At 36.7% G+C, this 72,089-nt stretch overlaps 2 protein-coding genes across 2 annotated transcripts; one reads left to right on the top strand and one right to left on the bottom strand.

Moving 5' to 3' along the window:
* The first annotated feature begins 12,620 nt into the window (after window positions 1-12,620).
* On the top strand, window positions 12,621-59,931 carry LOC123538400 (uncharacterized). Its single transcript, XM_053530578.1, has 24 exons — window positions 12,621-12,758; window positions 19,071-19,170; window positions 20,211-20,432; window positions 21,062-21,167; window positions 22,283-22,473; window positions 23,943-24,137; window positions 24,507-24,674; window positions 25,123-25,473; window positions 26,227-26,379; window positions 29,890-30,121; window positions 31,650-31,810; window positions 32,389-32,490; window positions 33,031-33,176; window positions 40,250-40,399; window positions 40,906-41,000; window positions 41,463-41,719; window positions 42,168-42,340; window positions 43,073-43,222; window positions 45,454-45,575; window positions 52,765-53,027; window positions 53,385-53,454; window positions 54,739-54,941; window positions 57,511-57,638; window positions 58,918-59,931. Exons 2-24 carry the CDS (start codon window positions 19,113-19,115, stop codon window positions 59,143-59,145), a joined length of 3,924 nt encoding a protein of 1,307 aa, XP_053386553.1. The 5' UTR covers window positions 12,621-12,758; window positions 19,071-19,112; the 3' UTR covers window positions 59,146-59,931.
* LOC123538401 (heat shock 70 kDa protein 12A-like) lies at window positions 48,284-51,757 on the bottom strand. Its single transcript, XM_045322482.2, has 2 exons — window positions 51,339-51,757; window positions 48,284-49,877 (listed from the first exon to the last, which is right to left on the bottom strand). Exons 1-2 carry the CDS (start codon window positions 51,521-51,523, stop codon window positions 48,404-48,406), a joined length of 1,659 nt encoding a protein of 552 aa, XP_045178417.2. The 5' UTR covers window positions 51,524-51,757; the 3' UTR covers window positions 48,284-48,403.
* Window positions 59,932-72,089: the final 12,158 nt, after the last annotated feature.

Below are 72,089 nucleotides of genomic sequence, written 5' to 3'. Positions count from 1 at the left end.
CTACAAACATATTACTACATATTCATTTAAATAATTTTTCTTCATAACAGTAACTGTGGTGACTTTATAATTTATTGGTGTATTTTATTCTTTGTATATAAAAACATATTTTTGATATATATTATACTCTAGAGTAATGGATTCTTAAAAGTAACTTACATAAAATACGTTACCAAAATATCAAATGTCACATTTCTATGTAATCTTGCCAGTTTTATTAAGGTATTAGGCCCCTAATAGTAATGTTTAAAAAATGGCATTTGCTTTGTATATTCTTACACTTGAGCGTAATTCGCACTGTGTTGCAACTTTTTAAAAACTTTTACCGTGCCGTTTTTTATAAATTTTGTGTAATTTATGGTGTTTCCTCAAGTTCAAGTAGAGACAAATTTCAAAATTATGGTCTTTATCTAAAGCGCTTGCAGAGAATTCATTATACCATTATTTTTTATGAAAGAAACATCAAACTATTGGTAAACAATTATAAAACTTAAAAACGCTGTCAATATCATTTCTTCTAGAGTGCCTCAAGTTAACGGATTTAATGAGACAGAATTCTAACTCCCAACACTGTAAAATTAATGTCGAATCCTGCGGGTCTGTTTTGAATTTTGCTCACTTCATTCAAGAATAGCCTTGGGGCAGAAGTAAAACCTATCTACATTTCTTCCACATTATATATCTAAAGAATGAAGGCAAAATAGACAACTTTTACCGCATGTAACTCAATATTTTTAAATGTCTAACTCTACCCCTTCTGTTTCAGAGGTAAATTTACTTTGAACAGCAAGAAATCGCTTATCAAATGAATTGTTTTCCTCTTTTGTACAAAAAAAAATCAATAACAAGTCTTGAAAGAAGTAAAAACTTGCTAGAAAAAAGGAAAATAAAGAAAAAAAAATGGTCCCAGTGGGGCTTGAACCTCCGCCCCCCTGAGAATTGCAGTCAAAGTAGGTGTATGATAAGAATTGAATACTCTTCAAAAAGGAGGTACTCTATTATGGGCCTAATACCACTGTATGGTAACTACAACGGTAGCCGTGTGTTTGGATTTGTCCAATATGGCCGCTCAAAGCAAAAAATAACGTAACGTCATGTAAGTTCATACATATATTTAATACGTCTTGCTACATTTCATTACCAAACTCTGTCCAGTAAGACTGGTTATGTCCAAAGAAGTAATCACCGGACTGACATGACGATCGGAATCGTATTTAGCATAAATATATCTTATAAACTCATGGAAATTGTTCAATTTCGCATCAGATGTTCCCAAATTTCATTTTTATGATCAATAAAATCAAACTATTTGTCCTAAATGGATGTAAATATACTATATAGTATAAGTATGCATAAACTGTGATGTGTACATTGCACCTAAGCTTCAAAAGGACACGAAAGGCATAGTGTCGTAAAAACGTTAATGTAACGGTTTGGATAACAAGTGTGCACCGGTTTGGATGACTGAATCTCTTTGGATGTTTGCGGTTTGGACTAACACTTTTAACTGCTATTTTTAAAATAATGTTTGTTTCAAAGTAATGCTTTCATATTTTACAATTGTACATGTTTAAATACGTCTTCCGGCAAACCAAGCATGGCCATCAAGCATTTATTTTAGATTATTTTTAATGTATATGCTTATAAAATAGGGATGTATAATTTAAAGAAATACTCTCATATGTTAACAATATGAGTGCTAATGTTTCTAGTGTGTTTAATCAAACTGATGTTACTGCTGACAATTTTGAAACTAGACTTTTCTTTCAAGAATTTTTTTAATGAGTATACACATATCCTTGCTAATGACCAGAAAAAAATGCGTTAATACTGAGCAAATGGTCAATGCATGCTGAAGATTGTCTCAGTTCGCTACATATTGACGCACACCTCACAAGTAATATTGGCCTTAGCAACTGCCCAGATGAACATCCTCGTGGAAGGCATAACTCTATGATCTGGCGGAAATACGTTAAGCGACATATTTACTCTATAATGTTTGCTATACAGGGCTAACACAAGACTGGTACACATTATAACCTATCAGTGTGTTCTAACATGTTTATACCCCAGTGATGGCTTTGCTATTGACAGTGCCAAGACAACGTCCAGATGTTTGTGTGTTTCTTTCTTCTACGTTAAAGATAAGTTATAGTATGTCTATATATTTTGAGTGTAGTTAAATAATTTTCACATCTATACCTAATACACTGCTGTAGGCTTTCGCGTTTTCCCATGTTGGATATGTTTCCTTTTTTATAATTTCTTTTCTTAAGGGTAGCAGTGAAATTTTCCAGTATAAAACCCCAGTGGGAGAGGAATGGCCACGAAAAGCAATGCTTAGCACCATTCATCCTTGTAGGAAATTCAAACGCACAGGCCTATTACTAAGTAAGATAGTGTGTGTTCGGGTTTAACGTCTTTTTAAACAATTTTTCAGTCATATAAACGACGGACTAAGTAAGATAGGCCGCAAGTGCAAAAATACATACTGTTGTTGATTATGCATGATTGTTAGTTCAATAGTAGGGTCATATTAAAAGCTTTGTTTCCTGTCTCCCGATCTCACATTTCTAAACAGAGCTTTTAAAAGGAAATGATTCACTAGCTTTTTTGATAATATACTGACTTCTGTTTTAATTTTACGACTGTTTATATACATTTCGATGAACAACGGCAAAGATCAAGTTTAATAGGTGGCAATAAAGATCGACTATTCAAATGCCATGTCCCTAAAGAAAGTAAACAGAATGAATCAATGTCATAGACACTTACAAAACGGCCAAGAATTTTTAAGACGTTTATTTTAGTCATAAAAATTCGCCTGTTTTTGATGCTAAATAAGATACCTACTTACATACATTAACTTAACCATAACTTCCTAAGATAAGTCAAAATAGCGAGATAAACTTTTTGAAAAAAAAACACAACAACATGAGAATCTTTGAGCCTGTGCATTGCATGTCGAATAATCAGAGTGAAAAGTGTTTGAAGTTTCATTTCATTGGTAAAAGTGGTATGTGAAGTACCTGCTTACATACAAAACCAAAGCTCAATGAAGCGACATAACTCTGCAATGAAGTTGAAGTCAGACTTGCTGAAACTTACTTCGCATGTTAGATCCTCACAGATAATTCATTCTAACTATTGATGATTGAGTTGCCTGTGTACGTACAAAATTCAATTTAGTGAATCGGGAAAAGAGTCATACCTTTGTAAAAACAAAGCAAACTAGAATTATAGAACATTTGTATTGCATGTCAGATCATCACATTGAACAACGAGTTTCAATAAGTTCCCACTATAACATCTTATAAATAATTAACAAAGAGTATGTGAAAGTCGACGAACGGATGCATGCAATAGTCCTTCGTATTCTTCAAGTAGTCGATGTAAATCATGTTATGGAATAATGAAAATAGCTAATGTGTACAGGGGTTGCTTTCAAGTTAGTTGATGAAAGGGCAAACAAACGTTTTTGTTTATTTTGGGCAAATTTACTAAGTATTTACTAATTCCCTCTTCTGAACAAGCAATTGACAAATGTGATAAACGAATGCACATTTATTATAAAAGAATTCAAATCAAATCACCCTCGAGACGATAGGTGGAACCCAGGGTTTCAAAAACGAACGACTTGGATATCTAACCAGCCTGGTACTCAAACGTTCTTACGCTGCTTTTTAAAACTCGTTTTACCTACCTATCAGGATATATAATGTTTCATTTTGAAAATATTTCATGAAATAAATTCGTTATTAGACGTAACACATTTTTCTCTAGGTACAGTGTCAATTTCGAATCGTTTATACGCATCTCTTATTCTTAGCTTAGATATTTAGTTTTATGACTTTCAGTTGATTTCTTTACCTAGATTTTATGCAATCCATACAAAAGGTTACATCTTATATCCCAGAAATGAACGAAGGAGGTAGGTGTGGTTGCATATGGTTTTATCAAATTTGGTACCGATTTTTCGTGCAGGAATGTGAATTAAGTTGCTATCCAAACCGGTGCTTATACTAAATCCAAACCGTTAACTGCTTTTCAATTACTTGTATCCAAACCGTTACATACTTGATACATGTGACTGACTTACGATGGATTTTTTTTTTCTTCATTTTTTTGCAAAAATACTATACTTTCAGTTTGGAGACCGATGACAAGATATGTGAAGATGTTTCTTCTTAACTGATTTTTCTGATGCAAGAGATTTGAAAACATCATTTAAAAGTTTCGTTTTCGCTTCTTGATTCAAATAATCTGCACGTTTTTATCACTTAGTAATTAAAACTGGAATAATCTGATCTTTTTATATCGAATAACTTAAACCTTAGAATGAAAACCGAAAACTGAATAAATCTTTATGTAGAAATATGTGTTTTATCGAAGAAAACATCAAAACTTACATGATGTTTTTGACATTTTTTTCTCGAGAGAGGCCATATTGGACAGATCCAAACACACGGCTACCGGTGTAGTTATCATACAGTGTAATACCTTAAAATGAAATTTTAGAACTTTTGAAGTAGTTTTTAACCTTTTATGATTTTAATTATCATTAAATTTTTTGAAACATCATCTTCATATTCCGTTATAAAATGATATGAACAATACACTCAATATGATAATCAGTAATTTTTTATAGAAAATTTGATGCACATTAACTTTATCAAGTACATGTTTATGTATATAACTAGCAATTAAAGATTCAAAATCAACATTTATAGACAAAACCTGTTTTGTTAAGATTTGTACATAGCAATTAATCAAAGCAATGCGTACCATGAAGTAAATTATGGAAACTGAGCTGAATGTGTTACAGTTTTGGTATTTTACGTTACTATTGCTCAAAATGTTACATTGGGCACTGTTTTTGTTTCATATTCAAAGTTGTATATGAACTGTTGTTTTACAGATTTAAATACGCCTAATCTTTTGGCATGAATAAAATTGTATAGTCTAAAAAAACTGCTTTTAATACCTCTCATTATTATGATTTACATGACATTAATTTGCTATAAGAAATAAACATTCCGCATATGATTAATATGTACCCTTGTAACGTAAAAGTAACACAAATAAAAGATACAACTATTTTATTTTCCTTTTACATTTTCTGATTTGTGTACGAAAAGAACATTTATTAATATATGTGAATATCCATAGTTAAAAATCCAAAAGAGTACCTTCTTTTACAATACGTTACCAATAGGTAATATATACATTGTCCATCTATTTTAAACAATTGAAACTTAACAACTGTTATAAATTGTCAAAGTGTAATATCAAAAATATTTTCTTTCAAACAGAGAATCAGATAATCATTTGTTTACAGAAAAGAGTACTTGACATATATCTCATCAAATATATATCATTCTATAAAACATACTTGTTAACTTTAAAGTTAAACAAGAGCTGTCCGTAAGACAGCGCGCTCGACTTTTCTCAGTGCCTGACTCTGAATTAGAGCTTTGCCAGTAAAAAGAGTTCAAGTTACGTTTGTTTGTTTGTTTGTTTTGGGTTTAACGCCGTTTTTCAACAGTATTTCAGTCCTGTAATGATTTCAGACACAATGTCGTTTATCAAATAGTCACGGAGAACATACGCCCAGCCCGAGGATCGAACTCACGACCCCGCGATCCGTAGATCGACGCTCTACCTACTGAGCTAAGCGGGCGGGTGTATTGTGTCTCCTGATGTAGATTTGGATAATAAATAACTATTTTGAGTTTCAAGTCAAAAGCTTTAATAGTAACAGAGATATTTGACTTTATCAAAAAAATTTACAAAAAATATATAAGTTAAATAGGGGCATAATTCTGTCAAAGTTCAAATCAGAGATATGGGGATTGTTTCTCCTGGTGTAGACTTTGATGATAAATAAGTATTTAGAGTTTCAAGTCAATAGCTTTGATAGTAACAGAGATATTTCACTTTATCAAAAACTTTAACCAACGGCGCGGCAACGCCGACGCCGGGGCGGGTACGATAGCTCTATTTTTTCTTCGAAAAGTCGAGCTAAAAATGAACACTGAAACCCAGCTAAGTTTGTTTCAGTAATAACATGCTTTTTTCCCCACATGTATTCTTGTTGCAAGAGATGTTGCCAAAATACATGAGGTTTGTGAATATTCATAAACTATCAGGACACTGTCCACAGGACACTTGAGATTCTACTTTCCACTGCACATGGTTTCGAGATTCTAGAGGATTTGTGTTGTTTTTTTTTTCAGATATATGTTATAAAGTCGTTAAAGCACTTAATGTATCTTTCCACCAAGTCAAGGTCCATAACTCTGATCTTACTGAGTGAAATTGCAAACAGAAAACCAGGAGTGCAACTTATAACAATCCTCTAACATTTCAAGTCTCTAGGTCAAACATTTTTAGATACATGTATCACTAGCTTCAATGCACTTATTGCATTATTTTGATTTACCCAAGGGCCATAACTCTGGTCTTGTAGAGTGAAATCCAAAACTCTATCCAGATGTATAAATTCACATGCTGAATAATATTCTTGTATGATTTCATGCCTTTTTAGATATACGCAACACAAACGTATAAGCACTTTATGTGAATTTTTCATGAAGTTAAGGACCATAACTCTGGACTGGCCGAGTTAAATCCCAAACAGTTCGCAAGGTACACAACTTCAGATCCTATATAACAATCCTCTAAGTCAAATACTTATTGAGATACATTCAATACAAACTTGTCTGATCTCTCTATGTATTCTTAACTCAATTAAGGGCCATAACACTCGTCAGACTATCAAAAATCCCAAACAAACACTAAGGTAAACAACTACACATGCTGAATAATATTACTCTTATGTTTTGTGACCTTCAAATGCGTTTTAAGATTCGTGAGACTCAAACGTTTATGCCCTTTATGCTTACGTTTTACTATGTTAAAGGCAATTACTCTGTTCTGGCTGAATTAAAATCTCAAACAAAATCCTAAATGCACAACATCATACACTAAATAACATTCCTATAATGTTTGTCCAATACTTTCTAGGATACATGCGACACAAGTGTTTAGGCCTTTTCTTTGCATATTTTTGACCAAGTAAAGAGCCATAACTCTGGTCTGGCTGTGTGGAATCCCAATTAAAACACCAATTGCACAATTTTACATGCTGAATGACAGTTCTGCGAGGTTTGATGACTCTGAGTCAAATACGTTATGCACGGCACAAATTCGAACAGATACACGGACTGACTATTTTTCTACTAAGTAAAGGACCATAATTCGATTTTTTTTTAGTTACATATTCATGCAACACAAACTTAAAAGCCCTTTCAATGTATATTTTAACCAAGTAAAAGGTCACACCTCTGGTTTGGTTGTGTGAAATCCCAATTAAAACATCAGGTGCACAACTTCACACACTAAATGATAAACCTATGAGATTTGATGACTCGGTGTCAGACTGTTAAACGGAAATCTTTATTTATCTGGTGGCGGAGTGTTCAGGGCCGCTGACTCGAATCACTTGCCCCTCACTGATCTGGGTTCGCTTTGTATGTTTTCTTTATGCGAAGAAGTATTCAGCTGGCTTGCATAAGGTCGGTCATTCTACCAATATGACAGCCAACACATGTCTTCCTTAACCATCAAAAGCTGGAAAAGTCACCATATAACCTAAATTCTGTCAGTGTGACTCTAAACCTAACGAAACAAAACTTTAATTTCACTGTCCTAGTCCATACGAAAGTTTATTGTTGGTGTGGAAATAGGAGTTCATGTTGAAACATTTTTTAATTTGTTTGATTACAACTATAAAGTCATATTTCATATATTGCAAGGGTGATTTTCAGTATAAATTACGTCTTAGACACTATTATGAATGTGATCATGAAGTTTATTCAATTTTGCTGTAATAGAATTCTTGTTAAGTCAGCGGTCTTTAGGGGTGTTACAAGTTTCATTACCTCTCCAAAACGTACTTGATCAAACCGAGTGTAATGCAGGGGTTGAAATACTAACAAGCAAAATGACGAAACAAGCCATTGGGAAAAAAGGTAGAAGTGTGGGTGGGGTATTAGAAATACTTAGAAACAATTTGTGATATAGGGCAGGAAAAGGGTATGGGGAATTCTAAAAAAAATGAGATAGAAGTAAGTTGGAGACGTTTAAAGTTAAAGAAACATAATTAAGAATGGTATGGATGTTGGACGTCGAAGAGCGAAGAGGGTTACTTGTGATCTGCGTCGGTGGGTGGTGTGGGAGGGGGGGGCTCCGTGGCCGAGTGGTTAAGTTCGCTGACTTCAAATCATTTTCCACTCATCGATGTGGGTTCGAGCCTCACTCCGGGCTTTGAATTCTTCATGTGAGGAAGCCATCAAGCTGGCTTACGGAAGGTCGGTGGTTCTACCCAGGTGCCCGCTCGTGATGAAATAATGCACGGAGCGGCACCTGGGGTCTTCCTCCACCATTAAAAAGCTGGAAGTCGCCATATGACCTATCATGTGTCGGTGCGACGTTAAATCCAACAAATAAATATACTTGTGATCTGGTATGGACATTTGGTTTGGAATAATACCAAAAACGGTATAAGAAATTAAAATATCATAAGGAAAATACGTTTAAATGAAATTTTGGAGTGCTTTTGTTACAGAGTGTTTCATAATTTTTTCGTCTAAAGGTTTGATAAATTACAATTCAATTAGATATATTCCTTCATTACTCTACATTTTATTTTAATTTGTATGTAGAAATTGTACATTCACGTGAACATGTGAGTTTTAAGTTAATTTCAAGATTGTTTTAGGGGAAAATTCTGAATCTACCCATAATATTAATTATTCTATTTTGTTGTGTTTGTTGTGTTCGAAGACATTATAGTAAATAAAATTATCATATTGAATTGTTTAGAATATATGTAGTAATGAGTTACTTTAAAAAAAATGAAGTGTTAATTTGTTCAATACATAATTGCATATTTTTGCTGGCTGGCCTATATTTTCTATAACTAGTGGTGGATTTCTGGACTTGGAATTTAAGCAAAATTTATATTTTCTCCAACAGATAACAATCTAAGATTTTTTTCTCAACAATTGCAACTACTTTTTATAAAGTGCAGTTGTAATGAATTATGATTTACATTTTGTACTATTTTATCCTGAAAAGTCTGGTATTTGTTGATCTGTTTTCACTAATATTCACTAATAAAGTATTAATTAAATAAGAAAAGGCCGTGCTATGTGTCAGTGATATCGTGGAAGTTGTAATTTAAGATTAACGTACTGAAATAATGTTTTTTGTTGTTTTTTTCTGAGTTTGCGGCCTTGTTTTCCTGCTATTTTCGCACTGTTTTCCAAAGTACTAGTAACTGAAAAAAAATGGTTAGATTTGCTGGAAAATGAATAGAACGAGTACAGTACAATCGCGATCCTACGAAAAGCCAAGGGACCGGCCTTTTTTTTCGTAATATCGCATTTTCGTTCGAGCGTAGCATAGGAATTTTCGCTATACAGCATCTACACGTCTTAAACCGTGATATTTAAACATGCGATTTTCCTCTCGGAGTACATGTATACCAATTTTATATGTACATTTAATTACTAAGTTTTCACACTTTAATTACTATTTACGCCCAGCTAAATGATAGTGACACTTTCCACTCTAAAGCGTTTTCACGCCGTTATGGAAGGTGTGAAAACTTACACGATACAGGTATTCGTAATATCACAACTAAAACAAGTTGAAAATAGGCTTAACATAACAATACATTCGTAGGAGCGCATTTTTTGTAAAATTGCATTTTCGTAAAACCGCGACTTTGTTACATAGAAATAAGAAGGAAAGCAGCCGGGACCACAACACCTTTTCGTAGTATACCAGTATTTCGTTAAATCGCGATTCGTAACATCGCCAATGCACTGTATTTCATAATACTCGGAGCACATCCTGTGCTATATGCCGTCCTTGAAAATGATTTTTAAATAACAGGAAAATATAATTTTCTTACCCAAAATCACCAAAACCGCTCCATTTGATCCGAGATCATGCGTTACTGATCCGGTTTTTCAAGGTAACGATTGGACTCGGTGGATAGTGAACAATTTTTGGAACCGCCCGTCCTCCGCATGTGTTCTCATAAGAACTCATAAGTCGTATACAAATGAAGAAAAAAGCCAGAATCTGCGTGGATATATTTATAGAAAACCATTCAGATTTATATATGTAGATAAATAATAGGATACATGACATACCTTATTCACGGTGTATATGCATATCGGATCCCTCTCTGTGGAAAATGAGAAAACGGATCCCTCTGTTCGCGCACAAGACACTATTTGTGCAAACAATGAACTCCAACGTCAGTTAGCTCGGAAAATTGAAATTTCGTCCTAAACATATTTTTTGTGCATACAAAACATATGAATCACGGAATGACGTAGCTATATACCATTGTATTTTTTTTTTTTTTTTTTTTTTTATCATTACATTCGTTTTATCAGTTGACACAAGTCCAAACGAAGATGGAATGTAGCCGGATGTACTGGCTAGAATGAACATCGTCGGATGTTTATGAAACTTACATACGACTTTCCTTGAATATAGCAAGTATCTATTACCTTAGATGTGGAGCCGTTGATCCCATCTTATTTATAAATACACAATATGTGGTTATTTTCATCATATTTTCTTAAAAACGCTCTTCTTTCGATTTTGTTAATGCACGGGATCTCTCTCAGTCAGCTCAATTTTGCCTCATAGGAACCCTCTCGGACACAATTAATTTTCTATCGGCACCTATGCCCTCTCAATTTAACTTCAGTGTTAGAGTTATGAGATGGTGTTCGTATTTAAAGCACCACAAAAATAATATGTTATTAGATATGCACGAGTTTTGCACGGAAATAGACTGCACGACTTTAGGAGCGCAATATATTTTCGCTAAAGAACGAGTGCATATTTACCGATGCAAATATGATAACCTTTTTATTACATACGCATACAATGTAATGTAACTACTAAAAATTGGTTCAATAGTCCGGATAAGACTGACAATACAGAACTAAATAAAAACATTAATGCTACAACACACATTCAATGAAGTTGCACACTCGATATGAAAGTCAGGCGTCAGTGTATGGAAAAATATCGAGGTTTCCGGTACAGACTTGTGTGCCCGGGCGGACGGGGTTTGTTATGGTACAGATGTGTCGCTGGACGCCCCCTTTTTAGACTAGCTATGCATGAATGGCCCTCTTTGTATCAAATTAAATTATACAAATTCGCGTTTAAAAGTTACCTGAGTATCACTAATGCATTGGTCACAAAACCGTATGATGTCCGCACGGTTTTAAAAAATCGTAAGAGTCCATCAATTTTAGATTCCTTACGATCTCGGTACAATATAAGCGTCTGGTCACAGTACCTACGGGTCCCGTACGATCTTTAGAGGATGCAATCGTAGGGCATCCGTACGGATATCGCAGAATAATCGTGCGGAGCTCGCACGGAGCCCGGCCGTACCTCGTCGCGAGCATGTACGGCGCTCGCACGGCACTCGTACGTTGTCCGCACGGTGTCCTTGCGACAGGAATAAATTAGTTCAGCGGCGTCTAAAAAATTTTCATTTACAATCGTAGGATATCCGTACGGGCATCGCAGACAAGTCGAAAGGAACTCGCAAGGAGTCCGGCCGTACCTCGTGCGATGTCCGTTGGCTCGTACACGGTGCTCGTACGGTGTCTGTATGGTGACCCTGCGGCAAGAATAAACTGGTTTTGCGACGTCTGAAAAAATGTCCTTTGGTAGCCACTCAGCTGATCGTAACGCCCTGCGAGCCCCGTGTGGATATCGCACGTTCTCCGTACGGTGTCCTTAATATCGTACGGACATCGTACATTGATCGTGCGAGTCCCCTAAGAATACCATCTCAAAATTCTAGCATTGAAGTTGAGAGGGCACCGGTGCCAATAGCAAATTTTGTCAAAGAGGGTTCCTATGTACCTTTGCAACGCAATTTGTCACTACCAAAACTCGGTCGAAAATTATGCGTTGCAAGGGTACATCTGATATGTTAAGGATCATAGAACGGAACGTATTTTGGTAGTTTTTTCTACATCAAGGGCTGTGCTTATTTTTTTATTACGCACAAAACAGAGACAAAAGGAGGAAATGTCTCCTATAATAAAAGGTGCGGGGAGGGGTGTCGGAGTTCCCCTCCAGAGATATAGTTTTTGTATAAAAACAACCAAAATGTAGATTTCTGAGCGTGTGAAAGGGGCCTCAAACGACGATGCATATATAATAATATTGTGTTATTTTGTTGTTTGAATGTGCTAGAATTGTCGGAGAGATACCGAGATTTTTTTTAAAATACGAAAGAATAAAAGAAAATAACTTACGGTTTTTTTCATAAGTTTAAAGTAAGAAGTTAGTTTGTTTATCAGGTTGATCGGCCGGAAAGATATCCGGAGGGATCAATTATCCGCATTTTTGGACACCTCGTCTTCTCCTCAAATGTATGCGAAAACAATTATTTCATTTGTTCAGTTATAACGGTATGCATTCATGTAAACAGTTACGTTTAAGGGCATTTCTCCATGGTCCATCAGTTACTTTAATAACACAATCTCACGTACCGTAACTCTACTCTACACATTTACAAAATGTAAATAGCTCAAATCAATTGACTGTGACTTTTTACCAAAGTAATAGTACAAACTTTTAATGGTAGTGCAGCACACGAATATTTTGTGTTTCCATGTTATATAAGGATATAAAGACTGGTAAGTTATTTTAACTTGAAGTAATAAAGTTGGAACAAAAGAATTTATGAAATAGTGCAAAATAACCAGATTACTTTAATTTAAAAAGAAACAAAAAAAAAACAAAAATGAATCCAAATCACTAGTAATTAAGACATTTTATTGTAAATATATTCCTAAATATAGTTTGATTGTGCTGTTCAACCATGACAGAGGTAAAATTGTTCAATTACTAATGTATATCCAGTGAATGGAGAATGGTTAAACAGTTGAATGAAAATAAATAAATCATATTTGCAAATTCATCTTCTAAAAATCTGTCAACAGTCGCGTAGGCCAGCAGTTTTTACGTAGTTGTTGTCTTGAACTAAAACTTGTTATTTTTAAATACTGTGATACTTGTAAAACTACACTGACAAAGATATGTTGTTTCCATGGTCGGTAAACGAAACAAATTACCAACATGTAAAATACATTAAGAATGTTAAGTGGGTTATAAGTTATAACCTGCCTAGACAGGATACTGTTCCCAGCGTCAGAACGTCAGCCGGTACATGTACAATCTGTACAGCTATTGCTTCCGTCACAAACATCTTCCGTGAGAATGATAACAAAATATAAACTCTAATTTAGCTAACAAATATTTTTTATTCAGTAAGTTCTTTGTTCGGCGGAGCATTTCATTTGTAAGTTTTTAATTGACCCACTTCTTTTACTTTTATTTCAAAATTGTTTCTCTGGGCTCAACACCATTAACATCTTTTGAAGTCTTGATTTAGTGATTTAGGCTTTAAATATTGAGCTATTTTGTCTATATCATTGCGTATATCACTGAAATGTACTTGTATTTATCAGAATTGTATGAAAGTCCATACAATATAGGAAGAATAACAGTTTTATATATTGCGAATATAATGCATTCATTTCAAAAGTTCATGAGTGCTTCTTTCGTTGCGTCTTAACAGGCTGGTAACATTGCCCGATCGGGCTTTCGACATAAAAACTAATATTTCTTGAAAAATAATGAAGGTATTTCTTTCACACTTGGTCAATTTATTAAGCATAATATATGATGCAGATTAGGATAGAAATAACTTTGTTGCCTTCAGTTTTGTTAAAATTACTTCCCTTTTCCAGAATTTTATGATGCATAATTTTTGAAGTCCAAAAAAAAATATTTTAATGCAATGTTTGAAACAGAAAAGAGTTCAATGGCTTTTTATTGTTCCAAACTTGTGCGTCAATACCTTTAATCTATATATATATATGGTTAATACTTTGTTTCTAGTGCAGATATATGAACAATGTTTTTACAACTTACATTTCACTATAATGTTGTAAGTGAGAGCACAGTAAAATGTATACATTTATGTACTAGCGCAATAATTCAGAGCATTAGAAAGCCATTGAATCCTTTTTTGTTTTAAACTTAGCATTAGAACATATTTTTTGGACTGCAAAAATTATGCGTCATAAAAATATGAAAATGGAAAATAATTCTACCAAAACTGAAGGCAACAAAGTTATTTTTATTTTAATTTGTATCATATGTTACACTTAATAAATGGACCAAGTTTGAAGGAAACATCTTCATTATTTTTCAAGAAATATTAGTTTTTATGTCGAAAGCCCGATCGGGCAATGTTACCAGCCTGTTTTAAGTCGAACTGACATATCTTAAGTCATATATCGACTTTCCAGCTATTTATGGCGGAGGAATACTCAAAGGTGCCCCTTCGAGTATCACATCAGACAAGAAGGACATCCGGTAAGAACTACCTACCTTATTGGATGGCTTTCCCAATTTAAAGCGTGGGGTTTCCAGCACACCGAGGTTAGAGTCAAATGATTCAGAAATTCCGACTCATTTAGCAACCTCTCGACAGGAGACCCTTCCCCCGCCTCTCTCCCAACCCACACCCCTATCAACCCATTTTGTACATGAACACGAAAGTTAAGAAAGTGCCTATGGAACTTGTGTCGATTTATTCCATACATGGTCTCAAGATTTAATATCGTTCCTACGAGATAATAACTCATTCCTTCGAAATAGTAAACTCAAGGTCAATGAGATAACCCGTTCTTACATCGCAATATTTCGTTCACTCCTGAACTGAATTGACTCTTTCGTAATCAGTCAATAAGATTCAAACTTCCTGATTTGCGTACGCTGTTAATATGATTCGTTTTATAAAATAGTCCGCTGATTCGTTCAGAATACAATCATGCAGTCGCCCGCATAACTGTCAGTCTGTATTATAAGCCCAGTCGTACTAAAATATTTGCACAAAACGTAACATAAGTACGTTTATTAAGAAAAACTTTGTTCTCTTAAATATGACCTTTGTCTAGTATTATATTGTCGACCTATTCTTTGCAAAGAAAATACTAATTATGCATTGTTAGTTCAACCCGACTGCCATGCAAAAATTTACAAATTGTTGAAAGTCCATTCGCGGATGTAGACCGCGTGATCAAAATACTTTATAAGTCGATATATTATTTAGTCGTGGGAACGCCTTACCATCTAGAACCCATAGTGAAATATCTCGTGGGAAATAGACAATAAGTCGTAGCATGTGGACGAGATATAAAGTCGTGGCATAGAGCTACTTAGCTTATTGGGGGAGGGGGGGGGGGCGTTTTACTCGCGGGCACGAGTTATGTTCTAGAAGCCACAGTCAATTATCTCGTTGAAATAAGATGGTAAGTCCTTGCATGTGAACGAGGCATTATTTCACGGTCAAAAGCTACTTATCTCATTGGGACGAGTTATTAATTGTTCCGAGTCGTGGTAATTATAATTCGAGGCTACAACATAACTGTGTCTTGGGAACGAGTTATCATCTCGTGACTGCGAGTTAACTGCCTCGTTGAAACAAATACTAATAGCATGGGACCGATGTAGGGTCTCGTGGTCACGAAAAATTAATTGAATTAAATTGAATGTACACGTCCCCAATGAGCTTCTGTAGAAATTTACTTCATTTGTTTATTATTCAGCATTAATTATACTAAATATATACATTACTAACAAAGTTTTTCGGTTTTGAGAGTAACCTTTCAGACAAAACACTGTACTTTGATAAGTATAACGGTTGTCTTCCGACTTACTTTTATCTGCCATTTTATCTCGAGGTTATCAATCAATCTTTTAAACAAAACTTTAGTGTAACCGGATATTGGTATCTTCCATTTACTTCAGTAGGTCTTCATTGTACATTTAAAAGGGAATGGTCTTTTTTAAATGACATACTTCATGTGTACATTCATAGTTTATTTTTAGGTATTACCTATTTAAAGCTCTTTGTATCGGTGAATCATTGAAATTTTCTTTTAAACAAAATTAACGTTGAAAAAAAGAATGACACAGAAATGAATCCATTAAATACTAAATGAGCCGCGCCATGGGAAAACCAACATAGTGGCTTTGCGACCAGCATGGATCCAGACCAGCCTGCGCATCCGCACAGTCTGGTCAGGATCCATGCTGTTCGCTAACGGCGTCTCTAATTGCAATAGGCTTTGAAAGCGAACAGCATGGATCCTGACCAGACTGCGCGGATGCGCAGGCTGGTCTGGATCCATGCTAGTCGCAAAGCCACTATGTTGGTTTTCCCGTGGCACGGCTCAATTACTTGTTTAAGGCATTATGTAAATGTTGTAATCTTTTCAAATCCGCCAAAGACTTCCCTAGTCTGTTTTTCCCCTGGTTACCTGTGCTTACAATATGCTCATTACAGTATGCGCATTTAATGCAGTTGATTCACATTAACCCTGTTTTATAATTGAATATCTTAAGATTATTTGTGTATCTATCATCCACTCGTTTCATTGTAAATATATATATACGTATACATTATATGTCTATTTATTCTCATCATGCATGTAATATCAATTTAAATTTATCATAACTTGTCATGTCAACATTTGTACAATGTTCTTTATCTTTCTTATTAGCTCACTTAAGCATGAGCTATTGTTACCATTCATCTTCTATCGTTCGTCGGTCCCCGCTTTTCTTTAAACGATATGTCATCCCCAACCAAACCGCATATAGGAGTCGCCATGGCTAAAAATAGAAAACTCTTCAAACGACGTCTACGCCTACAAAGCTAGAAAATTAATGTTCCCTGGATTTTTCAAATTATTATATTTCCCTGTATGTTTTCAGTAGAAGCTTTAAAATCTTCTCCTCAGAGGCTGCTGGTAAAATAATTCCATACAAATCACAAAATGTTCTTTGATGACCTTTTACAAAGATCGTTCAACTTATTTTGGTTCGTGAAAAAAATGACCAGCAGACTTAATACTAACTGAACAGTCTCCAAAAACAGTCTGATTTTGAATTACTTGGCAGACATATGTTTTAGGTGACCGTGTACAAAGATGAGGTCACCAAAGCTAAAATTAGAAACAATCTTAAAACTCCGTCTTCTCCTAAACCAAGATTTTCATAGAAATGTGTCCATGGATGTCCCTCTGCTTTTTTGTTAAAGTCATTTTGATATAATTATATCAAAAAGCATTGGAGGATATGGTAGGGTCCATTTTACCCCATGTAGCTCTTTGGGAACCTTTGAAACCTCTTTCACATTTGCAAGGCAATTTAAAAAATTTGGGTGACACTCTACCAAAATTGTAACCTGTCTGAAAACGTGCAACTCAAAGGGTCGTCGTGGCCTTCTTAATTTGTATTGTATTTTCACTTCCCCCACCCGTCCCACGTACGCACTCACATACACTCCTCTCTTTTCAAATAGTGACAATCGGCAATTTCCGCGTGATTACGTATATTATCGCAAACTATTTCGGCATCCTTCGGTCATATAGAAAACATTCTTTCATAAACACAGGAAATTGCCGAAATTACATTCGGAGATTACGTTATTTAACGGAAAATGCCGATTGTCATTAGAGGTCCATTAGCTAATAAATAGAATATTCAAGTCGATTTATAGACCATTTAAATAATGATTAAAATGCTTCGATGATTTTGTAATGTCTTTTTCTCGTGATATATCCGGGTGAAGATAACATATTTCTTTGAATACATCCACTCCCTCAATTTAATTCCCTATCATCCCACTATGACTTATGGGACAATTACATTATTATTTCTGTCTATTGATCAGCATTCAGTGAAGCTTATCTTCTTTGGTAAAAGTAATTACAGTTTCTTATATTTTCGCTTAAATGATTTATAAAAGTGCGACTATTCATGAAGGAAGTACTAAAATTTTGAAAAAGATGTGTTTTAAGCAAATGTTGATGTATGCCGATTGTATCAGTGTCGACCATCAGATACATATGCGGGTCTTTGGTCTAGAGGCTATTTCATAGTATTCCATGCAGTTTCTTTATATTAATATTTATTTTACCGTATGTAATAGTTCGTTTGATCTGGGGTGTCAATCAGAGAATTTTGTTATAGGGAAGACTTAAATATGTTTGTTGTTTAGTGGTAATTGCTTTGTGGGTGTTAGATTACATCGGAAACTTAAAAGATGTCCATTACCGATCTTATTACCGATCTTTCACTGAGATATTCAGTTCAAATATAGAAATCTATTAACTTCACTAAATATATAAATTATGTATGCAGAGATAAATTCGTAATTATAAAACTGACTTCTAAAAGAAAATCTTCCAGTTTTATTATACGTTTTACTGTGTTTACCTATACATGCAATAAGATGCATAATATTATCAACCCTTATCATGCTGGGCACGATTGATTCTGCCTTTGCGACCAGTGCAGATCATGACTAGCCGTACATACGTACATATGATCTGTACTGTTCGCCATTTAGTCAGTTTCTTTTTGGTATGCACCTTTTAACGAATGGTACTGTCCAAAGTGAAAGATGGACAAGCTCATTATAGAAATTTAGAAGGGTAAGGGTTAATACGTATAAACATGTTATAGTTTCAAATATATGAAATAATAATAATAATAATAATTCAGCAAATAGTGATAATTATATGCATGTAAAGAACACTAACGCGAGGGCATTTTGTCAAAGTTATGTCCCTTGTTGTACTCAGAAAGTTATTACTGTGAAACATTTATTTTCGTGGGAAGAAAGCTCGAATAGTCCCATTTTTTGTTCAAATTTTAAAATATAAATTATATCGTATTTCCACGAGATAACATTTTTTGGCCCAGTCCACGAATGTTTTTGCTCATGAAATTGAATGAGTTCACAGTATATATTTGTTTAGGTTCACTTGCCTTGCAAACAGTTATTGTGCGGCATTATCAGAGGTGTGTTGTAACTGTAGGCGGTTCCCTTGTTTATATAATATGTAACCTTATGTATCTAATTTCAGACACCATTAATAGATAGATCATCACAACTGCATAGAGTGGAGATGAAATCATTGATTTTGCCTGCGGTCCTGATATTAAGCCGCATTCTTATAAGCAAAGGTAGGACCATTTTCTGTATTCAGACTTACTCTAATAAGCAGACATACGCTGTTATCTATTCTGAACCTCATTCCTCTAAGTAGAGGTGGGTCATTCGTTATATTAAGTATGATTCTTGTAAGCAAATACGGGCATTCCCTTTATTATCTTATTTTTATAAGCTGATACAGGTTATTTTCTATACCAGCCTTAACCTTCTAAGCAAAGGTATGTCTTTTCTAATTCTTCTGACGGCAACTGAAATCGCCCTGGCGTCGTCGTCAGCGTCGCCGTTGCATTCAGAAGTAAGATTTTTGGCTTGCTTCTCAACTTCACTATATCTTCTTAATAGCTGTCCTTATCAAGTGCTGGTCTTGGTCAGGGACAGACATCTCTTTAGGTTAGGGTCGGATGTTTTAGAGTTCAAAGCCTCTAGGGTCAAATGATGTAATAGAGCTGGTTAAAGTTTAACGGTAAGCTTCTCATTTTCAGTATATCTTCTTAGCTACTCGGCCTATAATCGACAAACTCCACATAAGGATTTATCTTAGTAAGAGGCAGATACCTTTTGGTTTAGGGTCAAGTACCTCAAAGGTCAAGGTCACTGTGGTCAAATATTGTAGAAGTGATGGTTTAAGTTTTATTGTGTGCTTCTCAATTTCATTGTATCTTGTTAAGTCTTTCCGGTAATTAATCAATCTCCTCTTGAGCCCAAGTCTACGTATAAATGCGCTAAATTGAAAAAGGGATTTATTTATTTACTATTTTCGACTACGTCACGGAGGCATATTTTTGTGACCGAATTAATGTCTGTTTAAAATGCTTTTTTGTTAAAAGTGACTTTTCTGCTTTTCCAACTAGAACGAAAGAAATTATCATGCTTAATATCTTAAACTTATAACGAAACTATAGCAATTAACAACGATCAACTATGTAAATGTCGCCATAAGCGGATTTAAGAGGTTTTTTCTACATAAACAAGATTTTCGGCTTTTCACATATCAAAATTCTGTTTGATGATTATTTCAATTTTCAAAATGAATTATATGGTTTATATTTAGCTCAGGATATCTGCGATGACGGCTGGATACGATTTGAAGATTATTATAGTAGCGGTGTCTGTGTACTTGTGAGGAAGGAACCAGCAGAATGGAAGGTCGCCATGAAATACTGTGAAGAAAGATTAGGAAATCTCCTGGTCTTGGACAATTACGGAGAATTGAGCTACTTCGAACCCAGAGAAGACAGGACAATATCTTTAGGAGAAGAAATAGTTGGAACTTGTAAGGATAAAATTATTGAGAGCAGTTATAACCATTTCCATGACAATAGATTTAATTAGTTTTTTATTCTATATGGGAAAAATGATGTATCTAGTTCGCAACTGGACAGAACTATCAACCTTTCATATGCCAACTGAAACATGTAGTCCCTCGTTTTTAACGTCATATCGACACAGTTATAGGTCATATGGCGACTTCCCAGCTTTTGATGGCGGAGGAAGATCCCAGTTGCCCTCTGTGCATTATTTCATCACAGGTGGGCGCCTTGGTGGAACCATCGACTTTCCGCAAGCCAGCTGGATGGCTTCCTCATATGAAGAATTCAATGCCCCGAGTGAGGCCCCAACCCACATCGGTGACGGATAAGTGACTTGAAGTCTGCGACCTTAACCACTTGGCCACGGAGTCCCCTACATGTAGCTCCCTTGCGCATCAAAATACTATGACCTTATTTGTGTAATGTAAAAAACAGCTATAAAACATAACGTAAAACTCAGCGTGATCCGAATAACAACAGAGTCAAACATAAATAAAGGTAATGTACGCTCATTTTAAAGATACATAGGAAAATCGTAGCAACAGATCTCCGTGATGACTATACTTAGACATGTGTTTTTTTATTTGAACAGATTCCATAGAAGAATTTTGGTCCGGTATGCACATAGATAACGGAAGACTGATGTGGGATGATTATGGACCAAAGCTCGTAGAAAAATCGAAATTTTTTGGCAGCCGGTGAGTACTTGCGCTGCAGTGCTCTCATTTTGTTAAATCTGGTTTTGAGACGAAATATGGGATGGTATTCTGTTACCTATATCATGAAGTCAAATTTACAGAAACATTAGAACAAAATACCTCTAATCAGTACTTGATCGCCACGGCTTCGCAATTTCTCTGTGAACTTTGACATAGAAATTTCCCCGTTTAGGTAAAATCAGGTCCTCCTTGAGCATCACGTTTAAGTAATTGCAGAATGTATGTTATGCAGCTGTAAAAGCATGGGAATTCACTTAATGAATATTATGACGCAGTTTCTAATAATAGATGACACAGATAGCGCATTCATTAAAAACCAAACATTTAAAACCATTTTTACTGTTAACCATCTAGAGGTAACAATTGTGGCCTAATGTTAATGATACTTGGTCAGAATGTTGTCCTCAGTACAATCGCGGAGGAGTTGTTTACTGGGTCATTTAGGGTTAAAAAAACTAGGCCACTAGGTAAATTAGTGAGAAAACCTTGTGAATACTTTAGAGGCCACATATTTTATCTGGTCTTCATGCAACTTTGTCAGGATATTTGACTCAATAAGATCTAGGTCAAGTTCAAGAGTTGGTTATTTGAGATAAAAAAAATTCCCCTGTTAATGCCAGAATTTCTACTTTATTGATATCAGTCTTTGTCAAAATGTTTGTCTCAATTTTACATATTTGGGTATCTGAGGTCAAAAGCTAGATCTCTAGGTTAAACCGTAGATAAAAATCCCAACATTATTACCACTCTGGAGGCCACATTTTCTATTAAATCACCATAAATCTTTGTCAGAATGTTTGCTTCTATGAAATCTAGGTCAAGTTTGATACTGAATTATTTAGGTTAAACACTAGGTCTCTAGATCAAATCATGAAATGACCTTGTTTATACCAAAAAGGCCACGTTCTCTACCTGATATTCATGAGACTTTGTAAGAACGTTTTTCTGTTTAAAGTCTAGAATAAAATGTGTAACTTGGATCTACTTTATGCAGGTGAGGAGAGTGTAATGTGGTGGTGGGTGGTGACATTATCTAAAGAGGCAATGTCAAGTTATTCCAGGCTGAAATTAAAAGGAATTATATTTTCTGTCAGATTTTGGAGATGGAGTAATGGTCAACCCGATCCAATGGCGGGAAAGTGCGGGAAAGCAACAGTGACCAAGAGGCAGACGGACGGTGGAGTGACCTATGATTATAACAAGGTTTCAGTCAACCTTACACGCTGCTCTACCGAACTACCATTTGTATGTCGAAAGGAACCGACAAGGCGGATCGTAAAAACAGGTGATACGTTTGTTTTAATTAAGAAAGTACGATGTCTTCGATACATGTATACTATGTAGATTCTATATAATATTTTGTCTTTAAATGTATCAGGGGAAGACTACAATCATTATGCTGCTTATAATAATTTCTAATATAATTTTTGTCTTAGTCTTAACCCTTATCATGCTGGACACGATTGATTCTGCCTTTGCGACCAGTGTAGATCATGATCAGCCTGCACATCCGTGCAGTCTGATCATGATCTGCACTGTTCGCCATTCAGTCAGTATCATTTTTGGTAAGCACCCCTTTTAACAGTTAATGGTACTGTCCAACTTAAAAGATGGACAAGTTCATTATAGAAATGTGGCGGGATAAGGGTTAAGGTAACGGACCCTTAATGACGATCGGCAAATTAAAACGTTTTCTCCGTATGCGATTTTGGCAGGTTTAGATTTCCATTTAAAGTTATGTGCACGTTCAGCTCTTGTACGTCGGAAAACTACCGAATTGTCTAAAGATAATATGTAATCACACGGAAAATACCGGGTGCGTCTCTTTTCCATACAGTTACCGACGCACTGCGGCCGAAGAGTAGGTATAACACAATTAAATTTTCGAATCTAGCCTTAAACCTAACCCTAATTTTTAGTCTGTATATTTTAGTGGGGTGTACCTACTATATGGAATGTTTCGTATGAAAAAGAGTTTTTCCCGAAATTGCCGAATGTTTTAAAAGGTCCATTATCTTAATTTAGAAATTCAGATTTACTGTTAAGAAGTCTGATACGAGTAGTTTAGGTATAAATGACTGAACAAAATTTATTGTTTATTGGGTGGTATTAGTGGTGGTTTTATTTTGGCTAAAATTCGCGAATAATGCCACTTGTGAATTCAAAATATTCATGAAGATTCGTCAGCATCATGTCTTATAACAAACGCTCACGTTCCGCGAATTCTCAACAACGCGAATAAAGGCTGCTAAACGTGAATTCGCCAAATAAAACTTGCGCGAACATTACCCAGTCTATAGTATTTGAGAATTTCCGGTCATAGTTAGCTCCCTTTTTTGTTTAAAGTATAGTAACAGGGTAGCCAACCCACGTGACTTTTGGATACCGTACACACAGAAAAAACGTCCTGATTTGGGTGAATTTTTGCCTACGCTTTCCTCATTTAATTTACTTGACGGATGTTTTCCTCATTACTTGACGGATTTTCGTAAGATAAAGTGCGTCGAAAACTTCAAAATGAATTGTTTTCCACCGCACAAAGCGTCTGCCATCAGTCCTCAGTACTTGTTTCTCAAACATTTCGCCCAACTGCGAAAGAGTGAACGTTATCTAAACAGTTTTTTCCCATGAAAAAAAAAACAACAGTAGTTGGCAACCCTGCGTAAGTCGATTGCCTTTTTAAGCTTAATATCTTTTTGAAAATATGCTACATTGATTCTGTAGAATTATTGTGACTTTTGCCATTTTATTCAGCTGCATTTTGTCCTGAAAATTGGCTTGGGAACCAGTATATACCACACTGTTACCGGATATACAAGGAACCAGTTACCTACGACAAGGCCAAAGCCAGATGTCAGGAGGAAGATAGTAGCCTGGCGCCCTCTAACTCCCTGTTTGATTTAACCTTCGCGGAGATTGTGTATATGTTTTATCTGGAGAACGATAAATGTACGTGAACTTTTTAATACCATAAGCTTTGATATTAAAATTGTCATGAAAACGGTATTTAACAGTAGGCATATTCGTCTTTTTAAATGATACAGAAAGATAAATTTTTATACCGTTTTTAAAATTGTATTGAGGAATTTTGTGTTTGAAGGGTGTTACTCTGTATTCATTTAGTGATATATATATATATATGTGCGTGCATAAGAAATATTTATGTACCAAGGAAAGCGTTCAGATCGGTTTTGCTTGTCTTACACTTTTATGGAGATAAAGGTATTTCACTATTGTAAATTTTAATTATGCATTTATTAAATATTGCAAAACATCTTCTGGTCATAGTATACTTAGCTCAGGACTGATTTATTTTAGATTTTGAGCTGACTAACGTAGGCAGTATTTGGGTAATGGATACGAATTCAACAAAAGCGTGTAGTGCGTTAGATACATCACCGTCTGAAAGAAGCGGGTCCGCAGTCACGGACACAGATTGTCTTGCATCTTTATTGTTTATGTGTGTGAAGTCGACAAAGTACGCCGGTGAGTATAAGGGTCATTTTTATGTCCGGGAAATGTCGAAATATGCCGATGTATACATATTCATGCGTTCTTAAACATGGAATGAAGTTTACATATTTAAAAAATGTCTTCCTTGAAAAATATTAGTTTATGATGTCTTTTCAATCTCGTTATAAAATTGCAGTTCGAGACACAGTCTCCTTAATGGCGGAAGGTGTTACAGGCCTGTTAAAATTGAATCAATTTGCATTAAAAACTAAATTTCTTGGAGACTTTTTAAAACAAAAACTAATAATAAAGATAGGCTAGGAATAAACAAGTTATCAGCCTCTGTTTCCCTATCGAGACACAGTGAGTACGAGTAACATAACGAACTTATTTCTTTTAATGTATGTTAATTTGTGTACATACACGAAGTGATTCCCTCTCAAAGAATTTGAATATCGTCTATCACGTCTTTTTACTACAGGTTTTGGATATATAGAGACTGAAAGTGATTACTTTGATCAAAAGAAATTATTGGAATATGACGCATTCGAACCACTTCCGGTCTACGGTGTCCTCGATCGAAATCTTCAAGAAAACGAGGTCATCTTCGTACGAACGCCATCATTCATTCTTAATTCATCAAATTCGTATTACCAGTGGAATTTCGACAATACACTTTCGTGGAGGGTTCAAGAATCGTCTAGAGTTTCGACACCATATTATGTGAATCTAACTCTTCCTTTCAACCAGAGCCCACTGCGGCGTCGGCGTGGCGTCGACGGTAATTATGCTTATGGTTCCGAGATACATAAACGTCAGGCTGATGAGTTTGGTGAGCACTTTTGGCATTTATCTTTATCTTTTTCATCAGTTAAATAAAATATTTTCTAAAGTTTGATGAAAATATATATTTTATAAATGACAGGTGCTGGTTTTGAATAACCCTCCGTACTCCTTTATGTTGAGGCATCTCCCCCTCCTCTTCTAAGTAATTTGTCTCATTCAGTACAATTATTTCTTAGTACCCTCCCCGCGCCTTTCCTCTCCCCGCATCCCACTCCTCCCCAACACACAGCCAAGAGTTTCTGTTTCAGTTGCTGTTTTTTTTTGTATTTTTCATAATTTCCTTGTCCTAGTAATTGTTGACATCTCTGGCTTTTACCGCTCTGTCCTGTTCTGCCTATGAAAGGGCGTATTATGCCTCGTTAGGCGGAGCTCATGTTTAAGTTAAGCAAAAACCAGAATAAATTAAATTCTAAAGTAAAGTGCATCGGTTACAGTATAAACATCACTTTATGTGAAATTCCCTGTCTGATTTATAAAGAATGGTCATAAACACTTATTAACGCTACAAATAGCAATTCTAAACGTCTGTTTGAAGAGCTGAAATAGTTCGAAACCGATGTATAATAAATATCAGGGCCCGTATTCATTAGCATTTTTGACTAAGACAAACAAAATTATGGTAAAGTGAATGGTTGAAGTTCTTAAGTCTAAGTTTCAGAATTAAAGATTATTGACTCTGGACCATGTTAGCCAACATAGCTATTTCAATTCGGTAAGATATCCATTTCCTTTATTCTAGGCACTACTCCAAATCCGTTTGATGAAGGTGAAGTATTCCGATTCATAAATTATTACAACGTCCGGGAGACTACTGGATACTACACATTCGGAATTTACAACACGAATCCTCCAAGATATTTAGAAAGAAAACCGCAGCTGGTTCGATATTCCGGTAAGTAGACAACCGTCAAACACAATGCTTTACCACTCATTTTTTAGATTTAATTAAGTAAAAAAGTTTCTCTGACTTTTATAATCGATCCCACTTTTCTTTTGAACTTAAGTATGTGTAATGTGACCCTAAGTGATTTGAAAGTTCGTAGTTTCCAAGAAAATGGTTATTGTCAAATTTCTTTCACTCGAACTCGATAATTCGAACACCACCCTTTACTAGAACTCATCTTCAGTTCCCGGCAAAATCCCTGTTTAATGTAAATTGTTCGGTGGCTCGAACTACTGATTACTCGAACAAGTTTGCCAGTCCCGTAGAGTTCGAGCGAACCGAGTTCCATTGTGTTTATTTAATATTATTTAATATTCATCAGAGGGCATCTATCAGCTTTGTTTGGCCGATCACTAGTAACATTTCTAATGAAACTTACTAAACTCGGATCACATACATTGTTAGCTCGCCTTTTCGAAGAAAAAGTAGAGCTATTGCACTCGCCCCGGCGTCGGCTTCGGCGTCGGCATCGCCGTTGGTTAAAGTTTCTGATAAAGTCAAAAATCTCTGTTACTATCAAAGCTATTGACTTGAAACTTAAAATAGTTATTTACTATCAAAGTCTACACCAGGAGAAACAATCCCCATAACTCTGTTTGAATTTTGACAGAATTATGCCCCTTTTTAACATAGAATTTTTTGTTAAAGTTTTTGATAAAGTCAATTATCTCTGTTACTATTAAAGCTTTTGACTTGAAACTTAAAATAGATATTTGCTATCACAGTCTACACCAGGAAACACAATTTACATTACTCTTATTTGAAGTTTGACAGAATTATGCCCCTTTTTAACTTGGATTGTTTTCAACTGGCAAAGCTCTAATTCAGAATCAAGCACTGAGAAAAGTCGAGCGCGCTGTCTTACGGACAGCTCTTGTTTTCATTTGTTTTTGCTCTTTAGACCATTTGACATTGATTCACTGAAATATTGCTTACTGAAATCGGATGTCAACTATGTGTTTAATATTTGGCGGCATATTGATTATGACATATCTGCAAATATTTAATTCACCCTTGAAACTTTCCACGTTATAGGTTAGTCACTAGCGGTCACGTGTATCAGCTAATTGATAAGTGACTTATTTTTCTTGCATCCAACTGACCCAATGTATTCTTTTTATACACTTTTATTGAGCATTGACATGGCTGTTAAAACATGGTTACTATACTTTCAAAAACGGACATATTGTGAACTGTGGCTATTGAAAATTTCTCCATTTTATAAGGAACAATGTAAGCAAGATATGAATTAGTTCAATTACAATTTAATTAAAGGTATGGTTTTGTTCTCCGATGAACATATTCAATTGTGGTACAGATATTTTCACCGAATTTTCGAAAGACTAGAATTTTACATGGATGTCACGGAAGCTTAGATTACCAGTAGGATCTGTTTTTACTTGAGAAAGTCGGAATGGTATATTTTTGATGTTGTCTGCCGTCCGTCTGACTGTCCGTCCGCCTGACCGTCCGTCCGCCTTCGTATCTTTGATATAGCTAGTTGTACTGAATTCATTTTGGGTGTGAGTGATTTTTATTCTCTTCTAGCTACTTTGCTGCAAATAGTGAACATCGTATATTATAAACCAGATTGGTTAGAAATGATTTTTACTATATCTATGTCATAGTTTATAATCTTGAGTTTTTATGAAATGATAATCTTTGTATTAACTGGCAAATAATTTCAAGCCAATGCAGTCGGAATCTGCGTAATAAAATCAGAGTCACTGCTCTTTAATTACTTAAAAAAATGATGTGAGTTCTATGGTGGCTTTGCGGAACATAATAACGAAAGACACGACACATTCTACGAGAAAACTCGACGTTTAGACGGCGCCGATACGACAGATTTATCTGTCGAGTTTTCGTGTTGGCGAGTATAAATATGTAATGTAGATACCCTTTATTTGCTGTGCTGTCGTGTTCTCGTGATTTCGCCCCACCGGCACGAAAACACGACAAATACCTCATTTGTTGAATTTTCGTGTTTTCGCCCTGCAAATGTCTTAAAACAATATTTCAGTTTAAGCCTTGTCCACTATTAGTCTGAACATATGATTTCTTGCCTTTAGGTATATTTAAGACTATATTATTGATACCTTTCGAAAGCCTATTTCTAGCTTTAAAGGGGAATATGACAGGAGTTCTATACCGCGCTTGAAAGATGAAACAAATTGTCTTTTAAATGCTTAAATATTTCCTGAATTCGAGGTTTTAATGAGAAATAAATCCATATATTTGATATTTTAGAAATAATTAAACGGCTGTCTTACACAGTCACAGACCATTTCTAAGGGAAAGTATCACCAGAATCGAAATATGGTTGCAAAGATTATAGATACACTTAATCATCAATAATGGTATCAGGTTTTGTGACAGTGCCAACATAATCTAAAAGCGAGGTTCAAAAATCAGTCATTGCCTAACAAATCAGTACAAAAAGTAGATCTATCTCCTTCATGAAACAATCCTTTTGCATTACCTCATATTCATACTAACCTAACAAACGTATTTAGCATGTGAAATGTTTTACAAAAATATTTAGATAAAAAGTCCCGATCATGATGATAGATATGTAAATATGTTCACATTTTGAAAATTAGGTTTACAAATCTAATTGGCGGTTGGTATATTTTGAACAGCCCACAGAGCTAGAGGATCCCATCCCTATTACTGAAAGAAAAAGAGCTGTAACGGGAGATATTGTGTCATTATCACCGTATACTCTGGTCATTTGCCGTTAACTACGCAAAAAGTGGGCGCTAGGTGGGCCATTGTCTTACTGTGAGCTATATTGACTATCAGTCCACATCTCTTTGCGAGTCTTGCAAACATGTAATTGTTGTGCGCATGTCTAACGGAAGACGCCTTAACGAAAACTTGAAAACTAGACAAATAAGATGATATGTCGTTTTTTCATGTCGGCGGGCCGAAGTCAAGACAACACGACAGCACGACAAATAAAGGGTGCCGACACGACATATCCATACCCGCCAACACGAAAAGTCGACAGATAAATATATCGTGTAGGCACCCTCTAAAGGTCGTGTTTTCGTGTAAAATATGTCGAGTTTCCATGTTGTCGTGTTTTTGCCTCGCCAACATGACATGGCAGAAATCAGCCACCATAGATATTATTTAATGTGAGTCAGAACGAGGTGATATTTAGTGTGAGTATTTGCATGTACTCTTAGCTGCTTCCGTACAAAGGTAGTGAAATGAAAATAACTGTTATACCCTCATGAATGGGTTTAAAACGACATCTTTGTACCTTTTAGTACAATGTTCTTTAGTTTTTATTGAGGTCCAGTAAATGTGAATGGAGCAACATGTAAGAAGTAACAATATAGTATTTTCTTCAGACTGGTATACAAAGCATATTGTCTTTTGACAGTCCTCGCATTTTGGCACTTCCTTTGACGCCATACTGATTTTCATTTTTTCTTTCCTTTTTTCTAGAGAAAGATCTTTACATCTATGTGGCGTACTGCGACTTTTTGGACTATGTTGTCGGTCCTTCTTCGACAGAGCCATTCGTTTCAACAGAAGATATCAATGCTTTCAATCTGTTACATGACGACAGTTACATAGGAAGTATTCGGGAGATGGGACTCAGTTCCGTATTAAATCGTTCTCCAGTTGTTCTTGGTAATCTTGTCGCTAACTACAGTGCAAAGATCGAATCTTTTGAGTAAGTTCCATAGTTTTTGTTACTCGTGAATTTCATTCTATGCTATGGGTTAAATGTAACATCTCAATGTGATCAAAGGGGAAATAAAGGTTCGACATTTTCCGCTATAACTTAAAAGTTGAAAGTGATTGAGAGACAAACTTGGTAAGGTGAAAAGATTTTTTTCATGCAGTATGTGACGCTTACTGAGACAATGCCATATTGTTAAATGTGCAGACTGTTGCGCGTTTGTATACCAAATGAATATAGCAAAGGAAGAAGAAAGGGTGTCTATTTTTACCAAAAACGAAATCAGTAACATTTATTATGAGAATAGCATATGTGTATCAATGATAAAGAAACAGCCTTATAAACAAAATTAATTGCTACATACTGTGCTCGGCTCAGTCGAAATAATCTGACCTTTTATTTTAACTAGCCTGTAATAAAATTATCTGGGAGAGACATTTTAATTTAGTTCCATCCGTCTGTCTTCCGATCTTTTTGCACGGAGTTAGTCAAAGCAGCTATTCCGACAACACCAGGCAGATTTGCACCAAATTTCAAAAAAAGTGATCTTTGCAAAGCCAGGCGGTGCATATTTAATTTTATTGTCGGCATGTTCCGACATGTATATAGTGGAAACTTGCTTGATTTTGAAATAATTTCTCACAATTGTTCCTTGCATGATGAATTGCCATCCACTGAGATTGTTCAGGTTCATAAAAGTATGGCGGCCAATGTGTGTGATCAGTTTTTACCTGTATGTAAATAGTGGGAACTTGAAGACTCAAATTTTAAAATATTTTTTTCACCAGTAATCTTTACGCGCCCTTCACTACGAATGGTCAAACTGTCTTGATTGGTCTAAAACGTAACGTCTCCTAAAGTTTTGGTCCAGTTTTGAAATAATTTCACGCAAATATTCCATGACTGACCATCTCCAGGATTGTTCATTTTTTCCGATTCATCAAAAAACATTGCCGCAATGGGGAATGGTAAATTTCTTTATATTTTTATAGTGGGGACTTTAAAAATTCTTCTTCTGCAAAAAATGTTAGTTTGAATTGATAACGCAGAAATTTTCCTTGGTTGTCTGTCTACGAAGTGTGTTGATAATAATCCAATTTCCTAAAAATAGAAAAAAAAATAAACAGAAAGTCTTCTAAACCGCTGATTTATTTTAAAGATAATTTCACAGAAATATCCCTTGGGTGAAACGCTGCTAAAATTGTAAAAAGCAGTCCTGCTTGATCGACAAATAAACATATCCGCCAAAGGGTCCGGTTTTCCCTATAAGGAAAACGTTGAAAAACTTCTATGAATCTGCAGGTCAGTTTTGTCGTTTAGCAGAAATGTTTCTTGTTGCACCTGTTTGAACTCTGAATGATGCATTATCTCTTGTCTTTTGTTTGTTTGTTTTTTTTTGTTCTTTATTTTTTAAATTTTAGTGTTGTTTATCTCCTGAACCCTTCCTTTTGGCCTGTTGCAGTAAGTTGTATTGTAAAAAAAACTGTTTGTCTTAAAATAGTTTTTTTATTTCTTGCAGGGGTAACACGGTCAAGTTCCGGGTATTCGTTGCTCCGTCGGCAAGTCGTCAGCAATCAGCGGCTACCGAGCAATTTGTATACGACGCTGTAAAGGAGCATTTCAGATTGAATCTACCGAGTGATTACTTCAATCTGAGAACATTAAAAGTTAAAAGCACCGGTAAGACTTTTTTTGTCAGAACTTTAACCTTTTTAAATGACAAAGTCTAAATCAATCGACCTGACAACTTGTATTCTTCAAAGATTCCGCTCTGGAAATAGTTCTGCTCTGGAAATAGTATGCGTTCTGTGTACGAAGTAAAATCAGACAAGAACGGACGTGGCGGTCCAGTGGTAAAACCCTGACTACGAAACCAGGGGTCATGAGTTCGAGTCCCTGCTCCTCCAACTTAGAGATAAAATAAGACTAGATAAGATTCTTGTGACTATAAATATGCGTACAAGCAAACAAACTACAATTAATTTTTTTTAACTTTACTGACTTCATCAGTTGAAGACCCCTTCTTAGACTGGACGAACATTACCGCGGACCTTAAATCGGTGTCTTTAGGAAAGGGAATTAGATTTTTTCTAAACAAATTGTATTAAAATATCGAATTGATATACCTTAATTGTCTGTTTGATATCCCATAGGACCTTTTGATAATACTTTTGCAGGCATTATTTAAGTTTGCAGACATTCTAAGACAAAAATATGATAAATGCATATATTTAAATCTTTCGTTTTTTTCCTTTTAGTTATGTGTCCGTTTACACAGACGGTTAAAGATGGGAAGAATTTGACATTTAATCCAATCAGAATCGGCGAAACTGGTTTCAGTTGGGAAAGGTGTTATCCACGTTAGTATAAGTTGTGTCATAGAAAGTTTTTATTGTTGGGAAATTTTCTTCCAGCTGGGATCGATGCTAACCAGGTTGGTAAAAACTGTCTTATAAAAAGTTATAATATATTATTGTAGGGAAAACTAGTTTCAGCAATGAATGTTGCTATACAGTCAGCAAAATAATGTCTGTTGGGTAGTTGTTTGTAGAGGAAACTTGTGTCAGTCCGGAAAGATGCTATATTGTCTCCGAGAAAGTTATGTTAGTAAGGGGACTTGGTTTCTGCTGTGAAAGATGCGTTTTTGAGAAGAAAAGGGACATAGTTATACAAAAATTGAAAAGCCTCGGGAGTTCTCACTTGTGAACAAAACACAGGGTCTGAACACAGACTAGTCAGTGTTATGAAAACACCTAGAGGTGCGCACCAGTAGTGCACTTTCTTAGCTTAGGAGTCAGCATGTCACATAAATTGCATTAGCGATACTTAAAACCAAGACCATGCATAAAGAATTAATAAGAAACTGATATTATTGCATCTATGCCTTCATATGATTAAAGATAACAAAGCGTTGGCAACTTCCACGTGCAGAGGAGGATATGATGACGGTACAGCGTTACGGGATATTTCATTGGCCGAAAATTGTGGTAGCCCTCCTGTTTACAACAAATCAGAAAGCACCGCTAATTTGAAAAACCTGTCTGAGGTAACTCTATGATTGACAATACTGATGCTTTTCACGTTGCACATATTATCTCCCTTGGTCGCATTTTTTTGTGTTATTCCTGACACCCGCAACATAAGACAAGAATTTTTCACGAGGTTGTGAAATCAACCCTTACCCTGCTAACTTTCTATAATGATTTTGTCCATCTTTCAATTTGGACAGTACCATTAATTACTAAAAGGAGCGCATACCAAAAAGTTACTGCAGTGCAGACCATGATCAGACTGCACGGATGTGCAGGCTGATCTTGGTCTGCACTGGTTGCAAAGGGAGAATCACTTCCCGCTAGCAGACTAAGAGTTTTAAGTTAACTGATAAAATATTTTCTTCTGTTGTTGCTATATATGTAATTTTAAATGTGTGATGGAAAGAATCTTTATTTGGCTTACGGGAGGTCGGTGGTTCCACCAATGTGCCCAACAATACCTGAAACACTGTCTGGAGTGGCACCTGGGGTCTTCCTCCGCCGTCAAAAGCAGGAACAATCTCCATGTGACCTACATTTTATGGGTGTGACACTAAACCAATGTAAATCACTGCGTTATTTATTTGAACAGGGTTTGGTTATAAGTTGCCAGTTATATATATGTAAATCGTCATTTGAAAAGGTATATCTGCTAGATCTACCATCATGATGCCAGACCTTGTTCATTTTTTCCCCAAAACCTAGGTCGTTTCGTATGTTCTGTATCTGAAACGCGTACCATTTAGTGTATTGATTTTTTTTAACGAGACTATTCATATTGACGCAAAATACCATACGAAATAACACTTTTATTAAAATCTCAACGGCTGTCTTAGAAAAGGTATCTTTGTAAATATTCTTACAGTGACAACTCTTAAATTTTGCATCTGAATTTCATAGATGAACGTCCCAAACACGTAACTGAATATAACTTTGTGTTGTTGTTGCTGCTGTTGATGTAGTTTTAGTTGTCATTGGTAACATTACGCTTAGCAATTATAACATTTGGAAAAACTATTTTGACAGAACTTACCAATCATTTTTTAGCTCGACTATTCGAAGAATAAGTAGAGCTATCCTACTCACCACGGCGTCGGCGTCGGCGTCGGCGTCACACCTTGGTTAAGTTTTTCGTACCAGTCCACATTTTGACAAAGTCTTTTGAGATAAAGCTTTGAAACTTTCAACACTTGTTTACCATCATCATGGCCAGTTATAGGCAAGAGCACGTAACTCCATCAAGGATTTTGGCTGAATTATGGCCCCTTTTGACTTAGAAATCATGGTTAAGTTTTTCGTACCAGTTCATATTTTGACAAAGTATTTTAAGATAAAGCTTTGAAACTTTCAACACTTGTTTACCATCATCATGGCCAGTTATAGGCAAGAGCACATAACTCCATCAAGCATTTTGGCTGAATTATGGCCCCTTTTGACTTAGAAATCATGGTTAAGTTTTTCGTACCAGTTCATATTTTGACAAAGTCTTTTGAGATAAAGCTTTGAAACTTTCAACACTTGTTTACCATCATCATGGCCAGTTATAGGCAAGAGTACATAACTCCATCAGGGATTTTGGCTGAATTATGGCCCCTTTCGACTTTGAAATCTTGGTTAATATTTCGTACCAGTTCATATTTTGACAAAGTCTTTTGAGATAAAGCTTTGAAACTTTCAACACCTGTTTACCATCACCGTGTCCAGTTATAGGCAGGAGTACATAACTCCATCAGGGATTTTGGCTGAATTATGGCCCCTTTCGACTTAGAAATCTTGGTTAATATTTCGTACCAGTTCATATTTTGACAAAGTCTTTTGAGATAAAGCTTTGAAACTTTCAACACCTGTTAACCATCACCATGTCCAGTTATAGGCAGGAGTACATAACTCCATCAGGGATTTTGGCTGAATTATGGCCCCTTTTGACTTAGAAATCTTGGTTAAGTTTTTCGTACCAGTTTATATTTTTTTGTAAAGTGTTTGACATATGGCTTTGAAACTTTTATCACTTGTTTAGTATAATAGTCTCTATCTGTAGGAAAGAGAAAATAACTCTGTCATCTATTTTGGCTGAATTATGGCCCTTTTTGGACTTTGAAATTAGTTCTGTTTTCATACAAGTCCATGTTTTGTCAAAACTATTTGACATATGGCTTTTAAACTTTGAACACTTGTTTATCATTATGATTTCCATCTGTAGGCAAGAGTACATAACTATTTTGACTGAATTATGGCCGTTTTTGGACTTTGAAATTGGCTCATATATTGCCATTTAGTGCAAGACTTGTCGAAATCATAGTAATACAGGAACATTGTTTGTCTAATCTATTTATTTCTTTTGTCTGAATATCCTTGGAAATATTTTGACCCCATTTTTAAATCAATTCTTCAAATAGTCGAGCGCGCTGTCATCAGACAGCTCTTGTTATTGACATTTTCTACCAATATGCACGACTATGCCTTAAACTGTGCTCGCCTGTACCTACAAATTGTGCCTGTCCGTGCCTAAAACTGTGCCTGCTCATACCTAAACCTGTGCCTGCTCATACCTAAACCTATGCCTGCCCATGCCTAAAAACTGTGCCTGCTCATACCTAAACCTATGCCTGCCAATGCCTAAAAACTGTGCCCACCCATGCCTAGAAACTGTGTCTGCCCATGCCTAAAGACTGTGCCCGCCCATGCCTAGAAACTGTGTCAGCCCATGCCTAAAACTGTGCATGCTCATACCTAAACCTGTGCCTGCCCATGCCTAAAAACTGTGCCCGCCCATGCCTAGAAACTGTGTCTGCCCATGCCTAAAGACTGTGCCCGCCCATGCCTAGAAACTGTGTCTGCCCATGCCTAAAACTTTGCCCGCCCATTCCTAGAAACTGTGTCTGCCCATGCCTAAAACTGTGTCCGCCCATGCCTAGAAATTGTGTCTGCCCATGCCCAAAAACTGTGCCCGCCCCCCATGCCTAGAAACTGTGCCTGTCCATGCCTAAAACTGTGCATGCCCATCCTAAAAACTGTGTCTGCCCATGCCTAAAAACTGTGCCTGTTCATGCCTAAAAACTGTACCTGTTCATGCCTAAAACTGTGCCTGCCCATGCCTAAAACTGTGCTAGCCCATGTCTTAAAACTGTGCCAGCTTATGCCTGAAACTGTGCCTGTCCATGCCTAAAACAGTAACTGTGTCTGCCCATACCTAAAAACTGTGTCTGCCCATGCCTAAAAACTGTGCCTGTTCATGCCTAAAACAGTGCTAGCCCATGCCTTAAAACTGTGCTTGCCCATGCCTGAAACTGTGCCTGCCTATGCCTGCCCATGCCTAAAACTGTGCTAGCCCATGTATTAAAACTGTGCCAGCTTATGCCTGAAACTGTGCCTGCCCATGCCTAAAACTGTGCCTGTCCATGCCTAAAACTGTACCTACTCATGCCTAAAACTGTGTCTGCCCATGCCTAAAACTGTGCCTGTCCATGCCTAAAACTGTGCCTACTCATGCCTAAAACTGTGTCTGTCCATGCCTTAAACTGTGTCTGCCCATGCCTGAAACTGTGCCTGTCCATGCCTAAAACTGTGCTAGCCCATGCCTAAAACTGTGCCTACTCCTGTTTAAAACTGTGCATACCCGTGCCTTAAAACACTGTCCATACCTAAAACAGTAACTGTGTCGGCCCATACCTAAAATCTGTGTCTGCCCATGCCTAAAAACTGTGCCTGTTCATGCCTAAAACTGTGCCTGCCCATGCCTAAAACTGTGCCTGCCCATGCCTAAAACTGTGCTAGCCCATGCCTTAAAACTGTGCTTGCCCATGTCTTAAAACTGTGCCAGCTTATGCCTGAAACTGTGCCTGCCCATGCCTAAAACTGTCCCTGTCCATGCCTAAAACTGTACCTACTCATGCCTAAAACTGTGTCTGCCCATGCCTTAAACTGTGCCTGTCCATGCCTAAAACTGTGCCTACTCATGCCTAAAACTGTGCCTGCTCATGCCTAAAACTGTGCCTACTCATGCCTAAAACTGTGCCTGTCCATGCCTAAAACTGTGCCTGTCCATGCCTAAAAACTGTGCCTGCTCATGCCTAAAACTGTGCCTGCCCATGCCTAAAACTGTGCCTGCCCATGCCTAAAACTGTGCCTGCCCATGCCTAAAACTGTGCCTGCCCATGCCTAAAAACTGTGCCTGCCCATGCCTAAAAACTGTGCTTGCCCATGCCTAAAACTGTGCCTGTCCATACCTAAAAACTGTGCCTGTCCATGCCTAAAACTGTGTCTGTCCATGCCTAAAACTGTGCTTGCCCATGCCTAAAAACTGTGCTTGCCCATGCATAAAACTGTGCCTGTCCATACCTAAAACTGTGTCTGTCCATGCCTAAAACTGTGCCTGCCCATGCCTAAAAACTGTGCTTGCCCATGCCTAAAACTGTACCTGTCCATACCTAAAACTGTGCCTGCCCATGCCTAAAAACTGTGCCTGCCCATGCCTAAAAACTGTGCTTGCCCATGCCTAAAACTGTGCCTGTCCATACCTAAAAACTGTGCCTGTCCATGCCTAAAACTGTGTCTGTCCATGCCTAAAACTGTGCTTGCCCATGCCTAAAAACTGTGCTTGCCCATGCATAAAACTGTGCCTGTCCATACCTAAAAACTGTGCCTGCCCATGCCTAAAACTGTGTCTGTCCATGCCTAAAAACTGTGCTTGCCCATGCCTAAAAACTGTGCTTGCCCATGCCTAAAACTGTACCTGTCCATACCTAAAACTGTGCCTGCCCATGCCTAAAAACTGTGCCTGTCCATGCCTAAAACTGTGCCTGCCCATGCCTAAAACTGTGCCTGCCCATGCCTAAAACTGTGCTTGCCCATGCCTAAAACTGTGCCTGTCCATACCTAAAAACTGTGCCTGCCCATGCCTAAAACTGTGCCTGTCCATGCCTAAAACTGTGCCTGCCCATGCCTTAAACTGTGCCTGCCCATGCCTAAAACTGTGTCTACGCATGCCCAAAACTGTGCCTGCCCATGCCTAAAACTGTGCCTGTTCATGCCTAAAATTGTGCCTGCCCATGCCTAAAACTGTGCCTGTCCATACCTAAAACTGTGCCTGCCCATGCCTAAAAACTGTGCCTGTCCATGCCTAAAACTGTGCCTGCCCATGCCTAAAACTGTGCTTGCTCATGCCTAAAACTGTGCCTGTCCATACCTAAAAACTGTGCCTGCCCATGCCTAAAACTGTGCCTGTCCATGCCTAAAACTGTGCCTGCCCATGCCTTAAACTGTGCCTGCCCATGCCTAAAACTGTGCCTACTCATGCCTAAAACTGTGCCTGCCCATGCCTAAAACTGTGCCTGTTCATGCCTAAAATTGTGCCTGCCCATGCCTAAAACTGTGCCTGCCCATGCCTAAAAACTGTGCTTGCCCATGCTTAAAAACTGTGCTTGCCCATGCCTTAAAACTGTGCTAGCCCATGCATTAAAACTGTGCTTGCCCATGCCGGAAACTGTGCCTGCCCATGCCTAAAACTGTGCTAGCCCATGCCTTAAAACTGTGCCTGCCTATGCCTGAAACTGTGCCTGCCCATGCCTAAAACTGTGCCTGTCCATGCCTAAAACTGTGTCTACTCATGCCTAAAACTGTGTCTGCCCATGCCTAAAACTGTGCCTGTCCATGCCTTAAACTGTGCTCTTCCATGCCTAAAACTGTGCCTGTCCATGCCTTAAACTGTGCCTGCCCATGCCTAAAACTGTGTCTACTCATGCCTAAAACTGTGCCTGCCCATGCCTAAAACTGAGCCTGTTCATGCCTAAAATTGTGCCTGCCCATGCCTAAAACTGTGCCTGTCCATACCTAAAACTGTGCCTGCCCATGCCTAAAAACTGTGCCTGTCCATGCCTAAAACTGTGCCTGCCCATGCCTAAAACTGTGCCTGTCCATGCCTAAAACTGTGCTTACTCATGCCTAAAACTGTGCCTGTCCATGCCTAAAACTGTGTCTGCCCATGCCTGAAACTGTGCCTGTCCATGCCTAAAACTGTGCTAGCTCATGCCTAAAACTGTGCCTACTCATGCCTAAAACTGTGCCTACTCATGCCTAAAACTGTGCCTGTCCATGCCTAAAACTGTGTCTGCTTATGCCTGAAACTGTGCCTACTCATGCCTAAAACTGTGCCTACTCATGCCTAAAACTGTGCCTGCCCATGCCTAAAACCTGTGCCTACTCATGCCTAAAAGTGTGCCTGCCCATGCCTAAAACTGTGCCTGCCCATGCCTGAAAGTGTGCCTAATCATGCCTAAAACTGTGCCTGCCCATGCCTAAAACTGTGCCTGTCCATGCCGTAAAACTGTGCCTGCCTATGCCTAAAAACTGTTCCTGCCCATGCCTAAAACTGTGCCTACTCATGCCTAAAACTGTGCCTGCCCATGCCTAAAACTGTGCCTACTCATGCCTAAAACTGTGCCTGCTCATGCCTAAAACTGTGCCTGCCCATGCCTAAAATATGCCTACTCGTGCCTAAAACTGTGCCTGCCCATGCCTAAAACTGTGCCTGCCCTTGCCTGAAAACTGTGCCTGCCGATGCCTAAAACTGTGCCTGTCCATGCCTAAAACTGTGCCTTTCCATGCCTAAAACTGTGCCTGCCCATGCCTAAAACTGTGCCTGCCCATGCCTAAAACTGTGCCTACTCATGCCTAAAACTGTGCCTGCCCATGCCTAAAACTGTGCCTGCCCATGCCTAAAACTGTGCCTGCCCATGCCTAAAACTGTGCCTGTCCATGCCTAAAACTGTGCCTACTCATGCCTAAAACTGTGCCTGCCCATGCCTAAAACTGTGCCTGTCCATGCCTAAAACTGTGCCAGCAGAGGCATCTCTGGTCTTTCTCTTCCGTCAAAATCTGAAATAGCCGCCCTATGACCCAGATCGTGTCGGTGTGACTGTAAACCCGGCAAAAACCAGAACAAACATTTATTCAAAAGACAGCGTAAGGGTAATGCTGATTATCCACACTGAAATTTTGATCGCTTTTTTTCTGAAGATATTTCTATATGCATGTTATGGTCATTATCAGAAATTTGACGAGTTCTTTGTATTTATACCTGTACTTGTAGACCGAAATAACGAAGGACAATTTTGAGACGGTTCTAAACGACACGGCCAACCTGACTCGTCCGGGTTTAAACCTAACAGAAGCCGATGTCATCTATACAGCAGAAATATTATATAATTATCTACAATTCGATATTGTTAATACCCCTGAGGTAAGTAAATTGTTTAATACAGTTGATTTTCTGATGATTACTGCCACAAAATGTCATTTCACAATATAGAAGACTTTACATCAGGCAGCTCCATGTCAATGGTAACTTGCTTGATAGAATAGTATAAACTCGATCTCTTTTATTCCAAGATAGCTGATGTGACGTATAGGTTCTGAATAACAATTATAGTATGTATGTTCTGCTGTATTCTAGTTATGTAGGAACTCAAGCAATACTACTGCCTATTATTAGTGCAGTTGTTACAGGTAATGAAAAAATAGATTGCTTCTCTGATTGAATGTTCAGTTAAAGTCATTATCTGGAACTTGCTTATCTCATAATTTCAGGTATCTCGAAGACATTTCCAAGTCCCGTCCCGAAAACACGGGCACAAAATATGGTTTTAAGTCGAATTTCCGTTATCTCGAAGTAAACCACCCGATCCCTTGGAGTTCGAGATACCGAGTTTGAACTGTATTAACATGTATTATAACATTACCTTTTAGGTGATGGCTACTGTATTTAAAGTAGTAGACAATGTACTGAGATCAGGAGCTGACGTCATCGATACCGCCCAGAAAATAACTAATGCGGCCAATAGGTAATATTGTTATCTTTAAAAAGTTGTTTAAATGTTTAGTTAAATGATTGCACATATTTCAGGATTATGTTTACTGGACATTAGAATATGTACGATTTTGATATACATTTACCTTTTACTGTGAAATCATTTCATTCGTCGGTATGAAATTTCGTGTTTCTTTCCAAAACGGTTATTTAATAGGAAAACCAATTCGTAGATTTCAACTTTTGAACATAAAAGGAATGTGAATTTTACTTCTTCACTTGGATTTAATTTCGATGACTGACTCATCCTCGAAATCCACGAAAATGATTCACCCGCGAGTAGAAATGATGTCACTGTGTGTGGATAAAATTAGTATTGAATCCATTTGAAAACAGTACATTTAATAAGATGTTTTGTTTTTTTCAGTAGATCTAGTAAATAATTTAATTAATTTAGGACTGATGTTCAAAAAAATAAGTAACTTGTTTATTTCAGAATTATTCAATCTGTGGACGATCTAACCAACGAGCTTGGACTAGCTGGCAAAAACTATGTCCAGTTTATTCAAGATCTCGTTGCTAGCGAGGTTTGGGAACAAACTGGAGGTGATGACGTCACCATTGGTATAAGTCTTAACCAAACCGGCGCTAAAGAAATAAAGAAGGATGCACTAAGTTCTGTTCGGGATGCGGAAGTAGTTGAAATTACCGGTACGGACACGGCGATTTATCTGACAGAAACTCTGCTGAAAGGTATGAGGGAACTAAAAGTTCCGTTGACATTTGTGATATGATTACTTTGTCTCAAATTACCAGCTCACTCATCTTTCTACGTAAAAAGTTCTTTACGAAGATTTTCAATTATGTTTACTTAGCGCTCTGATCTTGTATTAACAATAATGTAAAGATTGGTTAAAGTTCTGGGCGTATTTTCATGTTATGGATATAGACCTTTCTGTATTGCACGTGCTTCATATACAGGAAACAAACAATAATCAACTATCTTTTTATGTTCTGATTTGTAAGTATTAATTTGTATATTGCAACAAGATCTACAGGAAGATCCTTTGGAAGCAAGGCACTTGACGAAGCATAAGGCAGGTTAACACAATTCAATAGCATATTAGGAAATTTCGTGTGCTGAAAGGTTTTACTTAGCAGGTCATTAAATACCATTATTTTTATGTTGTGCTCTCTCCAGGTGGTAGATCAAGGTTAACTTTCCACATCTACGGTAATACAGACTTATTCTCTGTGATCAGCGGTAGATTCAAGGTGAACAGTAAAGTTGCTGCCGCTAGACTTACTAAAAACAACACAGAGGTGGTCAACCTTGGAGATGAATATGTAACTGCTGTCTTTTATCCTTTTGAGGTAAAGGAACCTTTTATGTTATTTAACGCGCACAAGTGCAAGTCTTAAGTGTTTAAAAAGGTCAAAGATTCAGATTATAAGGTAGAACAACAAGGTCCTACCAGCGAAGGTTTGAACAAGTATACTATATGGTTCCTGACCAAGACAAAAAAAATAAATTAACACGTCGCCATGTTTTTCTTTCTGTAGAACACGAACAAGAATATGAACAAGATATACACGTCAGAGGAACCAATAGAAGCGCTGATGATGTTATTTATGTTAAAATTCTTGTTTATAATTCTGAAATTAGAGAAATTTGTAACCCACAAGAACTCAAGAACATAAGTTCTGTTCACGTAGCTGGAACATACTTGGATCCTATTTGTTACAGGCCACTCACTTTCCGGCCAGGACACACCAAAAGCAAATAAACATGTTCTCGAGTTACAAGAAATAAAAGACTGGGGCAAAGAACCAATAGAAAAGGCCACTAATCACTTGCCCTCACAGATATGGGTTCAACACCTCGCTTAGGGTGTAGAAGTCTTATTGTGAGGGAATCGACCAGCTAGTATAAAAAGGTCGGTGGTTCTTACCCCGGTGTCCGAAAGTGTCCGGGTGGCTCCAGGGGAATTCTTCCACCAACAGCAGCGGGAAAATTTGCCGTATGTCCTAGATTGTATCTCTGTGACCGTCAGTCCAACAGGAACTGAAACGATTTATATGGAAGTTACTCTGTTTTTATTTCAGGATAGTAAAGGTCTTGTGTGTGCCTACTGGAATTACTCCGCTAACGAGGATGCCGGAAGTTGGAACACGGAAGGCTGCACGCTTTTCTCGTACGAGTCAGGAAGGGTGGTGTGCAAGTGTAATCATCTGACGAATTTTGCAGTGTTGATCGTAAGTCCGATTAGACTGGTTATAATATTATAATATATTAGCTTTGATAAAGTATGTCCAATGACTGATGTCAAGATTTCATACTAATCAATTTTGTATATGTCGATTCTTTGATGTATAAACAAAGGAGTTTTAAGATGCGCACCAAGCCTGCGTTATTGCCACTAAGAATCGCTTGCTCCTGACCGCTGTGGGTTCGAAACTTCGCTTTTGTATTATTTAAAATGGGTAGGCTGTCGAGCTCGCTTACGGAGGTCCGCCCGTGTCAGGAATAATTCCTGGAGCCCGCCCGATTGACTCAACAGGGTGAGCGAAGGTCTACTCTCGGGCGAGGCATATCTTTTTAATAACAATTTTGTAAAGACACAGTGTCTGAAGTTAGTTCGTCCGCTACTCCTGATTCGAGAGAAGTTTGCATTTACTTGCGAAGAAGAGTTAATTACGGTTACAGAGTATATGAATACTTTTCAGATTAACTTCCCGCCGTAACGTAACTAAAATACTGTTGAAAATTTCATAAACCAACAAACAAATACATAACCATGAAAGGCTGGAATGTCGCCCTATGACATAACATTGTGTCGATGTGACGTTTAATTAATGCACGTAAAAACAATAAGAGTTGCATGTGTTTTCGATGTGTTCTGAACTCTCTGTCACCGACGGACACCCACGACCAGTCTAATCCTTATATTTCCAGTCGTCGCCCTTGGAACATTTAGCTCATCTTTTATCGCTTTCGAGTCAATTTATAGGTCATAGAGATTTTTAGACAAAGCACAATACTATTATTCTTTAATCAGCCACATTTGATTCGTCAATATGTGTTATATTGATTTATGTAAAACGACAGAAAAGTAGCCAGGTAGGCGGATGTAATCAAACGTAAGTAGACAGTCGGTGCGTCCAACGTTGGAATTTCATGTACGTTTACATTTTTGGTTCACCAAAAGAAGAAATATCAATTTGTATAAGAAGGGGCCTCCGTGGCCGAGTGGTTAAGGTTGCTGACTTCAAATCACTTCGAATGGGGGTTCGATGAGAATTCGAGTCTCACTTGGGGCGTTGAATTCTTCATGTGAGGAAGCCATCCAGCTGGCTTACGGAAGGTCGGTGGTTCTACCCTGGTGCCCGCTCGTGATGAAATAATGCACGGAGGGGCACCTGGGGTCTTCCTCCACCATTAAAGCTGGAAAGTCGCCATATGACCTATCATGTGTCGGTGCGACGTTAAATCCAACAACAACATCAATTTGTATAGGAGTTGTTTGAAAATTAACGTTGACTTACTAATTTGCATTTTGTACCAGGTAAAAAACTTTTCACAGTTTACTGTCAGCTTCTCAAATGACTAGAAATTTAGTGCCATTGGATAATTCTTCTATCAAATTCGTAACTAGGGGCAATCACGGACTAGCGATAAATGTCACTGACTTCGAATCATTTGCCCCTGACAGATGTGGGTTCAAACCCTCGCTTGGGGCGTAGAATTTATCATGGGGGGAAGCGATTCAGCTGGTTTACGGAAGGTCGGTGGTTCTTACTCAAGTGTCCGCTCATACCTGAAACAGTGCCCGGAGGGGCATATGGGGACGACCTCAACCATCAAAAGCTGGGAAGTAACCATATGAACCAGATTTTAGTAACGATAAACTCGGCAAAGATAATTCGTAACTTGCCCTGAGGAGTGAGCTCCCCTTTACCATACTGAAATGAATTGTTAACAAAACTGACCATGTGTTTGTATTATGTCTTATTAAGGTGTTGAAAATGTTTTTCTTCTTTCTGTTTATTTTCTAGTATATTAATTAGCAGTGGTTTTTCGTTAGAAATGCGAACGCTTTTTCAGCGCCACGCACCTCTTGCAGTTAATTCTGTTTTGTTAATACACACAATTTTACTTACAAGATGAACTATATTAGATTAAAATTTAATGTATTAAACGTGCCTCCGTTATATATATTTGCTAGTACAGTAAACACCAAGGTAAACACATCGTTTTTATATTATTAAACTATTAACTATTTTTATGATATAAATAAACACATTGTCTTATAATCTGAAAGCTGTCCATCGTTGTATCATTGTGTGACATTCCCTATAACAAAATACATTTCAAGAATTGCCATGGTTTAAATGTGTCATGTTTCAACAAGCTCCCAAACACTCTTTCTTATGAAACTGGAGTACTCAATGAGTTTTAATCGCATTACTATTCTCCTTCGTTCCAGGATTTGCAAGCTGGTTCTATATCCGACACAGACAAGCTTGTTCTGGACATCATAACGAAAGTAGGATTGTGTATTTCCATCGTTGGACTCGGGATAACCATTTTGACTTTCCTGATATTCAAGTAAGTATGGTCATACGATAAGATAAAGAAATTACACAATGCTTGACAATGTTAAATGTTTAGTTTGAATTCATTTGATTACTGTCTTTGCATTTGCAATTACAACACATATTAACATGTTATAGCCAATTATAAACGTTAACAGATTAACATAGTCAGATGAAAGAGAATAAACAGGTTAAAATGCTTGAGCATCATCATCGCTGTAATTCAAAATCTATCGGTGAAAGCAAGTCTTGTCATCACTTTATATACCAAACACGTGTTAATCTATGATTTGTTTATCAAACACACCGTTTATCTATGATTTGTATACAAACACACGTCGTAAAATCTATGATTTGTATACCAAACTCACCGATTATCTATGTTTTGTACACAAAACTCACCGTTTATCTATGATTTGTACACAAAACACATCGTAAATCCATGATTTGTTTACCAAATACACCGTTTATCTATGATTTGTACACAAAACACATCGTAAATCTATGATTTGTACACCGCAAAACACATCGTAAAGCTATGATTTGTACACTAAACACACCGTTTATCTATGATTTGTATACAAACGCACATCGTAAATCTATGATTTGTATACCAAACTCACCGTTTATCTATGTTTTGTACACAAAACACATCGTAAATCTATGATTTGTACACCAAACACACCGTTTATCTATGATTTGTATACAGAACACATCGTTAGTCTATGATTTGCACACCAAACACAACGTTTATTTATAACTTGTATACCAAACACTTTGTTAATCAAAGAGTTGCATATCAGACACATCGTTAATCTACGAGTTGTATATCAAACACATCGTTAATCTATGAGTTGCATATCAAACACATCGTTAATATACGAGTTTTATATCAAACACATCGTTAATCTATAACTTGTATACCAAACACTTCGTTAATCTATGAGTTGCATATCAAACACATCGTTAATCTACGAGTTGTATATCAAACACATCGTTAATCTATGAGTTGTATATCAAACAAATCGTTAATCTATGAGTTTTATATCAAACAAATTGTTTATTTATGATTTGTATACCAAACACATCGTTAATTTACGAATTTTATATCAAACACATCGTTAATCTATAACTTGTATACCAAACACTTCGTTAATCTATGAGTTGCATATCAAACACATCGTTAATGTACGAGTTGTATATCAAACACATCGTTAATCTATGAGTTGTATATCAAACAAATCGTTAATCTATGAGTTTTATATCAAACAAATTCTTTATTTATGATTTGTATACCAAACACATCGTTAATTTACGAGTTTTATATCAAACACATCGTTAATATACGAGTTTTATATCAAACACATCGTTAATCTATAACTTGTATACCAAACACTTCGTTAATCTATGAGTTGCATATCAAACACATCGTTAATCTACGAGTTGTATATCAAACACATCGTTAATCTATGAGTTGCATATCAAACACATCGTTAATCTACGAGTTGTATATCAAACAAATCGTTAATCTATGAGTTTTATATCAAACACATCGTTAATCTAGGAGTTTTATTTCAAACACATCGTTAATCTATGAGTTGTATATCAAACAAATCGTTAATCTATGAGTTTTATATCAAACACATCGTTAATCTGTGAGTTGTATATCAAACAAATCGTTAATCTACGAGTTGTATATCAAACAAATCGTTAATCTATGAGTTTTATATCAAACACATCGTTAATCTGTGAGTTGTATATCAAACAAATCGTTAATCTACGAGTTGTATATCAAACACATCGTTAATTTTATATCAAACACATCGTTAATCTATGAGTTGTATATCAAACAAATCGTTAATCTATGAGTTTTATATCAAACACATCGTTAATCTGTGAGTTGTATATCAAACAAATCGTTAATCTACGAGTTGTATATCAAACAAATCGTTAATCTATGAGTTTTATATCAAACACATCGTTAATCTGTGAGTTGTATATCAAACAAATCGTTAATCTACGAGTTGTATATCAAACACATCGTTAATCTATGAGTTCCATATTAAACACATCGTTAATCTGCGAGTTGTATATCAAACACATCGTTACTCTATGAGTTGCATATCAAACACATCGTTAATCTATGAGTTGTATATCAAACACATTGTTAATCTATGAGTTGTATATCAAACAAATTGTTTATTTATGATTTGTATACCAAACACATCGTTAATTTCTTATTTGTATATCAAACTTGCTATCAATCTATAATTTGTATACAAACACACCAAAAATATATAATTTGTATACAAACACACAAAAAGTGTATCTATGAGCAGTATACGAAACATACAGTTAGTCTATGATTTGCATACCAAAACACACCATTTATTTGTGATTTGTAAATAAAACGTACTGTTAATTTATGATTTGTATACCAGACACACTGTTAATTTAGTGTTTGTATATCAAACACATCATTAATTTATGATATTTATATACAAAACATGCCTTAAATTAATGACTATATAACAAACACACATCTGTGACATAAATAGGCTATCAAAAAGAACAAATATCAGAATAATAGGTGTACTTTCTGATTAAAATTGTGTCTTACGAGTGTAAATTACACACTGCATTGATATTACGGGACCGTGAAAGTTTCCAAAGACACAGAAGCATTCATGATAGAAAACGTATATGTAAACAAGAATTCACTAGAATTGTTGCACGGTTTATACCCTCATCGGAAAATTTATGACTAGCATGTATACCCGGACACAAAATGTCATCAAAGTCGGACATAGCTATATCCTACAATTTTTTTTTTCTTGTGTTTTAACTGAAATTTGCTGCTGTGTCGGCTTTGTAGCCCATCATCACTGCTCCTTTCAAAACGGCCAGTTTAGCATCTTCATGGAAGACAACTCTTACGTGACTAAATTTAGAGATGATTTTCTCCCTTAGATAAGGCGATTCTGAGTATCCACCAACCAAGAACAAAGTGTGGACACTCCATTCCTGACATGTATCTAGTGTTTCTTCTAATAGGCGTAGAATGCCATTAAGGGATGGCTCAAATAGTTCTTCCATTGTTTCTTTGTCCAGTGTTAATTTATTAAACTGCGGTTTAAACAGAACTTTGTCATTTGCGCCAATTTTCTCCACGACCTCTTGGAACGTTTCTCCAGTTGTGTTTGCTAGCACATCTAAGAGCGCATTTTCAACTGACATTGTTACGGCTTCTTTCTCACTTGAAAATGACTTTTTCTTCCTTTCGAAGTTTCTCATAAAGTCTTGATATGAAGCTGTGTGATTGTTAACAAACTTTGACCAAACAGTTTCTCCAACTAGTGTTGCAATGAGATCAGAGAATTCAGAATTCACCGAGTGGCCGCCGATTTCTTCAGTAGCTCTATGCAGTTCTTTTAATTCTCTTTCGCCAAGCACTTCAAAAACCCATACATCTGACGTGCCTCCTCCAATATCCGCTATAATGTATTTGTTGCTCTCAACAAACTGATCTTCGGCACTCGTTGGTTCATATTCTGAGCTTATGCCAATGCCTGTGCTCAGATTCATCTGCATGCAATACAGAGCTGCTGCATACGGCTCAAGAACGAAGCGTAAATTTCTTTTTTCTATACCCGCAGACAAGACGGACTCTCGGATGGTCCTCTTAGCCAGATCTGACCATGTCGCAGGAATAGTTATGATCCAGGAAATGTCTCCTTTCCGTAAGCCCTTTGCGATATCCATAGCAAGTTCTAGTAGGTTTTCAATCAGCATAACAAATATGTGTTTCGCGTCAACTGGTCGACCATTGCTGTCCCTGATTTCGGCTTTGTTTGATTGGTCCGTTGTCTTGGAAAGTGCAATTTTGAAATGTTCGAAATAAAAATAGTTGACTTTTTCTTCGTTCAGTTTGCTATACGTTTCTTGCGCTTCATATCCGAACGAATTGAAAGTTTTGTCTGGGTTGAGCAGAACTATAGTTGGAACTCGGTCATCTTCTTGTGTGAAGCCGTGGTTTGCGGTAAATATTTTCCCTTTGTAACCTTTGAACGCAAACGCATATCCAGAGTAAGTTGTCCCAAAATCGATAGCAATAACCAGCAGAGGATCTCGGAAATCGGGATCAAGTTTATAATCAGGTCGTTCCAGAATAATTGCGTCATTTGCATTCCCGGACTCTTCTATAATTTCACCAGGTTGGTTATGTTCATTGTCCGATGTGTCGGGTACTATGATTATTCCCCTTTGTGAACTTGGTTTACTTCCCATAATTTGCCGTATTTCTTTCCTGGATTTTCTGCGAAAATAGAAAAATTACATTCAATGCTAGATAAATCTGAATGTTACTTTACAATATTTTGCAGATTTACAGATTTTAATATCATATAACAGATGTCTGTTCCTTTACGTATAAGACTGAAATATCTTTCATCGTGGAAACTTCAGAAAGTAAAATGTACGTAGGAATCGACGGGATATTTTAAAACTTGTTTTGGAAGATTATTTTGAAGTAGATCGGATACATGTAGCAATACAATTGTATTCAGCTAAATTGAAAACATTTATGCGTTTTACTCCAGAACAACTAAGTATTCGATTTGTAGAGCTATCTCTGCTTTCTACAAAGTTCATCCGATTCATGGACGGTTTCAAAGTTGTATCAAGAACAGAATTATCCAAATGACCCATATTTCTGCACCAATATTTCGTCATAAATCTTTTACACTGTTAACAGAAATAACATAGAAATTGGTTAGTCAAGAAACCTGTGCAAAAATGCTTCGGTATTTGTAATTTATTTAAGGTACAATAACGCCGTATTATTTAAATAAGTTAAATATTGAACAGACAGAAATCTTGTGAAATTTCAGCGTACTTTTATATCTGCGGCACATACCACGACTTGAAGTCCGTGTCGCTGCTTAAAAGAACGCTGCCGTAAATCGTAAGAAATAATTTTTCCATATCTCTGCGTGTGCATAATTATGTTTTATCGGGGAAAAATAAGCGTGACCTAGCTCAGCAAATAACGATAACAGCAAACCTTGTTTATTGTCCCAGTGCAGATCAAATAAATCGAAGTGTATTTTAAAGTTTTGAACTTGACATTATCCTATTATACACAGTCTAAATTACACATATTTAATGATTACGAACTTTGAGATATTTATAAGCCTTCATAGCAAAAAAAAAAAAACACATAAAAACGCACTTTAAAATAAGTATGCACTTTGTTTTGGGCTTAGATATGAATCTAATATCAAATTTATTGATCGGCTAGGGTCAATTATACTTTTTATTTTACCAAACTGGTATGGTTTAAATATGACAGTCATGTGTTTAATTAGAACTTCGGGAAGTTTATAATTGAATATCGATTCGTAATAAGAATGACATTGTCTTATTGTAGCAAAAAAAAATAATATAATTCTTATATTTTATATTAGATATTTAAGTATTGCCATAACTGTCATTCGGTAGCCTACGTGATCGAGTGGCTAGGGGCACTTTTTCCTTGCACGTTCCTCCTGTTGGTTAAAAAACCCGCTTTTCCATGTCGGTGGTTCTAAAATGCCCGAAGGGGCACCTGGGTCCTTCATTTACCATGAAAACCAGGAAAGTCAGCATAAATTAAATGGTGTTAGTGTAAGCAACAACAAAAACAAACTGATAGCCATTAGCTCGAATACTGATGAAAATCGTATGAATAACATGACTTGAAACTGACATATTTTTGAAAGATATAAAGCTGTCATACCTTGATTTTCCTGTTCTTTTTATCGTCCTTTTAACTTTAAACCGAAAGTACGAACAATCGATATACAAATGGATCATGGGTAACCCGAGACTAGATTCTACTTTCGTTTTCGCCACTTTAATGGTTAATGTTATTGATTGATTTTGTATTTTAATTGAAGCCTCTGCAAAGATCCGACATAACATTTTGATATATTACTTTTTATATGATTTGCAAGTCCATAGTACATGTATGTTCTACACTAGTTTATATTTAACATGTGTTAACTAGATTAATAACATTCAAAAAATAAGATTGTGAAAATTAATGTCTTACGATCTGTTATAAAACACTTATTGAATGGATTGCCAGTCAATAAATGTATATTATATTTGTCCAAAACATTAAGGGAGCCACACCATGAGAAAACCAACATAGTGCGTTTGTGACTAGCATGGATTCAGACCAGTCTGCGCATTCGCGCAGTCTGATCAGGATCCATGCTGTTCGCTAATAGTTAGGCTTTGAAAGCGAACAATATGGATGCTGGTCTGGATCCATGCTGGTCGCAAACGCACTATGTTGGTTTTCTCGTGGTGCGGCTCAAGACTGTGTCTCAATCACAATCGGCCGTCACGGTGACTTTTTTTATAAGAAATACCAAAGATTTCAAAATCGTTCTGTTGCAGTCAATTATTGTACGTTAGTCAATTGTCAACAATTTTGCCAACTTTCAGTTTGAAAGAATGTCTACTGTCGGAATTATGCCCCATTCAAACAGACAGTCCACACCTGCAAAAAAACGTGTCAGGGGCAAAGATAATGCCAATTTTTTCATTAAATAAGTATCATGCGGCCTTACTTTTCTTATTTCTATAATTCATTGCAAGAAACAGCTAGAACTAACGAAAATAATCGATTTCTGTCATTCTTACCTAAAATGGTGTCGCTGATGTAAAACTGAGATGTGGGGAATCACCTTAAAAATCAGAATTTTGCCTACTTTCCGAAAAAATCTCAAATTTGCCCAAAATATGCAAATGATATGCCACGTTTATCTTAAAATGGTGCTTATTGCTCAATTCTGATCAGAAAGTACCAGTTTTACATCGGTTGAAGCAATTTTCACGAAATGCGAATTTTTCATATAAAACGTGTGATTAGCAAATATCACTTAAAGTGTTCCGCACATATTTTATGCCGAAAGCATCAGCATCTCGGTCATGTACGTGATCTAGAACCAGTTTATTACGTAATTCTGCGGACATGTTGCGATGGTTCGTAAAAATTAATACTAGTAGGTCGTTAGTGTAGTACATTATTATCCCTCAAACTTTAGACCCCGTGCTCTATCACTGAAGTGGAGTCCATGGTTTTATTTTAATATTTTCATTTGTTATGTTGTTTACTACGTAAAACCATATGGGATGTAATCTTTTTTTTTCAGACACCTAAGAAATGGACGCGGACAGCAAGTTCTTGTCAATCTAAGCGTGGCTATGCTCTGTTCGTCTATTATATATCTGGTCGGTATTGACCGTACGGAATCGTACGGCGGATGCATTGCCGTTGCAGTGCTACTCCATTATTTCATCCTTGTTACATTCATGTGGATGCTGGTTGAGGGTCTTTTGCAGTACTTAAGATTTGTGAAGGTCCTTGGAACCTATATACCAAAATTCATGACCAAGTCAATGATACCGGCATGGGGTAAGACTTTTTTCACAGCTCAGTTATTAAATGAATATGAGATAATAGAAATTCGTGAAAATCATGCAACATTAGAAATTAAAAATATGACTCAAAATGTGAATACGACTAAAGTTTAATTGTTTTGAATGTTTATAGGTTTTTGATATTTTTGCCGGATATAATAAAGGTCAAAACAGCCTTAAATATTATTGTGCCAAAAACAGTTTGTGCATTATTCATATTCAGGGCGATTTTCATAAATATCATTATGTAAGTACGAGTAGAAGTTTTGTAGATTTGACTTTAAATCTAACAAAACAATCAAATATTTAATACATTTTGTAATTCCGGCATAAAAATGATTTTGTTTTTCAGGGATACCACTGATACCTGTAATCGTTGTCCTCGCCATAGACTACGACATGTATTATGGTGGAAATGGATAGTAAGTCTCACATCAGATGTTAAACGCTGAAATATTGTATAAAATGCATTAGCTTCACTTGAAAGTTTAGTGACAGAGTAGTAAAGGTTGTTAAATTTGAATCACTTGCTCCTTACCGCCGTTTGTTCAAAACCTCGGTTAAGATAAGCTTGCCCGTTTAGCTCGGCAGGGAGAATACTGATCTACGAATTGCGGGGTCGTGAGTTTGATCCCCGGGCGATGCATATGTTCTCCGTGACGATATGATAATAGACATTGTGTCAGGAGTCATTTCGTCCTCCATCTTCGAAACATGTGTAGAAGATAATAGTAACTTGCGGAGAACAGGCTAGTTTTGGTATATAACTGAAAAACGTTTGAAAAACGGCGCTAAATCCAACACAGGCAAAAATACTAGATTCTTACATGCGGTTAAGCCTGGATATCCAGCTTGTTTACGAAAGGACTTAGTGTCCACATGCGCCTTCAGTAATGCACGGAGTCGTACCCGAGTCATTTTGTACCTTCGTTAGTCGCCATATGAACTACCCAACTAAAATGTCTTATATTTTTGATATAGACGTTTCGTTAGCTCACTTTGCAAGTGTTAGAGTGAAATTTGGTAAAGAACGCTTAGATGAAAAAATACAAGCACCAACGGTTCTAAATATGGTTTTGTTTTTGGAGAAAATTCCAAAGGGACCCCCGAGGCAGGTGAAACTTTTAACGGGATAAAAGCGAGAGAACGGTTATACCCCAAACGGGCCGGCGGAAAAAAAACAAAAGAAATGGTTGATGAACCTCAAAGAGCCCATGGGAAAAAATCAATAGGTACATATGGGAGAAGAGCAAGAGAAACGTTTGACGTCAGTGGCCCATGAGTGAAAAAAAATGCGAGAATAGCGTGCCTTCCTTTATCATGAATTAAAGAAGAGTAAACAAGAATTAAAGTAGAGTAAACAAAACTCAGGACAATGTTTTTTTTCTGTCTAGAAAATGAACTTGAAATGAAACTTCAGTAACGTGTAGCTGTGTTTGCGAAATGCCCTAGGTTGGCAAACGTAATCCAGAAACCTATTACCATTTCTAAAACAATATTTATGAATGGGGAGATCTTGGTAACTACTATATAATTACGGACTTTGAATGAACAACGAAACATATCACATGAAAGTGAACTTTTCATTTACTTCTGTATGTTACATAGTTATTTAATGTTGCTGAAATACCTAAACTACCTCTTTCGTTCCTCATGTTACATACTTCCATGTTATATTAAGCATAAATTATGTTTATCATTTATAGCTGCTGGTTGTCATGGAACCCCTTCCTGTACGCATTCATTATACCTATAGCTGTGATCGTGCTGGCAAACATAATTGTGTTCTTTATGGTGATGTGTAACTTGTGTTGTAGAAGGAAGCATAAAGGAATGGTTTCCAACCAGTCTGACAGAAAGATGGCATTTCTTCATTTCCAGGCTGGAATATCTATACTTGTTATTCTAGGTTTGTAATAAAATATGATTTTCCAGGCTGAAATATCTATACTTGTTGTACTAGGTTTGTAATTTTCCAGACTGAAATATCTATACTTGTTATTCTAAGTTTGTAATAAATATGATTTTCCAGGCAGGAATATCTCTCTATATATATATATATATATATATATATATATATATATATATATATATATATATAATTGCTATTCTGCGTTTGTAATAAAATATGATTTTCCAGGTTGGAATATCTATACTTGTTGTTCTAGGTTTGTAATTTTCCAGACTGAAATATCTTTACTTGTTATTCTAAGTTTGTAATAAATATGATTTTCCAGGCAGGAATATCTATATATATATATATATATATATATATATATAATTGCTATTCTGCGTTTGTAATAAAATATGATTTTATCCAGGCTGGGATATCAGTTTCAGTTTTAGATTTATTGGCATATCGGCATATACAATATACCTTTGGCCATTTACAAGTATGTCTATAATTGCCATTCTAGGTTTTGTGATAAAATATGAATGCCAGTCGGGTATATGATCTTGCGTTCTTATAATTAGAATTTTGCCACCTGAAGGTGCATACCCGTGTAATATCGATACGGCAGGTAAAAACTTATTTAGTAATATACTAAAATTGGGAATATTTGAAAACTGTTATCTTTGTATGTTTATATCATATCCTTTAGTGGACCTTGGGGAAGCCGTTATACTGAATGTTGTTATTCTAATAATGAGCAATGGTCCATGTGACAAGGCGGGTAGGAATTGGCTTCTTTAAGGTTGAGCCGTCGAATTATCCCCAACACCGCTGACTGATTTACGTGTTAACAACTTTTTGTACCCCCCGACAACAAAGTTGTAAGGGGGGTATACTGGTTTCAGGTTGTCTGTCTGTCCGTCTGTCCGTAGACGCAATCTTGTGCGCACCATCTCTCCTTATCCCCTTGACACAATTTAATGAAACTTCACACAAGTGATCAGTACCAACAGTAGTTGTGCATGGGGCATGTTAGGTTCTTTTAGAAAAAAAATTTGCAGAGTTATGACACTTTGTTTTTGTGTTACTATACTATATACATAGACACAATCTTGTGCTCACCATCTCTCCTCATCCCCTTGACACAATTTAATGAAACTTCACGCAAGTGATCAGTACCAACAGTAGTTGTGCATGGCGCATGTTAGGTTCTTTTAGAAAAAAATTTTTGCAGAGTTATGGGACTTTGTTTTTTTGTTACTATACTATATACATAGACACAATCTTGTGCGCACCATCTCTCCTCATCCCCTTGACACAATTTAATGAAACTTCACACAAGTGATCAGTAACAACAGTAGTTGTGCATGGGGCATGTTAGGTTCTTTCAGAAAAAAAATTTGCAGGGTTATTGGACTTTGTTTTTTTGTTACTATAATATATACATAGACACAATCTTGTGCGCACCATCTCTCCTCATCCCCTTGACACAATTTAATGAAACTTCACACAAGTGATCAGTAACAACAGTAGTTGTGCATGGAGCATGTTAGGTTCTTTCAGAAAAATTTTTTGCAGAGTTATGGGACTTTGTTTTTTTGTTACTGTACTATATACATAGACACAAACACAATCTTGTGCGCACCATCTCTCCTCATCCCCTTGACACAATTTAATGAAACTTCACACAAGCGATCAGTACCAACAGTAGTTGTGCATGGGGCATGTTAGGTTCTTTCAGAAAAAAAATTTGCAGGGTTATGGGACTTTGTTTTTTTGTTACTATACTATATACATAGACACAATCTTGTGCGCACCATCTCTCCTCATCCCTTTGACACAATTTAATGAAACTTCACACAAGTGATCAGTAACAACAGTAGTTGTGCATGGGGCATGTTAGGTTCTTTCAGAAAAAAATTTGCAGAGTTATGGGACTTTGTTTTTTTGTTACTATACTATATACATAGACACAGTCTTGTGCGCACCATCTCTCCTCATCCCCTTGACACAATTTAATGAAACTTCACACAAGTAATCAGTAACAACAGTAGTTGTGCATGGGCATGTTAGGTTCTTTCAGCGATAAAAATTGCAGAGTTATGGGACTTTGTTTCTTGTTAACATACTATGTACATACAGTCTGCATATGCAATCTTGTGCGTGCCTAATCTACCAAACCCTTGCACACAATTTAATGAAACTTGTGCATGGTGCATGTTACATTCTTTTAGATAAATATTCTGCATAGTTATGGGACTTTGTTTTTTGTTACTATACTGTATACATACAGTCTATATACATACAGTCCACATAATTATGCAGTCTTGTGTGCGTCAAATTGCAATGTACTGTGTCAGTGCATGCGGGGGGTACATTCATCACCTTTAGTGATAGCTCTAGTTAGCAATAGTTCATGCCGCGGAAAACATGAGTAATTACAATGCAGCAGTTAATAATATGCAAAATTCTCTTTAGCTAAATGCGGGACTTTCTAACAGCCTGTAACAAAATATGCCGATGTTTTACGACTTGCTGTGCAAATGAATATATTTTGAAAATTAAATATTTGTTTTTGTTATAGGACTGACATGGGTGTTCGGATTCCTTACAGTAGACAGCACAAGAATTGTGTTCCATTACCTGTTTGCAATCTTCAACGCTTTCCAGGGATTCTTTATTTTCTTATTGTTCACTTCGAGAGAAAAACAGGTATACGTATAAATAGAACAATACATAAATGAGCCGTGCCATGAGAAAACCAACATAGTGGGTTTGCGACCAGCATGGATCCAGACCAGCCTGCGCATCCGCGCAGTCTGGTCAGACTCCATGCTGTTCGCTTTTAAAGCCTATTGGAATTGGAGAAACTGCTAGCGAACAGCATGGATCCTGACCAGACTGCGCGGATGCGCAGGCTGGTCTGGATCCTTGCTGGTCGCAAACCCACTATGTTGGTTCTCTCATGGCACGGCTCAAATATTCTTATTTTGTATTGTAATTAAATTATAAGTCAGTTTGTCATAAACCTGTTACTTTCCCTGTATTCGCGTTCTTTCATGAGCGTACAGGGAAATAAAGTTTTCTCGTATATAACTTCAAACCTTTCTTGCAAAGTGAATTATATGTAGTCCGACCTTTCGAAGAAGAGGTATCTAGCGTTTGGACTCGATTTGGTTATTTTTTGTATGTAAGCGGGTATCTCAGTAACCACACTGACACGTTGCACATGTTTCATATCTCTAATATGCTTTTTTTTTTAAAAGTATGCCCCTTTGTCGACTTGAGCAATTTTAGCATTGTTGTCCTCTGACAACTCTGTTTAATACGTTAAACGCACTGACCTTAACACGCAAAACAAAGTTACAAAGTTTGCACTATGTAAGGACCAGTTTTGTTTTTGGTAACAACGCACTGACTTTAACTTGTAAAACAAAGTTACAAAGTTTGCACTATGTAAGGACCAGTTTTGTGTTTGGTAACATTTCATAAACTAAACCTTAAAGGCGCTGACCTCCAGATTTTGGCTAAAATAATCTTTCTTTGGAATTGAAGTTTGGTCACATGAATATTAGAATAGGAGTTTTTGTTTTTAAACTAACTTAAAAATGCCAGACCAAGAACAAAGCGATGCCCGCGTCCGGAATCGAACCCGAGCCGCCGCAACAGTAAAAAAATTTCCGCTGTCTTTTCGATTTTCATTGTAAGATTTGTAACATCAACTGACTTTGTGTTTTCATGACACATAGTCTGTCGGTAATAAAGTTTCAAAGCTTTCTTAAGAAATTTAGCATTAATTTCCTGATACTCTTTCTTTAGTTGTCGTACGATCTGGAGGCCAGTGCCTTTAACATGCCACATTATTCTATATTTAGTATGTTATATTGCAATTTATGACTAAGGTTATTGACTAGGACAAACTCGACAACATGAACTTAAGTCCTAAACATTTTGTGTTGCAGCAATAATGACGATATCAAAATACTTTCAGATACGAAAAGCCTGGAGAAAGTTATGTTGCAAAGCATCACCATATAAGAGCACAACCAGTGGAAGCGGAACAGATTCACACCCGAGTAAAAAGTCTGCCGATACCACAAACAGCACTGGATTGCTGAGCAAGTCAGGAGGCTCGAGTTCCATCGCGACCAATGGGGACAGGAAAAATGGTAATGGTTTTAACCATTTTGATAACCCCCAGTACGATAACGGAATCTGAGAGACACTGGAAAGAACAGAAGCGGAAACATGAATAAGACGATGAGCGCCATTTTAGTAGCGGAATATAGATGTAGGCATACAGACACTAAATAGAAAAATGGCGCGAAAAAAATGGTAGTCGCATAATGGCGGATACAAATAGTCCTCAGTTTTTTCGCTGTGTAGAGCTATTTTCCTCATTTTCTTTGCAATTTTTTTGGTAAAATCACATGACAGATCTATGCTTGACATGAAGATAGCATTTTGATCATGAAATAACACCATGACAAAATTTTTCATGGAAACTTAGATCATACACCACCAGTATAATTTGGGGTCTCATTTTTAAGCTGATTTTGCAGTTTGTGTGTTTGACTGAAATTATTTTTCTTGCATCAAACATGACCCCCACTTTTCTTTTGATTTTTATTTAGCACTGACAATATTCTTCAAGAAAATGTAGTTTACAGACATTTAAAATGGGTCCTGATGTGTGCTGCGGCCATTAGAAATAGGTCAATTTTATATAGAATAAAGAACAACAACTATTTAGTGTGTTATAACCTGTATTGTAAATAACACCAGCACGCATGCGCGATGTGAGCATAAATCTGATATGCATATAATGTAAATAACAGCAGCGCGTATGCGCGATGTGATCATGGATTAGACATAAGCACCATTTTAGCAATCCCCACGCACGGGTACTAAACAGTGCCTGCGGTACTGACTGTGCCGACGAGGATTGAAGGCACTTCGCTTCCTGTACCGCAGGTACTTCGTCAATGTTTACAAAACGAGCGAGATCGGTGAGTGATTTTTGTCATTTTTGTCATTTTGTTACTGCATGGAGTATTTTTTCAAAAATCGGGGAATGTAGCGGGGTGTAGATGTATCTTATCTACATATCCATGCTAACATTTGTGGCAAATGATCAATTTCCTAGAAACGTAAGGACAAATAAGTTGAGAATGAAACGTGATTTTTTCACATCAGTGACTGTTTACATTCGATTTCTTTTCGCTGACCCAAACGATGTCGTCTCTGCCGTCGTAAATTATATTTATAAATGACATGTGATTTGCTAAAACATAAAATGTGTCCAGAAAATTCCGAATTTGAACGTTATGCCAATTTTGGAAAAGTGCCGCAGGCATTTTGACGATGCCGCAGCCCTTCGAGGTGCCGCAGGCACTTCGAAAAGTTTCATAAATTTGGCCCATAACTAACCAAATCTCAAATAAATCGCATTCGTACGATTATATTTTATATTCACAATATAAAAAGTTTAGCAATCGGTTTATCATCGCGGGTAATCTTAAACTATAGTGCGCGATTGTTCCGGTCAGTTGAAGCAAACTGTATTTCCAAAACATTATGCTTTTTGAAAATTTCCTTCTCTGGTCGTCCTATGCTGCTCGATATGTTTTTTTTTAAAGTTTTGTTTGCAGGGAATAAAATAGGTTTTCACGTACATGTAAAAACTATTAAAATTCTCCCGTTTGATCTTTTATGAGCTATACTTATTAAGTTCTCCTTTTTTCTGAAAACATTTTTAAAATATTTTTTTTGTAGATACCTTTAATATTTCCAGGAAACGTTAGACTATTAAAATAACTACAGAAAATTTCAAACATCGATATAGTTTCTGATTTTATACCGTAATAACTGTCTAGCTAGTAAATGTCAGCTGTCCACAATGGGCTCTTACACAAATGGTATCGAGATTATAATGTGAATCATCGCAATAATATTTACAGGAAACTTTTGACTATTGAGACTCTTATTAGAAAACTTCGCTTTATCACGATAATTTCTTGAAGTATCGTTACAGCTACCTACCTATCTCGTGGCAGAGGTTATAATGCAGTAATTTAGTCAAAAATGTGCTTCCGTGGTGTAGGTGTAGTCGAAAGAAGTCCCTAATAAATAGATCTTAAGTTTTCTATTTTTTCGCGCTTTTTCGCATAAATCGGGAGCCAAATGGGCATCATTCTACTCGTGAATGAATTTTACATAAAATAGGACACTTTTCATGCTAATATTCGCTTGTTTTCGAGTTGTTTTACTTGAAAACGAAAGTAGGGTTTTTATTCTGCGGACCGCTTTCTGAAATACGCCAATATGAGGGTACCTGACTTCAGTTGACTTGCATTCCACTGCATACTATTCAACACCCCTTTTTCTTTTCGTTTTCTTGAAGGAAATGTTGTTTCTCTGTTCTTCCATTTGTCTGTTTGTCTAGTTTCGGCCAAATTTATGTCCCGATACTTTTTGAAAGTGCCTGCGGCACCTCGAAGGGACTGCGGCATCGTCAGTATGCCTGCGGCACTTTCCCAAAAGTGGCATAACGTTCAAATTCGGAATTTTCTGGACACATTTTATGTTTTAGCAAATCACATGTCATTTATAAATACAATTTACGACGGCAGAGACGACATCGTTTGGGTCAGCGAAAAGAAATCGAGTCTAAACAGTCATTGATGTGAAAAAATCACGTTTCATTCCCAGCTTATTTGTCCTTACGTTTCTAGGAAATTGTTCATTTGCCACAAATGTTAGCATGGATATGTAGATAAGATACATCTACACCCCGCTACATTCCCCGATTTTTGAAAAAATACTCCATGCAGTAACAAAATGACAAAAATGACAAAAATCACTCACCGATCTCGCTCGTTTTGTAAACATTGACGAAGTACCTGCGGTACAGGAAGCGAAGTGCCTTCAATCCTCGTCGGCACAGTCAGTACCGCAGGCACTGTTTAGTACCCGTGCCACGACGATTGCGGATTCTGAGATATAATGTTAATAACAGCAGCGCGCATTTGCGGTGTGAGCATGATTTAGACGATAAGCACCATTTTAGAAAACCCCACTACGATAGTGGAATGTAAATAACAGCAGCGCGCATGCGCGGTGTGAGCATGCCTGAATTAAACGATGATCACTATGTTTGTAACAAACAAAATTAGTGGATACCAGCAGCGCATACATGTATATGTGATAGGAGCATCATTTATATGGTAATGAACATTTCAGTTACCCCATTTACGAGATGACATTTATAAGAGTTTGTGTCACACCGATGTAAACGGACTGACCAGTTAATGGCTTAAAATGCAAGCCAAAAATCTTTTCTTATTCACGATTTTAAATGCTATTGTTGGGACGCACTGCTAATCTGTTAGATATATAATTTCACAGCTTTTGTAAATATCATCCAGTGTATTAGTATTCATGAAATGTCTAATTTATGGAAAATAATTAGTCTAAAATGTGTAAATTTATGTTGTATAAAAATCATATTCTTTTGTGTTTTGAAGGAGAGTTTATTTAGAATACTATTTTTACGTTATTGTAATGCACCTCAGTTAGTATGTATGTTTTACAAAATTATTTTTGAGGGGGCGGCATTGAGTTATTGCACTCACCAGTGCGGCAAGGGCTCCCGATTTTGTTACATTCTGCATAGAAGCTTGTATCTCAGGGAGAATTCAAACTTTGGTTGTTCAATCGGATTCGTTAACTCTGTTTTTCTTTTGAACAAAGTGTTGCCCATTTTTCAACGTACCAAATGTTAGTTCATGTTTTTGTATGTAAGCTGGTATCACAGTAACTACTTTTGGTGATAGATTGAAACTTCATACGCTTGTTCACTATAATGGACACATGAAATCCTTAGGCCCCAGATGTCTACATATTACTATTTCACAAAGTTATGCCCCTTTTACGACTGAGCAATATTTTTTGTGTTATATGTTATCTCATCAAGAAATATAAGAAATTAAAGTTTTATTATTCAAAATTGTTGCCCTTTTTGTAATTGTTTATGTCTATGCCTTCAATTTTTTAGATTTTTTTATCTGACGAAGTTTCTGATTTTTCGAGCATTACTGTCCGCCAACAGTTCGTTTTCCTTATTGAAACTGTTTATTTATAACTGATTAAAATAATTTTGCTTATTTGGATACACAGCGACTTGACTTTTCCTTTCTAAAGATATAGTGATTACAGCCAAACCTTTATTAAGCAGCCAGCAGAGGAAGTGACATGATGTGGCCGTTTAAGGCAGGTGGATGCTTTAGACAAGTTGAAATCAAAAAGGGTCAATTTTTGAAGTTAGCTGACTGGCTGCTTAAGGCAAGTGACTACTAAATTCAGATGGCTGCTAAGGCAGAGTCAGCTGTTTAGCAAGAAAGCACAGGGATGCAAAGTAACAAGAGCCGCGCCATGAGAAAACCAACATAGTGCATTTGCGACCAGCCTGGATCCAGACCAGCCTGCGCATCCGCGCAGTCTGGTCAGGATCCATGCTGTTCACTTTCAAAGCCTATTGCAATTAGAGAAACTGTTAGCGAACAGCATGGATCCTGACCAGACTGCGCGGATGTGCAGGCTGGTCTGGATCCATGCTGGTCGCAAACACACTATATTGGTTTTCTCTTGGCGCGGCTCACAATGTCAGCTGTGCAGCTGGTATACGAAACAATATTCATTTGGGAGCTTTTGCTATACCTCGCCTTGGCATCGTGTTTAAAATTCTACGCAAGCCCGTCTTCAGATATAAATAACAATTCACACACTTCTTTGCCATGGTAATACAAAGTAAAACACATAGGCGCAATAACTCTTTCTGTCATTTTGAGGAATTTATGCGCAATTTTGTACTTAGTCATTTTTTTCTGCAAATTCCTGTTTGGGATTGTCAGCGGGTTAGCAGTCATTGCACTGTATTCATTTTTTGCCATCATAATTTTAAAAGTAAACGAAGTTTTATAGCTCTTGATACAATGCGATAAAATTATATTATACCTCTTTAGTCCTAGGCATTTTTAATACGAATTAGATTGCAAAGTTCTATTTCTTTCATTTCTCTTGAATACATTTTGTTATTCTCGCCTGTGGAATCGAAAGGGGAACAAAAATTACTGTTCATACATATGTGTGTCCATCCCTCAGTCTGCCCCTCACAACCTTCTTACACACAAGCATATAAACAGATATTTTTACTATTATTTTTCGTGTTTCTTCGTATTGTCTGTTAGTATCCCATCATTTTCTCGTCCATGTAACCATAGTCCCCACCCTCATTACTTTTTATGCCCCCAACAAAGAAGCGGGGATACATTGCTTTGCACATGTCGGTCGCGTCTGTCTGCCGGTAGAGCGAACGATTTTTGCAAAAAAAAAAATTAAGAACCTCTTGACCCAGAACATTCAAATTGGAATCATGCTTGGACGTCTATAGTAGAAGAACCCTTTTTTTTGGGTGTGTGGGGGGGGGGTCAATGGGGAAAAGGTCAATGTCACAGATACCTGAACCTTAAAACAGTTTCTGCTCAATAACTTGAAACAATTTAACTCGGAACCTTCAGACTTGATATCATGGTTAGGCAGTGTTTTCGGGGTCAATGCGTAAAAGATCAAGGTTAAACGGGCCTGAAACTTAAAAACGGTTTCCGTTCAGTACATTGAGAACCGCTTGACACAGAACGTTCAAACTTAGTAGCATGATTGGGCTTATGAAGTGAAGAACCCTAATGCTTTTGGAGTCAATATGTCAATGCGAGTTATAAGTGAATTATACTAACGAATGACTTATAACATGGCTGGCAGTACTTGGACAGATTCGCCCGCCTGTAGGTGCGCTTACATATTTACCAGCCATCTGTTGTCAGATCAGTAGAATAAACATTAAGGCAATGGTCACCTTGAGCATCGAAATGGTTTCTCGTTCATTACTCGGTATTTCTTCGTCACTGGCCACGAAGGGAGGCATGTATGTTCTTCAAGCACCTTCTGTTTTACTTCTACTTCGTGTTATTCTTGATGCTGTCACCTAGTATCCCGTCTTTACCCCACCAACATTACTCGCATTCAGCCATTTTTTCTTTTATTTTTTCTATATTTTTTACTTGTGTTTCTTGATGTAGTTTCGCACTTGATAGTATACATCAACCCGCACATGCACACATCATCCCATCCTTTACCCTTTCTCAAAACATCTGCAGTTACAGTTTATTTTTGCATGTTAATATTGTTTGCTAAAGTTACTCATATCATCCATTCACCTTCCGCCCATATTACCACTCCCCTAACCCATAAAAGAGCTTTTATTTTGTTCAATTACATAACTTGTGTTTGTTGATACAGTTTCTTGTTGCATGTTGTATTCCTTTATCCACTCCCTTCCACCACATGCACACACGTACATTAAACCTCTCGTTTATTTTAGTTTCAGTTACTTAAGTTTATTGATACACAGTTTAGTTTGATAAAACGATGCGAAGACGCAAAAATACGATGCGATGGCGAGATAATACGATACCAAAACATAATGTTAACATCGAATTTCCACACTGTGTTTTCAAAACGCATCGCATTATCGTCCGTTGACGTAAGGGCAATACTACGGAAGTACGATTGTGCGATGTTAATATACACCATCCTGTTTCCACGTTTTTACATTGTATTAGCGTCCCTTGTACTTATATAACGAAAGTATGATAGCGCGATTTATTATATATGTCACGTCTTAGCGTCGTGTTTTTCGCATCTTATTTTCCAGATTTTATTTACTTCACAACATCAGATGTTAAGTTTTGTGTGGCGGCTATAAAAAGTCGCCCCGACTTCATCTCAGTGTTGTTATATTTTCTGGTGACAGGTCCTTCGGGATCATTGATTTCAACTAATTTAGATTTGAAGATTGAATACTGCTTAAGCCGGTGCTAGGGGGCGTGGGCAGTGTTGCATTTTCCATTACTGCTCATGAACAGACTCAATCAAAACGAGTCTGCAATTTTCACTTTTTTCTTAAAAAATTAGTAGTGTCTGACCTTAAAGAATTAGTAGTGTGTAACCTTAAAAATTAGAAGTGCCTGACCTTAAAAAACTAGTAGCCTCTGACCTTAAAACTTTAGTAGTGTGTAACCTTAAAAAGTTAGTAGTCTGTAATCTTAGAAAAATTAGTAGTGTCTGACCTTAAAAAATTAGTAGTCTGTAACCTTAAAAATTAAGTAGTCTGTAACCTTACAAATTAAGCAGTCTGTAACCTTAAAAAATTAGTAGTCTGTAACCTTAAATATTAAGTAGTGTCAAACCTTAAAAAATTAGTAGTCTGTAACTTTAAAAAATTAGTAGTCTGTAACAATAAAAAAATTAGTTGTGTCTGACTTTTAAAAATCAGTAGTCTGTAACCTTAAATATTTAGTAGTGTGTAGCCTTAAAAAATTAGTAGTTTGTAACCTTAGAAATTAGTAGTGTCTGACCTTACAAATTTAGCAGTCTGTAACCTTAAAAAATAAAATCCTGTAACCTTAAATAATTATTAGTCACTGACCTTAAGATATTAGTAGTCTGTAACCTTAAAAAATTAGTACTCTCTGACCTTACAAATTAAGTAGTCTGTAACCTTAAAAATTTAGTTGTGTCTGACCTTAAAAAATTAGTAGTCTGTAACCTTAAAAAATTAGTAGTGTGTAACCTTAAAAAAATTAGTAGTCACTGACCTTAAACAATGCCTTAAAAACATTAGTAGTCACTGACCTTACAAAATTAGTAGTCTGTTACCTTACTCTCTAACCTTATAAATTTAGTAGCCTATAACCTTAAAAATTTTGTAGTCTGTCACCTTAAAAAATTAGCTGTCTCTGACCTTAAAAATTTAGTGGTGTCTGACCTTAAAAATTATTAGTATATAACCTTAAACAAAAAGTAGTCTCTGACCTTACAGATTTAGTACTCTGTTACCTTAAAAATTTAGTAGCCTGCAACCTTAAAAATTTAGTAGTCTGTAACCTTAAAAAGTAGTAGTCTCTGGCCTTAAAAAATTATTGGTCTCTGATATATTGCGAAAGCAAAAATGTTAAATAGGGAAACTGTGAGTAACTACAAACGATTGAATTTTGTTCCTGATTTTCGTTCTTGTTAGGTTGGTTGTAAAGTTATTTTTAACTGAGACGGTGTGCTTGGTGTGTTTTAGGGGGAAGTCTTTGGTGTATGAGATTTATTCGGGTAGAGAGAAAACTACCGTTTTATACGTCATTGCTCGTTGTGCGTAAACTGTGCTTTAAAGTAAGATTTGCTGAAAGATTATTCACATGCCCAAAGGACGGCTAATCATTGATAAAGCATTTTATTTATTATTATTTTTTTTTTTTGAAAAAAAAATCTTGATCTGGAAGCAATTCACATGTTAAAATGCTCATTATCACCAGGGCAAAAAAAAAATTCAAAATGACTTTCTGGCTTTTTTTCCTCAGAAAACAATATATATGAGCCGTGCCATGAGAAAACCAACATAGTGGGTTTGCGACCAGCATGGATCCAGACCAGCCTGCGCATCCGCGCAGTCTGGTCAGGATCCATGCTGTTCGCTATTGGTTTCGCTAATTATAATAGTCTTTGAAAGCGAACAGCATGGATCCTGACCAGACTGCGCGGATGCGCAGGCTGGTCTGGATCCATGCTGGTCGCAAACCTACTATGTTGGTTTTCTCATGGCGCGGCTCAATTATGGCTTTTTTCTCAGAAAACAATATATATGGCTCATGCATCCATACTAGATACGTTACTTCCACCTATGCGTGTACTAGGTAACAACAAAGATTGATGAACAAGAAGTATTGATTTGATGATGATTAACCTTTCATGATATGGCAGGAAGCAAAAGCCAAATTGTTAAACCTTGACCTTGGGATAGCACAACTGGAACATACTAATGTTCTACAGTTTGTCTTGAAGGCTGGAATTTTCAAACTACGTGTTATGAATATAGAACAAACTGACCCGATAGCAATCAAAGCCTCCAACATGTAACCTTCGGTTGTGACCTTGCCCTTGGCGGCAAGCACATCATGCATGTTCTCTTAATAAACTGAGCATTCTATTCAGGTTTCATCAATACTCTTCAATAGGTTTAAAAAACTCAAAGTTCAAATATTACACCTTCAGTCATGACCTTGACCATGTGCATGCATAACCGGAACACAAGATCTGCAGGTTGTCATAACCAGAATCTCATTCCATCCAAGTTTAATGAGTATCCTTTAATAGGTTTAGAAGCTAGATTTAGCTGACTCAAAATCCGAGGCTAAAACATTTGACCTTCAGTCATGACCTTGACCTTGGACAGGCTCAACGGAAACCGTGTTCTACATGTCATCTTCGTGTACTTATATATTTATTATTGCTGTATAGGGGACTAAACTCTACAAGTCATATGGATTTTATTCACCAAGAGTTGTGTAGTTGAGTTATGCTTCTTTTATATGTCTCCCAAGCCATTGAAGCAATTATTATTATAGCATGCGACGAGGACCTCGTACAGATAGTATAAGCAGCGGAAAACATGATTTTACTGGAGAAAATAAGAGCTATACAGTTCTCAAGAGGTGAACTAAATTTCTTGTTTGAATACCACATATATTAAGTGTACACAAATTCTACAGAAAGAAATTCAGGTACCCTAAAATTAAAAAAAAAAAATACAAAAAATCCAGCAATGTACACTGTCGAGAGATGTAAACGCAACAAACATATGCCTGAATATATTTTTACTATAAAAAGCATCATCTTGAAATGTTCACGATACTCTATACCCATTGTGTTAAATTAAATCATCACAACATACCGTAAAATTAACACCATGGGTATAGAGTATCGAGATGTGTATGTGTTGAACATTTCAAGGTGATGCTTTTTGTAGTAAAACTATATTCAGGCATATGTTTGTTGCGTTTTCATATCTCGTCAATGTATATATTCAAAAGTTTTGAAATATAAATTTTCTCACTATTACGTTATTTTGTGATAACATTGCCTAATATTTATATAGAGCTTTCATAACATGTTTTTCGAATGAATTACTGTTCTTCTATAACATGACTGTAAACTAATAATCGTATTGCATTAATTTGATTAAAAATTTTGTTTTAAATTAAATAAAACCAGTCTGTCTATGACATTAAGCAATGCTTTATTATCACGGTTACATTTAAAATAACTTAAATATATATGTAAAGTAAATAAAATCGGTAGTAAATTGTAAAACACTCGTCACTGCATAGAAATCACTGCAACGAAGAAAGCAATCAAAGGCAAGGCAACAATTTTCTCTGTAATCTTGTACAACAGTTTTACATATTCTATACTAGAAATATCTACTGGATATATATTAATAAAATGTCTCTGGAGGGACACCGATCCTGTCAGCGCTAAAGCCTTGATCTTAAATAATGATATTTTAACAACTATAATTTCATTATTTTAAAACACTTGGATATTTACAATTAATCTAACATTCAAGCTAGAACAAAGTTGAATTCGTCCTCAATGTCTTTCCAGCTACAAAGAACACACTGAATTCTTTTCTCATGGGACATCTTATACTTTCATAATGTCTTGCCTGTTCTGTCATTAAATCATTCCTCGGCGTATCTTAGCAACAACTTTTATATAATATAATTAAATTCTCTGGCATATCGTCACCTTACTCTTATAGTGTGCTCACTGCCATTGTTTGAAAATAATACATGTACTTATTACTTATTTGTGCTTCAGTCAGTTATATGTACAAGTAGTGGTGAGTATTTTGCGTTTAATATCTGCGTTAATGTGATTCACCGATGGAAATGGATCAGCGGGCGTTATCCGTTTTAGGAGACCATAATTTAGTACGTTGTGCATGGTTAAGACCACTCCTCACCACCTCGAATCGATCTCCGCTAGTTGCTGGTTGGGAAAGGTTTCCAGCGGGAAAAGTCAACGTGTCTTCCATGATACCTGCCATGCCTGATATAATGCCTGTTAGGGCACTCGGCTAAGCTGAAAAGTAACCATATCACATTTAACTAAAAACCCAACAAAAACTACAGAAATGCTGCAACAAACGCACATTTAATATGCCTGAAGACTGAAGACAAAAGTCAAATAAGCATAGAACGTGCTAATTGTTTGAAGAGTTAGTTTTGAATTTAGAGAAGATTTCTGTGAAGAGACTGCAACTTTACCTTTCTGAAGTTCATTTACAATACTTCTTGTGTTTAGATTTTAAATAGCATAAATGAGCCATGCCATGAGAAAACCAACATAGTGCATTTGCGACCAGCATGTATCCAGACCATCCGCGCAGTCTGGTCAGGATCCATGTGTTCGCTAACGGTTCCTCTAATTGCAATAGGCTTTGAAAGCGAACAGCATGGATCCTGACCAGACTGTGCGGATGCGCGCAGGCTGGTCTGGATCCATGCTGGTCGCAAATGCACTATGTTGGTTTTCTCATGGCGTGGCTCAAATATAAACCTGTTTCATGTAGAGATGATTGGCTACCCTTTCTGCAGATCATTTATAGGAACATATCTAGTAGCAATCTCCGAATTACATCAATATACAGTGCACATGGAGATAATTGCTGCGGGAAGTTTAATCTTGTAGAGGACATTGTTCTGATGTATAAAAGCACTTTATTTCCTAAAAAAACAGTGATGGAAACGTCATGAGCTAAATGATCTCATCGCCGCCGTTTGTATTTCGCCATTTTACAGCTGACAGACTTATTCTCTGATCTTAGAAGTCGTGCATTGTGCTGTTTACACTTTGGAAGTCTTAACTGATTCATATTCAGAACTTTTTTAATTGCGTGTCACACTGCGAAAATAATCATCCGGTCTATCACTATGCTATATCAATATAAGGCCTGGTTAACCAAGTATATGTTCTATATGGAATTTTCTGGAATACTTGATAATCAATAACGGCTACAGGTATTAGGCCACAAAAACGGTTCCTTACTGGCCTTTACACACAACTTATAAAAGCTTACGTTTAGATGCCCTATCGAGTAGTTCCACCAAACTGTTCGACACCTCGAGTTCAATAATTGAGCCGCGCCATGGGAAAACCAACATAGTGGCTTTGCGACCAGCATGGATCCAGACCTGCCTGTGCATCCGCGCAGTCTGGTCAGGATCCATGTTGTTCGCTGTCAAAGCCTATTGCAATTAGAGAAATCGTTAGCGAACAGCATGGATCCTGACCAGACTGCGTGGATGCGCAGGCTGGTCTGGATCCATGCTGGTCGCAAAGCCACTATGTTTGTTTTCCCATGGCGTGGCTCATTTGTGTCTATGTTTGGTATAATAGATGCTTGTAACACAGGAGATGATAAATAATGATATACGGGCCTCCGTGGCCGAGTGGTTAAAGCCCTGCTCCGCGGCTATTCAAATTTTATTGTGTGTATGCAACCAATGATTACAATAGGTAACAGTTAACGGCCACGCGCCACACTTAAGCACGCAAAACCACAGGTATTTTATATAGAATTTTATATAAAATAGACTGTATTTTGACAGGCGTCACTGTTCATAGTCAGGATTTTCATGCTTTTTCAGTGACAATTTAAGGTTAAAAGGTAGGACTGAAGCAGGTCTTTAAGCACGCTGATGTCAACTTTGAATCACATGTCCCTCACAGTCATGGATTTGAAACCTCGCTTGTTGTGTAGAACTATTTTATGAGGAAGCCAGCTGGCTTACGGAAGACCAAGGCATGCTCGTGCACGAAAAAATGCCCTGATGGGCATTTAAGGTCTTCTTCAACCATGAAAAGCTGGACAGTCGCCATATGACCTAAAGTGTGTCAGTGTGAAACAAAAATAATGTAGCCATATATAGAAAACCTACTCCGTCCCAAGGTAAACATATTTTTTTAACAAATTAATATAGCTCGGAGCAATATGGTAGAGGGTCGCCCAAAAAACAGTGCTGTCAAAGTTTTCCATATAGCCATATAAAGGAAATTAGCCCCGCCCCTGGCGGCCATGCTTTTTAACAAAACAAACTGATTTGAAGGGTTTCTGTAGAGGGTCGTTCAAGGAACATTTCTCTGAAATTATTTCAAAATCGGGACAGTAGTTTCAAAATAGAACATCTTTAAAGTTTATCTTTTTAGTTGATA

The sequence above is a fragment of the Mercenaria mercenaria genome, chromosome 18, assembly GCF_021730395.1.
Source record: "Mercenaria mercenaria strain notata chromosome 18, MADL_Memer_1, whole genome shotgun sequence".
NCBI lineage: Eukaryota > Metazoa > Mollusca > Bivalvia > Venerida > Veneridae > Mercenaria > Mercenaria mercenaria.
This window is presented reverse-complemented; position numbering and strand designations above follow the sequence as displayed.

Coding starts and splice junctions, on each gene's coding strand:
- LOC123538400 (XM_053530578.1), top strand. CDS start 19,113: ATGAAATCATTGATTTTGCCTGCGGTCCTGATATTAAGCCGCATTCTT. Junction 41,720..42,167: donor GACAGAAACTCTGCTGAAAG/GTATGAGGGAAC, acceptor TGCTCTCTCCAG/GTGGTAGATCAAGGTTAACT. Junction 53,028..53,384: donor GTCAATGATACCGGCATGGG/GTAAGACTTTTT, acceptor TTTGTTTTTCAG/GGATACCACTGATACCTGTA.
- LOC123538401 (XM_045322482.2), bottom strand. CDS start 51,523: ATGTTATGTCGGATCTTTGCAGAGGCTTCAATTAAAATACAAAATCAA. Junction 49,878..51,338: donor AAAAGAACAGGAAAATCAAG/GTATGACAGCTT, acceptor CTATTTTCGCAG/AAAATCCAGGAAAGAAATAC.